Source organism: Phacochoerus africanus, chromosome 1, assembly GCF_016906955.1.
Source record: "Phacochoerus africanus isolate WHEZ1 chromosome 1, ROS_Pafr_v1, whole genome shotgun sequence".
Lineage (NCBI taxonomy): Eukaryota > Metazoa > Chordata > Mammalia > Artiodactyla > Suidae > Phacochoerus > Phacochoerus africanus.
In genome coordinates, this window is record NC_062544.1 from 215734013 (window position 1) to 215794291 (window position 60279).

The 60279-nt window shown below is 44.6% G+C and overlaps 1 protein-coding gene across 1 annotated transcript; it reads left to right on the plus strand.

Moving 5' to 3' along the window:
• Positions 1 to 15608: 15608 nt before the first annotated feature.
• Positions 15609 to 45515, plus strand: MUC13 (mucin 13, cell surface associated). Its single transcript, XM_047755605.1, has 11 exons — positions 15609 to 15736; positions 20732 to 20854; positions 22019 to 22125; positions 27906 to 27961; positions 31226 to 31389; positions 35033 to 35158; positions 35509 to 35638; positions 36584 to 36621; positions 38931 to 39015; positions 41656 to 41854; positions 44007 to 45515. The coding sequence occupies exons 1-10, from the start codon at positions 15655 to 15657 to the stop codon at positions 41852 to 41854; spliced, it is 1110 nt and encodes a 369-aa protein (XP_047611561.1). The 5' UTR covers positions 15609 to 15654; the 3' UTR covers positions 44007 to 45515.
• The last annotated feature ends 14764 nt before the right edge of the window (positions 45516 to 60279 follow it).

The window sequence follows — 60279 nt, forward strand, 5'->3', positions numbered from 1 at the left end:
GGAACCTCCATATGCTGTGGGTGCGGCCCTAAAAGGACAAAAGACAAACAATAATAATAATAATAATGATACATCCTTGCAGAAATGTCTTTGAGTACATGTCTGACTGCTTCCTTACTATAATTCCCAGAATGGAAATCCTGGGTCGAGGAACATGCCCGTCGTCAAAGGTCCATGATGCCTATTTGCCAGCTTCCCTTCTCCCAAGGGCTGTGGATGGGGCCTGTTTCCCACACACCATTGACCTCAGCAAGCATCGTCATTTTCTTCACGCTTTCAGTAAAATTGCCCCGTAGTCAGAGTATCTGATTCCTGATACTACACAGCCTCTCAGGGGATTGCCTGTGAATGCAGGCCCAAGTTTTATGTCAAATTTGCCATAAAGAAAACAGTTCCTGAGAAAACCAGATCAAGGAAACCAGATTTCCTTCTTGGAAAAGCCATTTTATAGATGACTACTAATAACCACCACCAAAAAGAATGTCTGGTTAAAGATTCCTGGAAAAGTTGCAGGTTGAGTGTGCGCCTTGAACGTCAAGTTAAGTGTCATACACTTTCCCCAGACTGCCAGTCAGCTGGGGGTTGGGGGCGACTTCCCAGGAAGAGGTGCTTATCTGAAAATAATTTAGTCGTTAGAAAGTAACTCAGGGTGCAGCTCCAGCAGGCTTGATTCAATTTTCTCTTTTACTACATTGATGTGACATTTGTCATGTTACTGATATATATATTTTTAATTTAATTCACCTGTTTGCTTCCCCTGTCCCCACACTTTTAAAGGGCCTCTTCCCTAACATCCAGCCAACCGTGTGTCCTAGCAGATTCTCCATACAAGGTTCTTGACACACCGTGTATCTCTACTCTTCTGTAATCTTTTTCTTGAAATTGACTTATTTTTTAAAGACCTCAATGAATTTATTTTAAAAAAATTTATTGGAGGACGTTCCCATTGTGGCGCAGATGAAATGAATCTGACCAGGAACCATGAGGTTGTGGGTTCGATCCCTGGCCTCACTCAGTGGGTTAAGGATCCAGCTTTGCCATGAGCTTTGGTGTAGGTCACAGACGCAGCTTGGATCCTGCGAGGCTGTGGCTCTGGCGTAGGCTTGCCAGCTACAGCTCTGATTTGACCCTTAGCCTGGAAACCTCCGCATGCTGCGGGTGTGGCCGTAAAAGAGAAAAAAAAAGACAAAAAAAAATTTTGGAGTATAGTTGACTCACAATGTTGCATTAGTTTCAGGTGTACAGCAAAGTGATTCAGTTACATGTATACATATATCCATTCTTTTTCAGATTCTTTTCCCATGCAGCTTATTAGAGAATATTGAATAGAGTTCCCTGTGCTATGCAGTAGGCCCTTGCTGATTATCTATTTTAGATATAGTAGTGTGTATATGTTAAACCTGAACTCCTAATTTATCCCTCCCCCACCATGATTTCCCTTTTGGTAACTGTAAATTTGATTTTGAAAGCTGTGAGTTTGCTTCTGTTTTATAAATAAGCTATTTTGTATCACTTTTGATTAGATTCCACATATAAGTGTTATCATATGATATTTACCTTTCTCTTGCTGACTTCACTTAGTATGATAATCTCTAGGTCTATCCACGTTGCTGCAAATGGCACTATTTCGTTCTTTTTTATGGCTCAGTAATATTCCATTGTATACATGAACCACATCTTCTATATCCACTTTTCTATCAATTCCACGTCTTGGCTACTGTAAGTAGTGGCTACTGTAAATAGCAGTAAATATTGGGGTGCCAGTATCTTTTTGATTATGGTTTTCTCTGCATAGATGCCCAGGAGTGGGATTGCTGGATTATATGGTACTTCTATATTTAGTTTTTTAAGGAAACTCCATACTGTTTTTCATAACAGTTGCACCAATGTACATTGCCACCAACAGTGTAGGAGGATTCCCTTTTAAAGAATTTGCTTATAAAGTTAACTTTACATCATTACCTCAAATTAAAAACTAGTTTACTTTTCCATGAATAGGAAGGCACTGTAAAACAATTACAATAAAATTCTAGGTGGATCTCTGTGATTACCAAAGTCTCTTTGAGCAGTTCTCTTCCTGGTAGTGGGAAATAGGCAGGCATTCGAGAACAGTTAAAGATATACCAGCAGTAAATGAGTGGTATAATCAGAATGATTGACATAAATTTGAAAATGCAATTACCTTCCCCGTCAATGTGAACCATTGTTCTCTGACGCTATGTCCACAGGCCACTTAAAATTATCTTGTGTGTCACAAGCACAGTAGCTGTTATACCTGAGCGTGCATCAGAGTTTCCTGAAGTCTCATTAAAACACAGATCACTGATTAAGTCTGGGCTAAGGCTTGAAATGTGCATTTCTGAAAAGTGCCCAAGCCAGAGTTCCCGTTGTGACTCAGTGGGTTAAGAACTGACTAGTACGTGGAGTTCCTGTCGTGGTGCAGTGGTTGATGAATCCGACTAGGAACCATGAGGTTTCAGGTTCAATCCCTGCCCTTGCTCAGTGGATTAACGATCCGGCGTTGCCGTGAGCCATGGTGTAGGTCGCAGACACGGCTCGGATCCTGCGTTGCTGTGGCTGTGGTGTAGGCTGGCGGCTACAGCTCCGATTAGACCCCTAGCCTAGGAACCTCCATATGCCACAGGAGCGGCCCAAGAAATGGCAAAAAGACAAAAAAAAAAAAAAAGGAACTGACTAGTACATGAACATGTAGGTTCGATCCCTGGCCTTGGTCAGTGGGTTAAGGATCTGGAGTTGTCACAAGCTGCAGCTCAGGTCACAAATGCAGCTCGGATCCCCTGTTGCTGGGCTGTAGTGTAAGCCAGCAGCTGCAGCTCCAGTTCCACCCCTAGCCTAGAAACTTCCATAGGCCACAAATGTGGACCTAAAAAGAAAAAAAAATTAAAAATTAAGGGCTTTCCTGTTGTGGTTACGAACCTCACTAGTATCTATGAGGTTGTGGGTTCCATCCCTGGCCTCACTCAGTGGGTTAAGGATCCAGCATTGCTGTGAGCTGTGGTGTAGGTCACAGATACAGCTTGGATCCTGCATTTGCTGGTCTGCCAGCAGCCACAGCTCTGATTCGACCCTTAGCCTGGGAACTTCCATATGCCGCAGGTGCGGCCCTGAAAAGCAAATAATAATAATAATAATAAATTAAAATTAAAAACATAAGTGCCTAAGCCATGCTGGCACTGCTAGTTCAGTGCACACACTCCAAGAGGCAGAACCCTCATTTCATCACCTCTCACTTTAAGAAAAACTGGCCAGGGAAGGCTTACAGATGCAAAGCAAATACAACTGCAGGTCCAAACAGGTACAAACCTCCTCCCATCCCCAGTGGGCAATTTTCCTCTCAAAGAGCCACAAGCCCAGGCTAGGCACTACCCTCCCTGAAAGCAGTGCTGTAATCTCTAGACCCACCCACTTCCTCTAGAGGAAGCCTGAATTACAATGTGGAGACAGGAGAGAGCCTTCTGATCTTAGTAAAACCTCCCCACCATTGGTGAGCAGAGGAGGAAGTAGATGAGAAACCCAACTACTTCCTTGGAAAAGCCCCTCCATATAATTTTTCCCAGAACTGAATTTCTAGAAGATCAAAAATCAAATGGAATTAAGAAGTCCACAGAAATTCCTGATGAGAAAGAGCATATTTTTTTCTTTTTAGGGCCGCATCCACAGCATACGGAGGTTCCCAGGCTAGGGGTCCAATCAGAGCTATAGCAGCCAGCCTACACCCCAGCTCACAGCAATGCCAGATCCTTAACCCACTGAGCGAGGCCAGGAGTCGAACCTGCATCCTCATGGATACTAGTCAGGTTCATTAACTGCCAAGCCACGATGGGAACTCCAAAAAAGCATTTTTTGAGAACTGACTAAACTCAGTGAGGTGAGTAGATGAGTGATTGTGGAGTTTCACACGCCAAGATGCAAACACCTATGCCTCCCCCTTTTGAAGGCCGAGGTGTTGGGAATGCAGCTCCAGTGAGTGAAGGTCCTTGTGTCAGTATTAGAACCTTCCTCTGAGCCCTTGACATCACGGGTGTGTGAGAAGAGAAAAATCTCAGGAACACAGCTCAACCACGATCCTGCCTCCCAGTAAGTCAAAGCACATTAATTGGTCCATGTTTCCTGCTAGAGCTTTTCTTTATAGAGGCACATTTTTCATGTAATTAGATATATAATGATAACCTGCTTTTTTTTTTTTTTTTTTTTTTTTGCTTTTTAGGGCTGCACCTGCAGCATATGGAAGTTCTCCGGCTAGGGGTCAAATCGGAGCTGCGGTTTCCAGCCTACACCACAGCCATGGCAATGCTGGGATTGAACCTGCATCCTCATGGATACTAGCCAGATTCATTTCTGCTGTGCCACAACGGGAACTCCCAAGACTCTTGCATTTAAAAAAAATTTTATTGAAATAGATGAAGTATTGTTGATTTACAATATTGTGTTAATTCCTGGTGTACAAAGTGATTCAGTTTTTCATCTATATTCTTTTCCACTATAGTTTGTTACAGGATATTGCATGTAGTTCCTGTGTTATACAGTAGGACCTTCTCGTTTATCTATTTTATATATCGTAGTTTGTATCTGCTAATACCAAACCCCTAATTTATTCCTCCTCCACCCCCTTTTCCCTTTGGTAACCATCAATTTGTTCTCTATGTCTGTGAGTTTGTTTCTGTTTCCTAAGTAAGTTCATTTGTATCATATTTTAGATTCCATGTATAAGTGATATTGTACGGTATTTGTCTTTTTCTTTTTGGGGGGTGGGCCACACCCATGGCATGCAGAAGTTCCCTGGCCAGGGATCGAACCTGTGCCACAGCAGCAACCCGAGCCACAGCAGTGACGATACTGGATCCTTAACCTTCTGCACCACAAGGGAACTCCTGTCTTTATCTTTCCAACTTACTTCACTTACTATAATCATTTCTAATTGCATCTCTGTTTCTAGGAATGGCATTGTGTCATTCTTTTTTTATGGCTGAGTAGTATTCCATTGTATAATATTATCACATCTTCTTTATCCATTCCTCTGTTGATGAACATTTAGGTTGCTTCCATGTCTTGTCTATTGTACATAATGCCGCAATGAATTTTGAGGTGCAGATATCCTTTAGAACTAGTTTTCCTCCAGATATATGCCAAGAGTGGGATTTGTTGGATCATATGGCAACTATATTTTGGGGTTTTTGTTTTGTCTTATTTTTTTTCTCTTCTTAGGGCCACGCCTGCAGCATATGGAAGTTCCCAGGCTAGGGGTCAAATGGGAGCTGCAGCGGCTGGCCTACTCCACAGCCACTGCAACTTGGGATCTGAGTTGCATCTATAAATATATGCTGCAGCTTGTGGCAACATGAGAGACTTAACCCACCGAGCAAGGCCAGGGATTGCATCCTCATGGATACCAGTCAGGTTCTTAACCTGCTGAGCCACAACAGGAACTCCCTGGATTTTTTTTTTTTTAAGGCACCTCCATGCTGTCTTCGATAGTGGCTACACCTATTTACATTCCCAAACAATGGTGTAGAGAGGAGAACCCTGCCTTTTCCACATGTTGTCACGGTAGAATAAGCACTCTCTTTTATTGCTGAACTAGGCTTCCCTTGCGCAATGCTGTCATATATTTCCTCAAGGAGAGTCACCACATTTATTCCTCTGTCCTTGAATAGTAGCAGTTGTTTTTAATTGTTTTTTGGTAATAATGTAAAAGTGCAACAAAAGTTATTGTACATGTAATTTTCCCTTCATTTGGAAATATTTCCTTACGGTAAAGTCCTAGAAGGGAATTTCTCAGTCTAAAGATAAGAACATTTTTATGGCCCTTAATCTCTCTCGCTGAATTGCCTTTTGAAGCGGATGTAGCATTTGCAAGTATGTGAAATTATCTGAACCCCCACCAGAATTGAATATTATCCATGTGAACATTTTTACCAAATGTAAAATATTACTTCATTTGTGTTCTAGTCAGTAGCATGTCTTTTTTGTTTGTTTGCTTGTTTGTTTTTTAATCTTTTTAGGGCCACACCTGCAGCATATGGAAATTCCCAGGCTAGGGGTCGAATCGGAGCTGCAGCTGCCAGCCTACACCACAGCCACAGCAACGTGGGATCCAAGCTCTGTCTGCGACCTACACCCCAGCTCATGGCAACACCGGATCCTTAACCCACTGAGTGAAGCCGGGGATTTAACCCACGTCCTCATGGATGCTAGTGGGGTTTGTTACCACTGAGACACGAGGGGAACTCCCAGTATCATGTCTTTAAAATAAGTGAAAAGTCAAGCATTTTCCCATATATCTTTACTAATTTTATTTTCTCTTTGTGAATAATTTGTCATGACAATCGACTTTTGGAAAAGGAATTGTCCAAATGCATAGTGAGTCTGAAGACCAGGACTATATGTTATTTACTTTGCACTCCCTGCTCCCTGTATCTACAACAAATGGGATGACGTTCAACTATTCTTTTCTTTATTCCATAAATATTTACTGGGTGCCTGCTATGTGCCAGGTTTCTGGGTGCTGGGATAGAGGAGTAAACAAGGCAGAGACACTCTCATGGGAGACCTGGCCTCAGACAGCTCTCATGGGCAACAGACAACCAAACCAACAAAGATACCAAGTCATTTCATATTGTGATGAGGCCATAGAGGAAATGAACTGGGGATGGATAGTCAAGTGGCTTTTTTTTTTTTTTTTTTTTTCGCTGCGCATGCATCATGTAGAAATTCATGGGCCAGAGATCAAACCTGCACCATAGCAGCTACCCGGGCCACTGCGGTAACAATGCTGGATCCTTAACCCGCTGCTCCACAAGGGAACTTAAATGGCTCCTTTAGACGAGACCACCAAGAAGAGCCCTCCTGTCATTCTCCTGCTTAAATGTCCCCATGGCTTCCTGGCTTGGCACAGAATAAGATCCAGAATAAGACCTGTGCAGGACCAGGTCACAATCTGCCTCTCTGACATCACCTCCTTCCGCTCTCCTCCTGAATCACAGTGCTCCTCATGTTTGAATGGCAGCCTCTTTCTTAATAACAGGTCTGAGTTCAGATAGCAGCTCCCATGAGATGATTCTGCTTACTGTCCTATTTAAAGAAGTACCTTCTACCCACAAGTCACTATCCCGTTGTGTTTTATTTTCTTCATAGCACTTATCACTCTCTTAAATTATTTTGTTTGGCTGTTTTCTGCCCACCCCTCAGCCCCTGTAAGCTTCAGGAGAGCAGAGACTTCCATCATCTTGTTCACTGCTTTATGTTCAGAGCCCGAGAGATGTACAGAAGTGTCTCAGGCGTCTGATATCAATTGAACAGCAACTTGAACTTTATTCTTGTAAAGTATCCAGTAGATGAAAAGTTAATTTCAGCAGATGTGAATGCCAGGATTGGAAATGGTTTTGTCAACGTGTCACTAATTAGGAGTTTCCATTGTGGCTCAGTAGTAACGAATCCGACTAGTATCCAGGAAGAGACAGGTTTGATCCCTGGCTCGCTCAGTGGGTTGAGGATCCGGCATTGCCATGAGCTGTGGTATAGGTCACAGACAGGGCTTGGGTCCTGTGTTGTTGTGGCTGTGGTGTAGGCTGGTATATGCCACAGGGCGGCCCTGAAAAGAAAGCAAAAAGGCATTACTAATTAAACACTTGAGTTGGAATTTTGCTTTCCCATAAGCCATTTCTCTGGGAATGGTTTGCTGAATTAGATAGGAAAATAACTGATCAACTTTATTTATTATCCAAATAAGATATTGATAATTAGCTTTCATGAATCTGGGAAGACTTTAGTTATCAAGGGACTAGAATTATGAGAAGCAGCTAAGGGCAGCAAAAATTTCTTGCAACATTTGATTCTGTAGATAGAAAAATTTATGTGGATCTAGTTATTTAATCGTGAGAAAGATGTTAGATTTCTAATGGTGCTTCCCAAGCCTTAGAGCCTTATGATGGTACTGCCATGTTGCAGAATCAAAGTAGTTAAGGAGGGCTTCTTGACAGATCAAATTCCACTCCTAAATGGCTTTGACACAGCTCTCTCCTGTTTACTCTACATCTGAGTAGTCAGATGTAATTTAGATTGGTGAACACATCCTTTCCCTCTCCATAGCCAAGAGATCCTTAGTAAGGTTCCTGCTGAAGAATAGTTCTGTGGTGACCAGGTAAGCAAGGGTTAACTTTTTAGCTGATGCTGGACACAGTCACCTACATGCAATATATTTTCTGTGGGAAAATTGAGTCTGTGTTCTCAACTTACAGATACATAGCTAGAATATAGGTGGTATGGGACTTCCCACTGTGGCACAGCGGAAACGAATCCGACTAGGAGCCATGAGGTTGCACGTTCGATCCCTGGCCTCACTCAGTGGGTTAGGGATCCAGTGTTGCCATGAGCTGCGGTGTAGTTCACAGACGCGGCTCGGATCCTGCGTTGCTGTGTCTGTGGTGTAGGCCGGCAGTTGTAGCTCTGATTGGACCCCTAGCCTGGGAACCTCCATATGCCATGGGTGTGGCCTGAAAAACCAAAAAAAAAAAATTTTTTTAAATAGAATATAGGTGGTGTGGAGTTAACAAATATCACCTCTTTTCCTCGCCCAGGTGTTGAAGCATGTGAGAAATGAAACAAAGCATATGGCAGATGGAGACAAAATAGCACTTTCAGTTGAAGCTTGTTTTGGAGACTATGATTTAAGGCTTCCTAATACTGAATCCTAACCCTCCCCAGCTACAACCATCCTGAATACCCAGGTTCTCTCCCCAAAGGGACAAGGCAAGATCGAGAGGTGAGTATTTCCAGTTTATTCCTCTGAGAGCCCTCAGTACCCGTCACTTAGGGGGCAGTGAATAAAGGCAGGAAGGGAGGTCAGGAGCCTGGTGCTCACAGAGCTGCAGCCACATGAACACAGCAGCAACGTGGAGCAAGCTTCTCCCCTACTGAGAGGCTCTGCGTACATTGTCTCTACAGCCCTGGAGTGGTGCAGTCCGGTGTGGACTGGGTTAAAAGAGGCCTAAGAAAGGAGGGCTGTGGATTCACACTTTGGGGACTGCCTAACGTCGTTGCCCATGGTTTTCCAGGGAAGGCCAGGGAAGAGTGAGAAGGCAGGTGCCTAGCAGACCTGCATCCCTTCCCAGTGACACTTCCCTTCCGTGTGTCCTCAGCAGAGAAGTGGAGTGGAAAGCCAGGGTAGGTATCAACACCGTCATAAAAAATGGCATGAGCACACACTGGCAACAGGGCCCTGTGGATGTTACTCTCTCGATATCCTGAACCCAGGAAAAGGGAGAGCCGTGTGCTCTTCCTGATTTAGAAGACAGGATTTGAGACTCTGCAGCTAATTATGTGACCCAGGCCACTGTCCCAATTTTCCTAAATTCCTGGGTAGCCTTTTATAAAATGAATGTAATAGGTTGAAACGCCACGTAAAAATGGCAGGAAGGGAGAATATATTTCCCATACATATGTAAAGGACACTGGAAACTCAAAAATAAGAAAACTCCACTAAGAATGGATAATGATTGAAACAAATCTTTTTTTAAAAGAAGAGATATGAGTGGCTAGTAGGCACATGAAAAGATGCTGAATGTCATTCGTCATCAGGAGATGCAAATTAAAACCTGTTGCCCATGAGAGCTGTCTGTCACTACCAGAGCTCAGGTTCTACCCCGGCCCTAGAATTTCTGCAGGCCATGGATGCAGCTACCAAAAAAAGTGTTAAGCATATACCTACCATATGATGCAGCCATTCCATAACTAAGTATTTACCCAAGAGAAATGAAAGCATATAACCACACAAAGACTTACACATGAATATTCTCATACCTTTATAATAATCAAACACTAGATCAAGCCAGGCCAAAAAATACCCCCTCCCAAATCCCCATAACATTCTACATATATAAAATTCTAGAAAATGCAAACTAATCTATAGAGACAGAAAGCAGATCAGGGGTTACCTCAGACTGAGGGTGTGAGAAAGGATGAACACAGGAACACTTGGGAATTATGAGAATGTTTGCTATCCTGACTATGGTGATGGTTCCATGGGTGTTTGCGCACGCCAAAGCTTTAAACAGGTGCAGTTTGCATACATTATACCTCACTATAAAAGTTGTAAAAGAAAGAAAGGTTTGACGTCAGTTAATGACTGGACTTTGAACCTGAAAGAACATTAAAACGAAAGATAGCTGGAGGGAAATCATCTTCTCTCTGGATTACCTGGCACCAACATCCAAAATGAAGTCTTCATTCACTTCACTCTGCTTGCCCTTCTTTTCCTAAATTCAGGTAAGGAACATTTACACATTTTTAATTCTTTCCATCATGTTTGTCTTTGAGATAGAATTAGCAGGCTTAAGCTACCAATCCCCACTGCCCCAACTAGTGGGCTATTTTGTAGATTTCCTCGCCAACCAGCCTCAAAGATCCAAGCCAGGGAGTTCCTGTTGTGGCTCAGCGGGTTACAAACCTGACTAGTATTCTATGAGGACATGGATTCAATCCATGGCCTAGCTCAGTGGGTTAAAGATCTGGCATTGCTGTGAGTGGCAGTGTAGGTTGCAGACACGGCTCGAATGCTGCATTGCTGTGGCTGTGGCATGGGCCAGTAGCTGTAGCTCTGATTCAACCTGGAGCCTGGGAACCTCCGTATGTGACCCTAAAAAGAAAAATAATGAGGAAGAAGAAGACACAAGGCATTTCAACCTGTGATGAAAGCAGGTAGAACATTAGTAAGAGGGGCTTCTGGACTAAGATTTGGTGTTCAGCAAGGCAGACATTTTCTTGAGTGTCCTGAGGCCAGACAGGAACAGCTTAGTAATTCCAGGGCCCAATGCCTTAGAGTCTCACTAACCACTAGATATCACTTGGGTTCTAATGCAGAGTAGGGATCTGGTTTGATGCCTGAATCTTGCATCAAGAGTTTTCTACCCTTGGTGCCCTGTTGTGGCGCAGTGGAAACTCATCCGAGTTTGATGCCTGAATCTTGCATCAAGAGTTTTCTGCCCTTGCTGCCCTGTTGTGACGCAGCAGAAACTCATCTGACTTGCAACCATGAGGTTAAGGGTTCAATCCCTGGCTTTGCTCAGTGGGTTAAGGATCTGGCATTGCTATGAGCTGTGGTGTAGGTCAGAGACACAGCTCGGATCTGGCGTTGCTGTGGCTGTGGTGTAGGCTGGCAGCTGTAGCTCTGATTAGACCCCTAGCCTGGGAACCTCCATATGCTGCAGGCATGGTCCTAAAAAGACAAAAAACAAAAAATAAAACAAAACAACAAAAAAGTGTTCTCTGCTCTTTACACATGGGAATTGAGGCTTATCTCTGGACAAATCCTTTCGTTCCTCTGAGTATTGGTGGGCATTTCTGTCAAATGTGGATGCTCACATCCATTCCATAGGCACTGTTGGGCACAGGGTAAGTCCTTGATAAATGATAGGAGTGGGAACAGGGGCAGCAGCAGTCAAGGTGCTCAGCTGATGAACTATTTTCTAGCCCCTGGAAGAAAACTGGCTTATGAATGATGGTTTAAGCCAGACCCTGTTCAAGGTGAAGAGCCAAATTCTGCCAACCAGAGGCTTCCACACCCAAGGGGGAATCAGGTAGCTTCAGCATTTTTTCTATATCTGAAAGTTTAGGGATAGCTTCCTCATTAAAACTTTTCTTTTAATAATATTTTAAACCCACCTTCATTGTCAGAATTCTTAGAGACAAAGTTTCTAGAAAAATGATGACTGGATAACAAAAAGCTTATTACCCCATGTATCCAGGGGTTCCTAAGAGTTGAAAAAAGGCAACTTTGGGAGTTCCCACTGTGGCGCAATGGGATAGGTGGTATCTCTGCAGCTCTGGGACACAGGTTCGATCCTCCCCAGCCACCGTGGGCTAAGGATCTGGCATAGGTTGCAACTGCAGCTGGATCTTATCCCTGGCCTGGGAACTCCATTTGCCATGGGCCCCCCCCCCCCAAAAAAAAGGCAAGTTTAAGGATCACCATAGCCCTTAGAGTAAAGATCATCTCTATCATTTTACTCCTTAAAAACTTCATGTGTCTAGAATTATAAATGGGTAAATATCACTAGAAAAAAAACTGAAAGAAGTTTAATACACACCTAATGTATTAACGATTTTTATTTCGTCATTCTTTAAACACATCCCCTTCCCTACCATCCCTCAGCTATTATGTTGTGTGAAAATTGGGGCAAATGCCTTAAAGTGTAAAAGGACAAAAGGAGGCCATTTCCAGGTAGTAACAGTGCCACCTTGTGGCATTTTCAATTGTCCTCCCTGAGAATCTCGGAGGAATATTAAACTCAGATTGACAGACCTGCAACTACAGGCATAAATGCATCTTGTATCAACATGTGATATGTTGATATTAATATATATGTTATACTTTAACTATATATCATAATATCATATATTATAACTAATAATTAATATAATTAATAATAAAATAGATGATGTTAATACGTTTCTAACCAGCTGAGTAACAGACCAGGTACCATCATATTTTCCAGTAACCCTTTTCCAGTTTTGTCTGTTTAATTTTTTTTCCTCACTGAGAATCACGGAGGAATATTAAACTCAGATTGACAGATCTGCAACTATAGGCATAAATGATACTACATCTTGTGTCAACATCTGATATGTTGACATTAATATGTATATATAATTATACTTTATATATCATAATATCATATATCTTATTATAACCCATAATTAATACAATTAATAATAAGATAAATGATGTTAATACTTCTCTATCCAGCTGAGTTAACAGACCAGGTACCATCATATTTTCCAGTAACCCTTTTCCAGTTTTGTCTGTTTAATATTTTTTTTGTCTTTGCCTTTTCTAGGGCCACTCTGGCGACATATGGAGGTTCCCAGGCTAGGGGTCGAATCGGAGCTGTAGCCACCGGCCTTCAACAGAGCCACAGCAACATGGGATCCAAGCCCTGTCTGCAACCTACACCACAGCTCATGGCAATGCCGGATCCTTAAACCACTAAGCAAGGCCAGGGACCGAACCCTCAACCTCATGGTTCCTAGTCAGATTCGTTAACCACTGCCCCACGACGGGAACTCCAATTTTTTATTTTTCTTTATGTGTTTTTTTTTAGATGTAGTCATGTATTTTCATTTTTAATGTACTCCACTACATCTACTTTTCAGAAAAAAAAAGGATTGGGTACCAATTAGTATTGCATAGTAGGCTCTGCCATTATATATACAGTGTTTTATCTTCTGAAAGTTTGTCTTTCAGCAAATATGGCTCAGAACACGACAGGAAACACCACCAAGCTGACCACCAGAGACAGCACCAGCGCTCCGGCCAGGGTGGAAAACACCACTGCTCCAACCGCCAGGGCGGCAAGCACCAGCGCTCTGTCCGCGGCGGCAAGCACCAGCGCTCCTGCCTCAGCAAGCACCAGCGCTCCGGCCGCGGCAACCACCAGCGCTCCAGCCGCTGTGGCAAGCACCAGCGCTCCGACCACGGCAAGCACCAGTGCTCCGGCCGCAGCGGCAAGCACCAGCGCTCCGTCCACGGCGGAAAGCATCAGTGCTCCTGCCTCGGCAAGCACCAGCGCTCCTGCCGCGGCAAGCACCAGCACTCCATCCGCGGCGGCAAGCACCAGCGCTCCGTCCACGGCGGAAAGCACCAGCGCTCCTGCCACGGCAAGCACCAGTGCTCCGGCCGCGGCGGAAAGCACCAGCACTCCATCCGCGGCGGCAAGCACCAGCGCTCCTGCCTCAGCAAGCACCAGCGCTCCGGCCGCGGCAAGCACCAGCGCTTCGGCCGCTGTGGCAAGCACCAGCGCTCCGACCACAGCAAGCACCAGTGCTCCGGCCGCGGGGGCAAGCACCAGCGCTCCTGCCATGGCCGCAGGGGCAAGCACCAGCACTCCGGCCCCCGCAGCAAGCACCAGCTCTCCGGCCGCGGCGGAAAGCACCAGTGCACTGTCCACAGCGGCAAGCACCAGCGCTCCGTCCGCGGTGGCAAGCACCAGCGCTCCGTCAGTGGCGGCAGGCACCAGCGCTCCAGCCGCAGCAAGCACCAGCGCTCTGGCCGCAGCGGCAAGCACCAGCACTCCGTCCGTGGCGGCAAGCACCAGCGCTCCATTCGTGGCAAGCACCAGCGCTCCGGCTGCAGGGGCAAGCACCAGTGCTCCAGCCCCTGTGGCAAGTACCAGCGCTGTGGCCGTGGCGGCAAGCACCAGCGCTCCGTCTGCCACGGCAAGCACCAGCGCTCCGGCCGTGGCAAGCACCAGTGCTCCATCCTCGGCCGCAAGCACCAGCGCTCCACCCGCGGGGGCAAGCACCAGCGCTCTGGCCGCGGGGGCAAGCACCAGCGCTCCATCCACGGCAGCAAGCACCAGCGCTCCAGCCGCCGCGGCCAGCACCAGCGCTCCGGTCCCCGCGGCAAGCACCAGCGCTCCGTCCGTGGCGGCAAGCACCAGCGCTCCAGCCGCAGCAAGCACCAGCGCTCTGGCCGCAGCGGCAAGCACCAGCACTCCGTCCGTGGCGGCAAGCACCAGCGCTCCGGCCGCAGGGGCAAGCACCAGTGCTCCAGCCCCTGTGGCAAGTACCAGCGCTGTGGCCGTGGCGGCAAGCACCAGCACTCCGTCTGCCGCGGCAAGCACCAGCGCTCCGGCCGTGGCAAGCACCAGTGCTCCATCCTCGGCCGCAAGCACCAGCGCTCCACCCGCGGGGGCAAGCACCAGCGCTCCGGCCGCGGGGGCAAGCACCAGCGCTCCATCCGCGGCAGCAAGCACCAGCGCTCCAGCCGCCGCGGCCAGCACCAGCGCTCCGGTCCCCGCGGCAAGCACCAGCGCTCCGTCCGTGGCGGCAAGCACCAGCGCTACGGCCGCGGCAAGCACCAGCGCTCCAGCCGCCGTGGCAAGCACCAGCGCTCCGTCCGCTGCGGCAAGCACCAGCGCTCCAGCCGCGGGGGCAAGCACCAGCACTCCGGCCGTGGCAAGCACCAGTGCTCCAGCCGCTGCGTCAAGCACCAGCGCTCCTGCCGTGGCAAGCACCAGCGCTCCTGCCGCGGCAAGCACCAGCGCTCCATCCACCGCGGCAAGCACCAGCGCTCCATCCGCCGCGGCAAGCACCAGCGCTCCATCCGCCGCGGCAAGCACCAGCGCTCCATCCGCGGGGGCAAGCACCAGCGCTCCGGCCGCGGGGGCAAGCACCAGCGCTCCATCCGCGGCAGCAAGCACCAGCGCTCCAGCCGCCGCGGCCAGCACCAGCGCTCCGGTCCCCGCGGCAAGCACCAGCGCTCCGTCCGTGGCGGCAAGCACCAGCGCTACGGCCGCGGCAAGCACCAGCGCTCCAGCCGCCGTGGCAAGCACCAGCGCTCCGTCCGCTGCGGCAAGCACCAGCGCTCCAGCCGCGGGGGCAAGCACCAGCACTCCGGCCGTGGCAAGCACCAGCGCTCCAGCCGCTGCGTCAAGCACCAGCGCTCCTGCCGCGGCAAGCACCAGCGCTCCTGCCGCGGCAAGCACCAGCGCTCCATCCACCGCGGCAAGCACCAGCGCTCCATCCGCCGCGGCAAGCACCAGCGCTCCATCCGCCGCGGCAAGCACCAGCGCTCCATCCGCCGCGGCAAGCACCAGCGCTCCATCCGCCGCGTCAAGCACCAGCGCTCCGGCCGCCATGGCAAGCACCACTCCTTCCTCTGCAGCAAATGCTTCTCCTGCTATTTCGAGTACACCTATTGCCTCCACACCCACCTCAGGTAAGAGAGATTCCCTCACAGCTCCTCACTGAGGCATCAGGGCCTTTTGGAGGATGAGAGGTAAGTGTGTTGTTCGGGAATGGGGAAGTGCATATAAAGGGACCCAAGAGGACCTTGGTTACGAAACCCTGGAGTCACAAATGCTAATAGTGATGGCAAAGATGCTAAAAGATTACCTGCAGTTCCATGCTATTCCCCTTTCCTCAAGCATTTGCCATATGTGGAATATTCCTATGAAGTTGGACTTTATGAAAGCTCCTGTTCCAGCTTCCTTCTCCATAGGAGTTTTTTGGAAATAATGTCAGCTTCTTTGAGAATATCAGGTCCAAATAAACACTGACTCTTCAGCCCCACTGATCTATATCCCTGGTCTACTGAAGGAGAGAGTCACTTCTACTCTGATTCCACATCACGTGTTATTGAAAAATATGACATTAAATGGTAGGTGATCACAATTTGGTATTTGAGCTAATTCATGGAATTTGAGGCTGAGGAATAAAAAGCCAAACAAGAGCATTGCTCAAAGAGTCCTAGACATGACCAGGTCCATGGTCCAAAAGACGGATGTTTGGGGATACTTATCTAAGACAAGATGATTGATCTCAAGCCAAAGTTGAAACCAAAACCACTTGTGTCATTTCCCAAAGTTTGGTATAGAGCAAGTGTCAGTAAAGTTTATCGGTGAAAGGAAACTAATAAGTAGTTTAGGTTTTATGGGCCGTAGTAAGGTCTTTGTTACAACTACTCCACTCTGTCCTGTTAACATCAAAACAGCCATAGGCAATATACAAATGAATGTGCCTGACTGTGTGCCAATAAAACTTTATTTGCAAAAACAGAAAACTGGTCAGAATTGGCACTCAAGTCATCATTTGCCAAACCCTTGTCTAAAGGAATGCTGAAACCTAGGCTTCAAGGGTCTAGATAAACCCTGTTATTCCCAGTTAGAGGAACTGAGGTCCAGTAAGGGCAGCAACTTGCCCAAGGCCAAAAGTCAAGTCGATGTCTCCCTGAGCTTACTTCTTGTGGCTTCCCCAATGTTCTTTGATAGACCTGTGAAATGAATGATTAAGCAAATGGAGCCAGAGCCTGTATCAAACTTGGTTCCCAGGCTTCTTTTGTGTTTGAAGGGTCCACTCTGAAGGCTAGGTCAAAAAAACCACAGCTGCACAATCAGTTCTCCAGTAGGGAGCTTATCTAAGCTGTTTTGCTTCCCTAGACACTCTTGCAGAGTAAGGCAGTCTTCTTGTGTTCTGGCCCTACACTAACTAACTCTGGGGCACAAGGCAAATCACTTCTGTCTTGGCTTCAACGGACTCATCTGTAACAAGGTGTGACTGAACTGAATAGCCATCCCGGAGTTCCTATTGTGGCTCAACAGGTTAAGAACCCAACTAGTAACCACGAGGATGTGGGCTCTATCAGTGGGTTAAGGATCTGGCATTGCTGAAAGCTGTGGCATAGAATGTGGCTAGGATCCTGTGTTGCTGTGGCTATACTTTAAGCCAGCAGCTACAGCTCTGATTCAACCCCCATGGCTTGGGAACCTCCATATGCCATGAGTGCAGCCCTAAAAAGACAAAAAAAAAATAGCCGCCCAGATCCTTTTCCCACTGTGACATCCTACGACTCTATTCCTGGCACACAGAAATGCTAACAAGTCTGTTCTTTATTGCCAGGGAGAAAGCACACCGGGAGTTATCTGTCTGGTATATTCAGAATGGAGCTGTACTAAATTTCTTCCCTAGAATTTTCCAGTGTGACTGAGGCTTGTTTAAAAAAGACATTTACTTTACTTAGAATGTTGGTTTACATCTTCTCAAAGGGGTGACCCTCACATGGTTTATGAGATCTTGTGCCATGCCTCTTATGTCCCATAGCCTGGGGTTTGGGATATGGGGGTTGATTTTGTGTGGGTTTTTTTTCCCCCTTAAAATAGAGCAATTTTGGGCTCACAGCAAAGTTGAGAGGAAGGTACATAGATTTCCCATGTTTCCCGGTCCTTGTGCCTGTACAGCCTCCCTTATTATCAACATCCCTCGCCAGATGGCACATTTGTGACAACTGATGACTCTACATTGACATATCATAATTGCCCAAGTCCAGTTTACGTTAGGGTTTACAGTTGATGTTGTATGTTTTATAGGTTTCAACAAGCATATGGTGACATGCATCTATCATTACGCTATCATAAAGACTGTTTTCACCTGCTTATTCATCCTCCCTGCTAACCCTTGGCAACCACTAATCTTTTTTACTATTGCCATAGTTTTGCCTTTTTCAGAATGTCATGTAGTTGGAATCCCACAGTATGCAGCCTTTTCAGATTGGCATCTTTCATTTAGCAATGGCATTTGAGTCCTCCATGTCAGTTTTCAAGGCTTGAGCACTGAGTAATATTCCATTGTCTGATTATACCAGTTTGTTTATCCACTCACCTACTGAAGGACATCTTGGTTGCTTCCAAACCCTGTATACAATGCTCTAAGTGTTTGTATACAGGGTTTTGAGTGGATATAAGTTGGTAAATACTTAGTTACATCAGGTAAATTACAAGACAGGCACTTGCTAGGTCATGTGGTTAAGAGTGTGTTTAGTTTTGTAAGAAACTGCCAACATGTCTTCTAAAGTGGCTGAACCATTTCACATTTGAGAGTTCCTCACCAGAAGTATTTTAGTCCATAGGTTATAAGAAAAGAAGCTTAAACAGGGCAAAAGTATATGAAATAAAAATGAAATCTTCCTCCTATCCTAAACTCCTAGGACCCAGACTTCAGTTTCAACTTATGCAGCCAATTTTTTGTGTTTGTGCAAATACAAACAAATATACTTGTATGTTTCTGTGTATTCCTCTCCTTTTTTTTAATCATGAAAAAGTGCAGGGTATTTCTGGCCATATACCCAAGAGTGGAATTGCTGGATCATAGGGTAAAACTAAAAATAAACTACCCTGTGATCCAGCAATTCCATTCCTTGGTATATAGCCAGAAAAAAAAAAATGAAAACACTAACTTGAAAAGATCCACGCACCCCCATGTTCATAAGAGCACTACTTACAATAGCCAAGACATGGGAGCAACCCAAGTGCCCACCAATAGACTGGATAAAGAAAATGTGATATGTGTGTGTGTGTGTGGCTGTAATGATAGTACTTATATGTAGAATCTAAAAAAATAACACTGGAGTTCCTGTTGTGGCTCAGTGGTTAACGAATCCGACTAGGAACCATGAGGTTGCAGGTTTGATCCCTGGCCTTGCTCAGTGGGTTAAGGATCCAGTGTTGCCGTGAACTGTAGTGTAGGTCGCAGATGCGGCTCAGATCCCACATTGCTGTGGCTCTGGCGTAGGCCGGCAGCTACAGCTCAGATTAGACCCCTAGCCTGGGATCCTCCATATGTGGTGGGAAGTGGCCCTAGAAAAGACAATAAATAAAAAATAAATAAATAAATAAATAAATAAATAAATAAATAAATAATACAAATGAGTGTATATACAAAACAAAAACAGACTCACAGAAAGAGAAAGTAAACTTGTAGTTACCAAAGGGAAGACAGACAAATTAGGGGTATGGGATTAACAGAAACTACTATGCATAAAATAGATAAGCAACAAAGGTAAATTGTATAGCACAGGAAATTTTAGATGTTATCTTATAATAACTTGTAGTATAATCTGCAAAAATACTTAATCCTATGCTGTATGCTTGAAACTAATATAGTACTGCAAATCAATGATACTTCAATAAAAAGAGACCATGTTGGAGTTCCCATCGTGACTCAGTGGAAACAAATCTGACTAGCATCCGGATGCAGGTTAAATCCCTGGCCTTGCTCAATGGGTTAAGCATCCGGCATTGCCGTGAGCTGTGGTGTAGGTCACAGACACGGCTTGGATTTGGCGTTGTTGTGGCTGTGACATAGACCAGTGTTTATAGTTCCGATTTGACCCCTAGCCCAGGAACCTCCGTATGCCACTGGTGAGGACCTAAAAAAAAAAAAAAGAGAGAGAGAGGGAGACCATGTTATACCCATTTTAGTTTATGTATAGCTTTTTTTTTTTAAGAAATGATTTCCACCCATAGGATCCTAAGAATCTTAAGACAGCACTGAGGGTTGTCAGTCACTTGATTCTATCCTGAAATCAAAGTTCAGAATCATTTCACTTAACAAAGATAAAGAAAATGGCTAACCAAGCTCATCTTTTGGCCACTGCCCTAACTTTTCCTTCTCAGATCCCATCAGTTCTCCAGAGACAGGCAAGATGCTGCATCCTGCCTGGTCTAGGAGTCCCAGCCCATGGTGTAGTAACCATTGTAATGTTCTTCTCACCATTTATTCAGGTCATCCACCCAAAAAGCCAGCGATCCCCTCATCACTTCCTCTTAGAATCTTCACTGGATTAATCCACTTTGTTCCCTTACTATCCCTTTCTTTTCTTCGTAGGTCTGTATACCATGCATACTAACCAAAATATAACACCTAATTTCTTTTTGGCAGCTTCTTGCCTAGTCCTCTCTGTAAGTCAGTTGTTCACAAAATATGATGCTTTCTCTGAAATGGTTTTAGGGAACACTACCTAGTGTTAGAAAACCAGACGTCAAGGTTCTGGAGGATCCTTGAGGTCCAAATTATTTCCTTATTCCTCAGAATTAGAAGATGCCCTCTCTCTCTCTGTGCAGACTCACCCACCCCTGATCTTTCCTGTTTGACAAGTGTTTGGCTCCAGAATTTTAGCAACAAACTTTCCAGAGACATAAGAAAATATGTACTAACAGAAATTGACAGAACATTGTAAATCAAGTGTAACAAAAAAAAAAAGAAAAGAAAGAAAATATGTATTTGTTTCTAGCTGATTTAAGGGTGTGCCATGGAGTAAGACAGCTGAAGAATAGAAAGTGTTCAGGAGGGGAGGCATGAATATTTAAAAGCATGTTTCTGGGTGCTGTTTGTTTGTTGTCATTCTGTGTATTTTTAATGTTTTTCTACTCCATTGCAGGTTCCAGGAACCCTTGCCAGCAAGATTCCTGTAAGGGTGGTTCTTCATGTGTTAGTCTGAATAATAGGTTTTTTTGCCTGTGTTCAGAAGGGTATTACTATAACTCTTCCACCTGCAATAAAGGTGAGTTAGAACGGATGAATCAGGTAGAGCTGCATCTCAGACCTAAAATAGAAGAGAAAACTTAAACTAATAGCAAGAAGAACTTCTATAATATTAGAGGCAGATTTGGAGGCAACAAAGCCCAGGAGAGTACAGAAAAGAGTCCTGTCTTATTTCAGTGCAAACTGATGGGAGAGGAAATGGACTAAGTCAGATTTGTGAGCTAGTCCTAAAGGTGTGCGTGTGGATGGGTCCCTTCACCTGACCTGTTCAAGGGAATGGTGCCATGGGATCAAAGTCAGAATGATAGGTGTTGATGTCCCTGGACAGGTACAAAGGTGTATAAATATTAAGTGATGCTGTTACATGGGGACACTGATGCAGAATTAAGGTGATTTCCTAAAACCACACAGACCAGCTGGAAACCTGGTCTCTGACCTTGGTTCAGTTCTCTGTCCTAAGATTTGCATAGGAAATGAAGGCATTGTATTGGCCACAAGGATTAGATATCCCAAAAGCCAAAATAGATGTTCATATTTTCAGCACTAATAATCTCATTTTGGGGATCCACACTAAGTCAATGACCCTAAATACGGGAAGTTTTATGCACGAAGAGGTTCATTGCAGTTTTTTCTCTTTTAAGTAGTTAAATGCACTGAAAACAAGAAATGACTGCATTGGAGTTCCTTGGTGGCTCAGCAGGTTAAAGATCTGTTGTCACTGCTGTGGCTCAGGTCGATGCAGTGGTGCGGGTTCAGTCCCTGGTCTGGAAATTTCCTCTTGTTATGGGTGTAGCCAAAAGAGAAAAAATGAAACAAAACAAAACAAAAATGACTTCATCGATAAAGGAAACATGTACTTCCTAGAATGTTTTGTAGCATTTAAAATGATAATTATGAAGTCTAAGTAATGATTTGGGAAATGCTTATGTAATATACGAAGACATGATATAAACTTGGAATTATAATGATGTAAACTAGGGACACAAAAAAGTTGGGAGAAATATGCCAAAATGAGGATAGTTGTGGTAGGTTAGGTGGGGGTTGGGGTCATGTTTTTCATATTCCCAGACTTCCTGTAGTATCATCAGACATTTAGAATTTTTAAAAAATTATCTGTTTTAAAGAAAAGAGAAATGCCTCTCTTCACATTAAATATCACAGAAAGATTGTGTTTGAATTTCAGGAAAGATTTTCCCTGGTAAAATTACGGTCAAAATATCAGAAACAACTGATCTAGAACATGAAAATTCTGTGGCCTATCAAAACTTATACCTTCAAGTTACAAATTTTGTAAGTATTTTCCAACCATCCTTCCTATACAAATATTCTTTTTACATATATATAATGATTTCTATTTTTTCCCATTATAGCTGGTTTACAGTGTTCTGTCAATTTTCTGCTGTACAACATGGTGACCCAGTTACACATACACGCATACGTTCTTTTTTCTCACATTATCATGCTCCATCATAAGTGGCCAGACATAGTTCCCAGTGTTACACAGAAGTAGCTTATTGCTTATCCATTCCAAAGGCAATAGTCTGTGTCTGTTAACCCCAAGCACCCCATCCATCCTACTCCCTCCCCTGATACTATATATAGAAAACCCTAAGGACTCAACCAAGAAACTGCTTGAACTGATCAACAAATTCAGAAAAGTAGTAGGGTATAAGATTAATATTCAGAAATCAGTCACATTTCTGTATACTAACAATGAAATATTAGAAAAGGAATATAAAAATATAATACCTTTTAAAATTGCACCCCAAAAAATCAAATACCTGGCCAAGAACGTAAAAGACTTATATGCTGAGAGCTATAAAACATGAATCAAGGAAATCAAATAAGATGTGAAGAAATGGAAAGCTATTCCATGCTCCTGGGTTGGAAAAATTAATATCGTAAAAATGGCCATACTACCCAAAGCAATCTACAGATCCAATGCATCCCTATCAAATTACCCATGACATTTTTCACAGAACTAGAACAAACAATCCAAAAACTTATGTGGAACCACAAAAGACCTAGAATTACCAAGGCAATTCCGAGGAACAAAAACCAAGTAGGAGGCATAACTCTCCCAGACTTCAGGCAATAAATATTCTTTAACTGACTTGTTAGACTGGTACAGGTTGGTACCAGTGATTCAAATAGGTGAAATGCATCCTTATTGGTTGGTGAAGAGCAGCTGTTCCAAACTCTTGGGTGCCGTGGCTTCCTGGTTGCCTAGACTCCACCTCTGGGACCCTGGGACCTCCCTGTGATCCTACACCTAGAGTGTAACACCCAGCACTGCAGAGAGCCTTTAGAAGCCTGCTATAGCCATGCTATACTTGTTTTTATGGAGGCTATTAAAATATTTTTTAATGGACAGATAAATTAATTATACTTAAAAATAAGTTATTTCCATAGATTTGAAGAGAAAAAAATTATTTGACTACTCAATGAATTTATTACATTTATAGTTGATCATCACAATCCAGTTTTATAGTGTTTCCATCCCACACCCCCAGCGCATCCCCCCACCCTCCAACCTCTCTCCTTTGGAAACCATAAGTTTTTCAAAGTCTGTGAGTCAGTACCTACTCTGCAAAGAAGTTCCTTGTGTCCTTTTTTCAGATTCCCGACCTGTCAGTGAAAGCATTCAATGTTGGTGTCTCATTGTCTGACTGACGTCACTTAGCATGATCATTTCTAGGTCCGTCCATGTTGCTAAAAATGCCGGTATTTCATTCCTTGTAATGGCTGAGTAATATTCCATTGTGTATATGTACCACATCTTCTTGATCCACTCCTCTGTTGATGGACATTTAGGTTGTTTCCATGTCTTGGCTATTGCAAACAGTGCTGCAATGAACATCGGAGTACATGTGTCTTTTTGAGTCATGGTTTTCTCTGGATAGATGCCCAGGAGTGGGATTGCTGGATCAAATGGTAGTTCTATGTTTAGTTTTCTGAGGAATCTCCCCCACTGTTTTCCACAGTGGTTGCACCAATTTACAATCCCACCAAGAGTGTACTAGGGTTCCTTTTTCTCCACACCCTCTCCAGCACTTATTGTTTGTAGACTTTTTGATGATGGCCATTCTGACCAGTGTAAGGTGGTACCTCATAGTGGTTTTGATTTGCATTTTGAAGAGAAAAAAATTTAAAGGTGTTGTTTTTTCCATTTTGCCATCCAATTTGCATACATTTCTAGACTAGTCCAGCTTTTTTAGTGTCCGAAGGAACTCCTTCTAAATTAACATCCGTTACTTCTTTTTCCCATTGTCAAAAATGTCCAAATGAGCAACAGCTTCATTTCTTTGTGATTATTGTGAGTGAATGTGTCGATGTGAGAGAGGTGGAGATCTCTATTCTAAAACCACAGCTGTCAGACAGGAAGGCCTTAGAGGTGTCCCATCAGTGTTTCTCAAAGTTTAGTTTTGAAGGAAAAAATGTTAGCTTGGAAATATGTCTAAGCACATAATTCTAGGTGAAGAAATGCTTTTTACAACTAACATCTTACTCTATGATACTGCCTTTCCGTTTGACATTATGTCATTGTAAAGAGTTTTATTGCTAGAATTGGCTAAAAGTGAAAAATTATTATCCAAATGGTCTTAGAGATTGTACATATAGAGTGAATGCTCACAACCAAACAGCCAGTGCCTGACACTGCTCTGATAAAACCCATGTCCACTGCATCCCGGACTTGCCCTGGCCCCTTTGCTGTTCCACCTGCACATGAGGGGTGCATGGCCATGACTTAGCCTCTTACCCTGGGTCTGCATTCCAGTTCCCCACTCAGAAGATATTCAGTACATTGAAGATAGCAACACGATGTTCCTGTCTCCAGGGAACCCCTCAATTGACTTATGTGACTTCCCCAAGCCCTGGTCCCTGGAGCCACTGCATTTCCCAACTTGCTTTGGATCTGAATGTCCAAAGCCCCGTCTGGCTTCAGGCCAACGCCCTGGTCTTCGGAGATAAGTGTAGCAACTTGATCTCAGATAGGACTTGATGGTCCCAGGGGTACCAGGGCTGGGATGGAACACTTTCATAATTTCTGAGAGTCTTTGAATCTGAAAGGGATCTGCCAGAACGCCTTTGCAGCTCCTAGAGAGAGGAAAAGAGAGACAATTGACTTTCTTCAAGGTCCCCTTTGCAGACTCTGTAGCTGTGGCAGTGCCAGCTCAGGCCCTGAGGGGTTTCCCAGGGCCCATTTTCTCCCCATGTGGAGCCAAATGGACAGTCCACATAGGGATTTTTTTTTTAATGAGTCATATTGGAGTATAGTTGACTTACAAAGAGTTAATTTCAGGTATACAGCAAAGTGAATCAGCCATACATATACATATACATATATATCCATTCCTTTTCAGATTCTTTCCCCAAATAGGCCACCACAGGGTACTGAGTAAATTCCCTGTGCTGTACAGGAGATCCTGGTTACTTACTGATTTTGTACATAGTAGCGTGTCTGGGCCAATCGCAACCTCCCAGTTTATCCCTCCCCTCAATGTTTCCCCATAATCAGAGGGATTTGAAGTTTCCCTGTTGCATGCTATACCTGGCATTGCATGTGTCATATTTCTAATTCTCAAAATAGGCACCTGGGGGAGACGGTACTTTGATACAGGTTTGCAGGTGAGGTAGGTAGTCAAGGATCAGGAAGGCTATGTAACTGAATAACTTACGGAAGGTCACCCAGCTGATGAATGAGGATGGGGAGATGGGAGCCCAGGACCTGCCTGACCACAGAGCCGCTTCTCCTTCTCTCCTGCTGGCTCTCTTGTGCCATGAACTCCAGACAGGCCTGTTTGGATAGTTCCTGCCCTCCTGTCCAACCCTGCAGCCCTTCACATTGAAAGGTGTATAGCCTTAAATCCTCAGAGGGTGACCTGGAAGAGGGGGAAAAAAAGGAAATCTTTTCTTCCCTGTGCCCGATGCTAATTTTGCAATCCCTTCTTTGGAATTAAGAAAACTAAATGGGCAATGGTCAGTAGGGGAGCTGTAAGGAAAATTTGGGGTGGAACTTGTTCCAGTTAATTTGTTCCTAAGACTCCCAGGGCCCTGAGGGTTTATAGGAATACCAGCTTTCCCTGATATTTAAAAGAATTAAAATGAATATGGACATATTCTGGATACAAGGCTGCCCAGACTAACTAAATTTATTTGAATTTGACTAAAATAAAAAAGAAATGATTTGGTATCTTTTTAAATGACATTGGCTGATCTTCTAAAATGTGGGGTCCTTGTGGGAGAAAAATAATAAAATTCTTGGGTTATAAAAAATTTGCGCCAACCATGTTCAACATTGACGTAATAAATATGGAGACCAGGGCCCAAAGAGAAGACATTTCCAAAGTCATGTCTTTCATAGTTAATTCATTCAGTCATCAGTCAACTGGTACCTGTTGAGTGTTTCATGGGGATTGCCCTGTGCTCAGTACTATGGGTGGGAATGGGTGATGGACAGGTGTATGCATGTGGGGGGTGTGTCATGAGAAAGAGGAAATTAACTCCAGCCTGACATCAAGGAACTTATTTTATGTTCCAACTGGGACCCCTGCCCTACCTCCACCTCACCCCTACCAGAAGTCCCAGCTCTGTCTCTGGCCATGTCTTTATAAGTATCTAGAGTTGTCTCTGCCTTTTTTTTTTAGGGCCACACTTGCAGCATACGGAAGATCCCTTGCTAGGGGTCGAATCGGAGCTGTCACTGCCGGCCTACACCACAGACACAGCAACACTAGATCCAAGCCACATCTGCAACCTACATTGCAGCTCACAGCATCGTCAGATCCTTAACCCACTGATCAAGGCCAGGGATCGAACTCTTATCTTCATGGATACTAGTCAGGTCCACTACCACCAAGCCACAATGGGAACTCCCAAGTTGTCTCTGCTCTTGAATACAACTCAATCCCAATAAGATCAACTTGTGCTAGAGCCCTTCCCGGTTCCCAACTCACAAAGCCATGTATCATATATACCATCTCATTTCCTACATCGTATAGCCCTATGTGGTGGGAATTACTGATCTCTCAGATTTTCCAAAAGGAAGTGAAGCCCAAAGAAGTTAAATTTTGCAGCAAAGATGACAAGTTGTGTAATGTGACACTCCAGCCTGCTACCTTCCGAGTGGCACTGTTTCCCAGTGTTGGTGTGGGTGGCTCCTTCTTCTGCTTCCTGGCCCCACATGACTCTCGAAATGCTTTAAGTCCCATCTCCTTTATGAAGCCCTCTCTGGTTTTCTACAACTGTTAAGTGAGTTTCTTTGAACATCCACAGTAGATTGTACTCTCTGTGGCACTTACCTCTCTCAGCTCCATGGTGTAACCTCCTATTTGATTACACGCTGGGTCTGCCCATCTTGGTTATCTCTATGTTTCTGGCATGATGCCTCAGCAAGGTAGGCAACTGAGTCTTCCTTTGGTAAACTGATGAGTGTATGAAGTACGCGTAAAGATAAATTAACAAATGTGCAGAACTTCACAGTGGCTTTGAAAAGACAAAAGTTAGTCACATTATTTTTAAGACTGTGATCATTGATTTGGCTGAGTGCTTTGAGTTTCCCCCTTCTTCCTGGGGAGCTCTGCATTGTATCAGGATCTTACTACTTTGAAGCAAAAAAATACTGAACGTTGTTAGCGTGTGTGTGAAGAGTAATTTGCTGTGTTATATAAATGTGTTTAGAAATAGATTTATGGGAGTTCCCGTCATGGCGCAGTGGTTAATGAATCCGACTGGGAACCATGGGGTTGCAGGTTCGGTCCCTGCCCTTGCTCAGTGGGTTAACGATCCGGCGTTGCCATGAGCTGTGGTGTAGGTTGCAGACGCAGCTCGGATCCCGCGTTGCTGTGGCTCTGGCGTAGGCTGGTGGCTACAGCTCGGATTCAACCCCTAGCCTGGGAACCTCCATATGCCGCGGGAGCGGCCCAAGAAATAGCAATAGCAACAGCAACAACAACAACAACAACAACAAAAGACAAAAGACAAAAAAAAATAGATTTATGTTAAAATTAAAATATAGCATCACGTTTCCCCCTCTTTGTAGTTACTAAATCTGTTCTTCTTCTCCACAGTTTAATGACACATTTAGCAATTCTGATTACGGACAGACTGTAATTCTTAAAGTAAGGTAAGTTTACTGTGGACCGATGGGGTACTTTGGAAGCAGGTGTGAGTTTGCCTAACTTCCTGTCTTCTCTTGCATTCCCCATGCAGCACCAAGGCCCTAGGGTGGCTGCTCACATGTTAAGAAGAAGTAGTCAGTCAGAGGACTGCAGGGGGCCCTGCCTCTGATGTCACATTGACCCCAGCCTGGGTGGGTGTAGCCTGGGACAGCAAGTTGCTGTCTGTAATTGGCTGCTCAGCGACTTACACACATGGTCTAGGGCATCACCTGGATCGGTTTGGTTGGTTTGATCCCTTGGCTACAAACCACACCTAGTCCACCCCTGGAATGTGCATTCCAGGAGGTCAGGAGGCGAATGAATGGCTCATGGCCATCTCTTCCCTTATAGCGGGGAGTATGGCAGATGACAGGAAGGTATCAGTCATGCACCTGGCTACTGAAGGTCCTGTCGTGAGCTCTTTCTGCCATGAGAGTAAGCATGCAATGAGCCCAGCAACATTCAGTGACCAGGACTGCATGCTATTTGGGGACCCAAAAAGGCAGAGGACTCTCAAGAAGTCAGTGATTCCATCTCAGCCTGCCCTGAAGCAGATTGATACACAAGGGCTGCAGTCTGAGGAAAGAATGTCCTAGGATGCATGGAGTCATCTAGTACTGCAGCCCCAACATTTCTGTTTTATGGTTTTACTACTGCATCTCTCTTTGTGAACTGTGTCGAATCCTATTGTGGAAAAAGATAATCTGTATATACTTAGATATAGACATTCAGAGAAGGCCTCCTAAATATGGTGAGTTTTGATCTTGGTGGTGAAGGAGGGGCACATGTGATTGGGAGCCAGGAGGCCAGCAGGGAGCGTAATGGGAGGCACAGAGCAAACATCAGGCAGGGAGGCTGGGCTCTGACTGCAGAGGCTGGAAGCGGGAGGGATAGCAGACCACTGTCATGTAGTGTTTAAGGATGTTAGTTTGGTTGAGGGGACGACAGGGTGTTCATACATTGGGTTGACCAGGTAAAAACAGGAATGGTTAGGTGTGGGTGTGTCCGCTAAATCTGTACTTGAATCCTGGCCTTGGCATTTTCTTGCTGTGTGACCGGGCAGGCATTTTCACCTCTCTGAACTTTCGATACCTCTTCTGCATGACTGGGATAGTCTGATCAACTTTCCCGGAACCCTGGGAGGAACGAATGAGATACCATTGAAAAGATGCCCTGTGTAAAGTTTCTGGCGGGTAGTCGGTTTCAGTATGTGTTCATTTCCATCAGTTTCCCTTCCAGAATACCAGATCCTACAAGTGTGATGGAGAGCTGGTCCCACATGGTCACTTGGGGAGCCGGGGGGGGGGGTCCTTAAAATAGTGTCCCTACTTTCGTTCTTAAGGAGTTACTACTGAAAGGACGCCCGTGGAGTTTGGAGGCAACCCCTTGCCTGTGAGCTCAGGGTCCTGGAGAACACCACCTTCCCCCAGCTTGGGGGCTGAGGAGGGCAAAGAGACCTCAGTCTCACCTCAGAAGACATTTCTTTGACTCCAGACCAGTGTCCTCTCCTCTGACTCCCAAGCTCTTTATTTACTGCCCAAATGCTGCAATGGGAAGGATGCTCAGAAATTCTCTAACCTTCAAATCTCTCTCTGGACAGAGGAGGACACTCAGACTGCGGGAAGCTGGGACGGGTCTTGGGTCACGGAAGGTGGTGACCATCCTGGGTTCTTAACTCCCAGGCTATGCTCTAGCCATTTACACTGTACCTCTTTGTCACTTAGTACACAGCTGCTCCATCCTTTCCCTGAAAAATTCTGTGATTCTAACGTCTTGCCTCTTGAATCAGAGTATATGTTAGTAAGTTCTTCAAACCAATGAATGATGGACGGCATTTCTTTCGTAGCCCCACTGCAGAATTATACCATAGATCTCTAGATAAAGAATAGCTTATGTGAAATACCCCTTTCTCACTGCCCTGTACATTCCACTACCACCTCCAAATCCCATCATGAACAAGTCATGATAGGAAGCTTGAAATTAGAATTCAGCCCTAAAGAGACCAAAAGCAGAAACAAAGCACACAGCCACAAATCAGAGAAGGAAGGGGGTTTTGTTTTGTTTTGTTTCGTTTTGTTTTTTGTTTTTGGTCGTTTGTCTTTCTAGGGCCACACCCGCAGCATATGGAGGTTCCCAGGCTAGGGGTTGAATCAGAGCTACAGCTGCCGGCCTATACCACAGCCACAGCAATGCGGGATCTGAGCCAAGCCTACAACCTACACCACAGCTCATGGCAATGCTGGATCCTTAACCTGCTGAGCAAGGCCAGGGATTGAACCCACAACCTTATGGTTCCTAGTCGGATTTATTTCCGCTGAGCCATGATGGGAACTCCAGGAGTTCTCTTCTTTAAGTCCTTTCTCTCTCTCTCACTCAGTGGTTGGATCATTTGACTCCTTTTGGATAATGAAAGAATTAGAACTTGGCTGGTCCTAGCGCCCTGCTTTGCAGTGCTGATTAGAGAGAGACTCCTATAATGTCTTGCTCATCACAAGCCATTAGTGTCTGGTGGTGTGATTTGGTATCAGATGCTGATGTTCACCACAGCCCCATCGCTCCTTGGAAGGCAGCTATGCTTACCATGTACCACCAATACCCCATCCCTCCTTGGAATCAACTCTCCTCTGGGTCAGGTGGGCCCAGACCCCATCATACAAGCATTTTGAAGCTGCTTGCTGGCTTCCTAGGCCCTTTCTGGGAGTGACCCAGACACCATATGGTCAGCTGCCGCCCTCTCTGTGCCTAAAGACAAACACGCACCTCCCAACCCCCGTCTCTCTCAAAGCACAAGTCTGGCATTTTACAGCTCATCCAGAGACCTATTCTTGGAAGTTCCCTGGTGGCCTAGCAGTTAAGGGTCCAGCATTGTCTCTTGATTTTCTGCAGAAAGTGACAACTTACTATTTCAGATGTCATTTATTCTACTTCTGGCTCACTCCAGGCTCCTAGGTCCTAAAAATAAGCATCCATGATTTTCCTAAGTATCCTCCAACAGGACCTTGTTGTACCCCTAGATTTCCTCAGAATGCATTCTAGGCCAGAGATCTCTAGGCCTATAAATGTCCTTCTTATGGCAACCCCAAGCCTCCCTGGGATTTGGGCCTCAACTGTGGCTATAGAACAGTGGGTTGGGACAAGCTTGGGGAGATTGGAGAGTCTGGGAGGTCTGAAGATCACCATTTGTTGATGCTTCAATTCAACTTAAGTGATGGGTTCATTTCCATTTTTAGCACAACTCCTTCAGCAAGATATAAAATGCGTGCCAGCAACCAGCTTGTTGAGGTAGAAGTAGTAAACATTTTTAAAGAAACTACAACAGAAAATGAGAGTTCCATATCTAATGCCATTGACCAAGCAATTAAAAGCAACCCAAGTGACTTTACAGAATATATCCGTAAGTACTAAATCATTTTATTCAACATTTACCTGAAGATATGTCTACCTTTTTGTGAACTTTTCTATTATATGTGTGAAAGAGGCCAGAAGAACTGAATCACTGAATCCACAGATGTCTCTGAGTTTCCTTTGAACCCGCCCTTTCCTCTCTTAATTGGCTTCTGCTCCTTTATAACCATTCTCCAAGCCGTCAGACTGACTAGTTTGTTCCACTTCTTGGAAGGTTGTCTTAATAAACAACCTCTGGACAGGGAAAGATGAAGAAAAGAGAAACAAGGGGGCTCTATGCTCCGTTATCACTTTCCACATGCTTATAGAAAGTTTTCCTAGGCTGTTTCCCTTTTAGGCAGACACACAAGTCCACAGCAGAGCTATAACAATTCATTTTGCTGTGTTACCAATACCCCAAAACTTAGTGGCCCAAAACATTAACCATCTGTTTATTACAATACCATAATTCTCTGGGTCAGGATTTGGGCTGGGCTCAGCTGGGTGGTTCTGCTGATCTAGGCAGGGCTTGGCTGATCTCTGCTGAGCTCACTTAAGCTGCTGGGTGGGTCCACTGGAGGTGAATGATCTCAGATGCTCACCTGGATGGTTTGTCTCTGCTCCACACAGTATCTCATCCTCTAGCAGGTTAGTCCAGGTTTCCAAGGTGGCAAGAGGGTGCGTTTCAATTCACAGGTGTTTCTCACTCTCCGCTTGTGTCACATGTACAACTGTCTTCGTGGCCGGAGCAATTCACATAGCTGAGCACTGTGTGGCAGGCCCCACCACGGGGCATGGGTACAGGAAGGTAGGAAAAAATTGACGTGATTAGCACAACCACCACAGCAGTCATCAGGAGTTTCTCTTCTCAGAGGCACCTTGGCCAGCCCTGGGGTCGGTTCTGCGCAACTGGTTATCAGTCCTGGTTGCCAAACCCAAAGGCCTCTGTTGAGGCACAATTTATCTGACAGTTCTGTAGCATTTGCACTGGTACCCTCCCCTTCCTAAAGTCCTCTTCTCTCTGGCCCTCCATCCACCATTCTCCTGATCCCCCTTCATCCCGCCTCCCTCATCCTTCATTTTGAGACTTCCAAGACTCCTGCTTTACCCTCTCACGTTTTGCTTTTTGATGATTGTAACCTCCATGTCCTCATTTGCAAAACGTACCGCTCTTTCTAAAAATATACTTAAATCCTGTTTGTATATAGTGTTTAAATATCTTTCTCTCTTTCTAAGATGTCACAGAGATTCTCACGGTTCTCTCAGGAACTTGGAATATAAATGCTCTGAAATAAAACATGATGCTGCCAGAAAAGATGGGGCTCTCCTGCACCATCCCCTCTCCATGGCTGTGGCCCCCTTAGCAATGTCCATCCAAGTATCCTTTCCTGGCAGAAGAGACTGGAGCAAAATAGTTGCAGAGCCATTCGATTTTTCTCTTGTCATTCATGTTACTCCAACCAGGCCTGACCTTTCCATGAGCCCCTGTAGCATAGAAAACACACACACCCCTTCATTCAGCCATTTTTCTTTTCTTTCTCACTTTTCATGTTTAACTCTTTGCTCATTGCCATCAGATTTTCTTCTTCTTGTTATTGTTTTCAGTTTTGTTTGTGGCAAACCTACGCTCATTTGGACTCTAGACGGTCTCTGTCATACTTTTAATATTCCATCTTTGGTTAAGAGACCTTCTTTGCATATTCTGTCTATATCTCTCACCTGAGAGTTTCCTGTGCAAACCATGCCAGTTTCTTAAATTAACTCACCCTCTCCCATGATTTTTTTTGTAGTTCATTGGGACCATATGCAGCTGCACAGTGAGAATTACATTTTCAGAGCTTCTTACTGTTTTAACCTATTTTCATCTTCCCGAGTCTCATGCCGTGGAACTGTACCTTACCCTTTCTGAACACCTCAAAATGTATCTCTCAAAGTCATACTTCTCTTTCTGGCTATCACTTGGTCCTTGTCTTCAAAAGGACCCATCACTTCTGTCTGCCAATATATTTCTTCTTGGGGTCATAATTTGCTCCAGAGTAGTAATTCATGTAGTCAGAACCTCTGCCCCCTGGAAGATGAAACTGTCAATGAGGCAAGACAAAACCTTATCATACGCTCTGTTTGGGGCTGGATGAGACTTCTAACAAGTGTGAGGAAGTTGAGTGTCCCCGTCAGCATGGTCACCAGATGAAAACACCTGGTGCATTCTTCAAGACAAAGTTGGGGTTCCTTTTGTAATTCTCTCATTTGACTCTACTTAGTAACCACCTTGGCTCTGAGCTTTGGCAGAGTTGAAACCATGTGGCATCAGCACTGAGAATTGCTCTTTTTTTTTTTTTTTAATATCTCCTCTTAACACATCTCTACTCTGAGGCCAGGCATGTGCTCTCAGATACATTAACAAATTCCTGAATGATGCCAGCTAGAGGTGGCCGCAAGAGCACGAATCACCCAGCAAATAGAAGTGAGAGCTTAGGACTTTTAGAGAAAAACACCTTTTGCTGCTCTCTTGTTTCTGCTGCAAATACAGACTCTCTCCTTTGTGTCAAAAGCTGTAGAATCTCTTTCTCTAGGTTTTTAATTGGAGGCATTTTTAAATGGCAGGTAATGAAGGAAGGTTAGTTAGAGCTTTGGGGTGTTTAGAAGAGAGCAACCACATCTCTGTTCTACCTGCTCCTGCTCTCTGCTCAGATTCATCTTTTGTCCCTAATGCCTTCCATTCTGCTTCTACGCTATTTTTAAAAGATGGCTTTCTCGTGCCATGTTTCTGCTCAGAATCCACCAATTGATTCTTAGGCTTGCAGGATAAAAGTCAGTGCTCTTAGCCTGGCACCCAAACCCTGCTATACCAACGAATGAACAAGAGAATGATTATTTGTTGAGTTTCCTGTAGTGGACACTTGCATTTATATGAGCTCATTCAGTTCTAACAATAATGATGTGAAACAAGAATCATTAGCCCCATTTCATAGAGGGAGGGAACCTGGACCTACCACAAATCAAATAATTGAACAAAAAGCCCACAGCCAATGGGGACGGCAAAGCCAAGAAGTCTCAGTGTTCATCCCCCTCATTGCATTGCCTCTCCCCTGCCCAAGGACAACTCCATCACTCCTGGACAGGAATCCTTTACTTCTTTTCATACCTTGTTTATTCCACATAGGCAGACTCTGCCTCCCCTTTGACTGTCACATCTTCCTTATCTTTCAAGACTTAGCCCAATTCCTGCCTCCTCCACAATGTTACCTTTAGGTAGCTGAGCCCCCGAATTCCCATTGTACTTAAAGTCTGTGTTACGAGTTGCTGGATGCAACTGGCTATGGGAACCAACACGTAACTCTCCAAAGATGGGGCCCAAAACTTAACCAACTACTGTGTCCCTTGTGGAACCTAGTCAAGAGCTAGGTTCAGAAGAGATCTTGAACTTGATCCTAATTGCGTTGCACTGGATTGAATTCATTTGAATTGGATAATGTAAGGAAATTGTTCTAGAAGAGATGATTGGGGAGTTGAGTTTCAAAAGCCCAGATTTCTATTGGTTGACCCCCAAGACATGTTAAAAGGCAACCGTAACATCAGTGGAATGGGGTGCTTTCACAAGCTACCCTGTAGTGTCTTGCTAAATACGTCTTTGAATTCTTTGTGCCTCTCAGGGCAAGATCGGTGTGATTATTATGGATGTAAGAAGCAAAATGAGCAAGATGAGTGCCCCAGTGGTTTACTGTGTAAGTGCAAAGAGGGGCTGGAGAGACCAAACCCACTGGTCCCTCTGTGTGTTGGTAAGTGTTCCACCTGCTTCTGAATGGTCCTCACACCTCCTGCCTTTTCTGCATTCACATTTGCAAAGGACTCATTTTCCGGCTCAAGTTTCCATGTGCGTTTCAGAGTCTGAGGGATGTGAATTTTGGCTATAGGCCTGTGGTCCTGGATGGGGCGTGGGCTAAGGAGCTGGTGAGGAGGCCCATGTGCTGCCTCACAGGGGACAGGTCACATGCAGAGCCATGGAGCGCCTCATTCTACCCAGAAAAAGCAATGTGAAAAAATTGTATTCTGTGACGTGTCACTTTGGGGTTGAACGGGTTGAACTGGTCGTTTCTGAAAATTACCCAGAAATCACTCTGTTTTGAAGCTTTGGGTCCAGCATGCTCTGATACCTGCAACGCAGAGAACAATAGGCAATGCCTTGTGAGGAGCACTGGGAACGCCGAATGCTTATGCCTGCCTGGCTACAAGGAGGATAAAAACAAGATCTGTCGAGCGTAAGAGAAATCACTCCTTTTTCATCTTGTCATAGATGAAGCTGAGAGAGAAGTTAGCACGTGTCATATACGTATGGGTTTAGGGTCAGGAAGCTGGTACGCTGGCATCCGTTAGGAAGTTGCAAAGCGTCACCACCTTCATCATCACCATTCCCATCACCATCGGGTTTTGAACCTTCTCTATGTGCTGGGAACCACCCAAGCAATACTTGTCACACAGCAGCACTGTCGGGCCTGTGTTCGTTCCCTGTCTTCAGGTGAGGAAGCTGAAGTTCGGAGAATATAAACATTCCCAGATCACAGGGCAGTGAATAAGTAGCAGAGCCATGTGGCCTCACAGGCTGAGGGGGTCCCACAGTGCTCCATGCCTCTGGGGCTCTGCTCCGCCCAAATTGCTGAATGTTCCTGATGCTCGGAGGGTGGAGCGTTCAGTCAGTAGCAATTGGAACCACAGGAGATTGGGGAGCACCTCCCTCAACCTTCCAGAGGCCATGAAAGGTACTCCCCTGAAGAATGGGAGTGTAAGGAAGAAAAGAGAAAGAGGAGATGGAACAGGGAGGAGAGAGTGAAAGAAAGATGCAAGGATGGGAAGTTCGCATTGTGGCACGGTGGAAACAATCCAACCAATATGCATGAGAATGCGGGTTCCATCCCTGGCCTTTCTCGGTGGGTTAAGGATCTGGCATTGCCCGGAGCTGTGGTGTAGGTCGCAGACTCAGCTCAGATCTTGAGTGGCTGTGGCTGTGGCTGTGGTTGTGGCTGTGGCATAGGCTGGCAGCTCTAGCCCTGGTTTGACCCCTAGCCTGGGAATTTCCATATGCTACAAGTGCAGCCCTAAAAAAAAAAAAGAAAAGAAAAATGCCAGGATGACATGGAGGTTGGGTGGGACCTCTGACGTGCTCCTCCAAGGCTCTTTACCATGGTTTCCTTCTCATTGTATTTTAGGTGTCCATTTGGCTACAGTGGAGTTGGCTGTGAAAACCGTGAGTAGAAAAGTCTTGCTCTGTTATTCAGCTTCTGAAAACCATGGACCACATTCAGAATTCTACCCAGTCCCCCAAAGGCCCTGGCTTGTTTCATAAAGAGAGAGAAAATCTGCCTGTAGTTTGCCTTCTGGGTCAGCCATCCCATGTCCACCCTTAGGTCCCAGACAGAGCCCCTTCAGTGTGGGAAATAACAGAAGTCCGCCCAAGGGGTGCACTGGTGCCTCTGGACTTGTCTCAGGCCAAAGAAGTTTGTCCCAACATTGTATTTGTTTCTTACGTTAGCTTAAATCTGCATTGTCTGCCACCGGAAAGGATACAAGACTATATTCCAAAACTGTGTTCATGGGCGAGCAGAACTAGAAACTGGACTTTTAACTGCTCAAGTTTTCTTTTTGTCTCAGAGCTCTTTGCTAGTTTGGGATGTGTTATTGCAAATTCAGTTGCTTTGTTCCCTCCTGCCAGATTGGGACAATATTAACTTCATATTTTACATTATTCTTTTTTTTTTTTTTGTCTTTGTCCTTTTTAGGGCTGCACCCTTGGCATGTGGAGGTTCTCAGGCTAGGGACCTAATCAGAGCTGTACCCACCGGCCTAAGCCACAGCCACAGCAACGCCAGGTCTGAGCTGTGTCTGCAACCTCCACCACAGCTCACGGCAACGCCGGATCCTTAATCCGCTGAGCGAGACCAGGGATTGAACCTGCAACCTCCTGGTTCCTAGTCAGATTTGTTGACCACTGAGCCACGACAGGCACTCCTTAAATTATTCTATATTTAAAATTGTACGTAATGGACCAAAAGATCAATGACCCAAAATGAACCAAATATTCCTATTCACCTTCCAGCCAGCCACAAAGTTAGTGATGAGAAATGCTTTCAGTTTCCGCTGTATTTTTTTTCCTTTTTTGGCTGCCCCACAGCGTATGGAGTTCCCTGGGCCAAGGATCAGATCCAAGCTGCAGTATCCACTTACGTTGCAGCTGCAGCAATGCTGGATCCTTAACCCTCCTGCATCCCAGTGCTTTCGACACGCTACCTCTCCCTTCGCACCACTTCAGGAACTCCAATTTCCACTGTATTTTGTTTCAAGGCTGGGTTTGCTAAGTCATTTCTTCCTTCTGGGCTTTCAGTGTCCAACCTATAAAGTGAGAGGTTTAGATCAGATAACATTTGAAGTTTTTTCAGACGGAACAGTCTGTGGCCCATGAACCCAGGTTAGGGGTGGCATACGTGGCAGGCATGTAGCAGAAGAATCAAGGGGATCTAGAGTCATGCTGTCCAATAGAAACATGACGTGAACTTCAGATTTCACTTCACATTTAAAAGTTCTAAGCAAAATTTTAAAGGTACAGAGAAATAGATGAAATTGATTTTTAACATTTTGTTTCATTCAATACATTGACAATAGTATCATTTCAACAGGTAATCAATATAAGAATATTAATAAGGGGAGTTCCCGTCATGGCGTAGCGGTTAACAAATCTGACTACGGACCATGGGGTTGCAGATTCGATCCCTGGCCTTGCTCAGTGGGTTAAGGATACGGTGTTGCTGTGAGCTGTGGTGTAGGTCACAGACGCGGCTTGGATCCCAAGTTGCTGTGGCTCTGGCGCAGGCTGGCAGCTATAGCTCCAATTAAACCCCTCCATATGCTGTGGGAGCGGCCCTAGAAAAGGCAAAAAGACCAAAAGAAAAAATTTAAAAAAAGAAGAGAATACTAATAAGATATTTTACATTTTTTTCATACTATGTGTTTGGAATCACTGCATATGTTACGCTTCCAGGCCATCCCACAGCCACATTTTGAGTGCTCAGTAACATTAGAGCAGATCTAGAGGAAAAAGGGTGGTAATGAACCTCCAGACTTTTCCCTCCCCAATTCCATCTGGACATCACCCGGCTCCTCTATCAGGGACAAATTTAACTCCCAGCCAGGTCCCCTGGTTTATCGGCAAGGTCAGTTGTGGCAGGCAGGTGAAAGCAGCAGAAGCAGGGAGGTGGCATGGACCTCGGATGAGATCCCATCCTTATGAAGCCCAGGAAGGTCCTGCCACCCTGGCCTACTTTGTGTTTAGGTCCTCGATTATCTGGCAAGGCTGCCTCTTCTAACTGAGTTCTGAACACACAGTTGGGGGTGAGCAGACAGAGGGTTAGAGAAGGTGAGCCACCCACCTATCCTGACCCTGGAGACCAGAGCCTGATGGTCCTCAGAGCCAGGAGCTACTAGGAACGCGTGTACCTGTGCAGTAGACAGTGGAGGTCTGCTTGGAGGAGGCTGTTCCTACTCTTCTCTTCTCCCTTTCAGCATATCAGCTGATCCTCACCATCGTGGGCACCATCGCTGGCATCCTCATTCTCAGCATGGTGATTGCATTCGTCCTCTCATTAAGGTATGGAATGGTGTCTCTTTCCTGGGACACAGCGCCACTGGCCTCACACTCTGGTTCACAAACACACCCAAGCCTTTTCCCGGGCAAGAGGAGAAAAATAAGGCATGGACCTCTAGCACCATTGCCCTTTTTTCCCGACCTTAATTTTCTCCTGATTCTATAAGCTACACATAGTCCCTGAAGAAAATAGGGAATCGTGCAAAGAAACAGAATAAAAAATCACCCACAAAATCCACTACCCTGAAGCAACCAACATTTTGGCATATATCTTTCCAGGTTTTTTCCTACCTTTTAAAACAATATTGTATATGTAACTTTTTTTTTCATTTGTGCCATTTTTTTTTTCATTTTTTAAAGTTTTATTGAGGTAGAGTGGATTTACAATGTTGTGGTGATTTCTGCTTTACAAATAAAGCGATTCTGTTATGCATGTACCCACATCCATTCTCTTTCAGATTCTTTTCCCACATGGATTATCACAAAATATTGGGTCGAGTTCCTTGTGCTATACAGCAGGTTCCTGTTGGCTAATCATTCCATATACCTCAGTGAGCAAAGGCCAATCCCAAACCCCCCATCTGTTCCATTCCCTCCCGCCTCCCCCTCCCCCTCAGCAACCACAAGTCTGTTCTCTAGGTCTGTGAGTCTGTTTCTGTTTTTTGCAGATAGGTTCATTTGTGCCATATTTTAGATTCCACGTGTAAGTGATATCATATCTGTATACATAGTTTTTATCTTTTGCGTTTTTAAAATTTGTTGTCGAGGTTTGATTTTGCTTAATACTGCAATGCGATGTAGCAGTCAGTTTTCTGATGTCATTAAAAAACTCTAGTTAGCGGTATTTAACTCCACTGATGTTGTCAAATGTAATTTACAAGTCACTCCCCTGCTCAAGTCCCTCCAAAGACTCTAACATCCACCTCAACTGAGCACCCTGGGCTTTAAGTAGAAATGTTATCTCCGTGTGGCCATTGCTCAGCTTGGTGCCTTAAATGCTCTCTTTAAAAACTTAAGTAGGGTCCATTCATTTATTCAGCAAATATTTTGATATAGTAAAATTCCCTCCATTAAGAGGGATGCTATCATCTATTATTATCTATTATTTATTCTATTTCTAAATGTGCCAAGTGAGGATCTACTTTGACCAAAAAAAAAAAAAAGCTACTTTTGGAATTCCCATCATGGCACAGCGTGTTACCAAATCCAACTAGGAACCATGAGGTTGCAGGTTCGATCCCTGGCCTTGCTCATTGGGTTAAGGATCTCGCATTGCTGTGGCTGTGGTGTAGGCCAGCGGCTACAGCTCCGATTAGACCCCTAGCCTGGGAACCTCCATATGCCATGGGAGCAGCCCTAGAAAAGGCAAAAAGACAAAAAAAAAAAGCTACTTTTAAAAAATAACATTGAGCACATATCTTATATTTTAGCTAAATAGGTTTTTTTTTTTTTCACTATAATATGGACAAATAGATTTTAGGTTCCTAAATATTTGACTTCCTCTTCTTTTTTTTCTCTTTAATCCATTTTGATATGAACTCTCCCCCAGAGACTTGATTACAAGGACACCACACTGGGAACTGGAAAGGCAACTTTCCCTTTCCAGTCAGAGGGCCAGGATGCCAGGCTCTGGAGCAGGTCTGCCCTCTTGGCAGGAGGACTGACTCACTGCCCTGGTCTCCAGGGTCTAGGGGCTGCAGCAGAACTTGCGGTAGAGCCAGGTTTGCTCTTAATTCAGCCTTAGGGTCATGATTCTTGGGAGCACACCCGCAATTGCCATTTCTTGCCCATTTCAAAGGGAAGGAAGCCTCTCCTCAGTCACCCTAGATGGGAGTGTTGTCACAGCAGGAACCCTATAATGGGCTGGACTGACCATCAGGTCACCGGGTGAGGGGGTCTTGACGACATTCCAGTGTCTGAGAGACACCTGAGACTACTCTGTGGCCATCACCCATGCCTGTGGCCCCACTGCCCACTCTCCAGGGCCAGGACCATACCTGGGGGCCAGAGGACAGAAAGAAGGGTTAGAGGATCAGAGTTACTTGGGGGCAGATGCCTCCCTCACCTGCAAGTCCTTCTACTTGGCTTTGAACGCTTACACTTGAGGGCCCATAGCAGAACCTGGGAAACTCCTTTCTCCTTTTAAGACCTTTATATCTTGAATTCATTTTATTCATGGAGGTGCTTCTGTAGATACTGACTTTGCCCGAATGAAAAATTATGTCACAAATATCTTTCTTTGACTTTTATTATCATTTCCATAAGTAATTCAAAGGCATACTTAAGAATACTAACAATATTAGCAAAATATAAACAGGACTGGTGGAATTAGAGAGTTTTGGTTTTGATGGTTTCGTGGAGTTTCTCAAGAGAGTTAGGGAATCTACACTGAATGAAGCAATGAAGTAGAACCGGTAATGGGCATCAGGTCTGCAACTTACTCTTAAATGGTTCAGAAATGTTAACAGTTGGGGAATCTGGGTGAGAGATGTATGGGAGCTCTATGTAATTTGCATGCGTGTGACTTACATGTAAATTTGAAATTATTTCAACATTTTAAAACATTTTGAAAAAAGCCTATTAACATCAGTTTCAAGGGACTTGCCGCCATTGTCAGATCCTAATTCCTGTGACTGATTACAGATCAAACAACAAAAACAAGAATGTGGAAGAACAGAACTTGATTGAGAACAGCTTTCAAAACCTGCAACTGCAGGAGACTGGCTTTAGCAACCTAGGAGCAGGAAACCTCTTTCCTAAGATCAAGGTGGACCTTTCCAGAGATGGTCAGCCACAGAATCCCTATATAACTCAGGGTAGTATACCCCGCCCTGACTATTAGGTGAGTCTTTGGGTGCTTTCTGTTTGCTTTTGCTGAGTGAAATGCCCCAGAGCAGACTTGGAACCTGCCTAGTGTATCATCACCAGCCCTGGCTGCCCTGTGGGTTTGGGTTTGCTTGGGTTTTGGGTTTTTTGGGGTTTGTTTTTTTGAATCAAAAGTTACTGGAGTTCCTGTTGTGGTTCAGTGGTTAACGAATCCGACTAGGAACCATGAGGTTGCGGGTTTGATCCCTGGCCTCACTCAGTGGGGTAAGGATTGGGCATTGCCGTGAGCTGTGGTGTAGGTCGCAGACGCGGCTCAGATCCCGCATTGCTGTGGCTCTGGCATAGGCTGGCAGCTACAGCTCTGATTAGACCCCTTGTCTGAGAACCTCCATATGCCGCGGGTGCAGCCCTAGAAAAGACAAAAAAAGACCAAAAAAAAGTTATTGTAATAGCCACCGCTTGGTCCGTAGCACTAGCCATCTCTGTGACTTTAGACACACAACTTAATTTCTCTGACCATCAATTTCCTCAGCTGTAAAAAGGGAAGCTTACATTAGACACCCTTAAGATCTCTTTACATCCTCTGTTCCTATGGCTGTAATGCTGGTGGTTGTGATGACAATTCCAAGACTGCTGAAGGGCCCAGGACCTAGGCCAGGCATGGGAAGTACTGTGGGATGTAAACACAGTTTTGTTCACGTGGATCCTTTCCAGCCAGCCCTTCTAGAGGCAAATCTCTCCTTTCCTTCCTCCCTCAGACCTCGAGGCAACTATATCAATTTCTAAAAGAACAAGACAAGTGAGGCTGGTAATACTTTCTTTCCCCTGGGAGGACTTTCAAGGAGCATAGCTTGTCCCGTTAGATTTGTCTTGGACAGTCATGGCCAGCAATGCTGTATGACCCGATGGAATGCTGAAAGCAGAAAGCCCATCAGAGAGCGCTCCTGAAGGAAAGCGTGACAAGATGAAGGCGGGAGAGATGGCAAAGGAGGAGGAGGGGCCAGAGAGGAGAGGAGGAAAGGAAGAGAGGCGAGGAGAGCAGCGACTTGTTTGAAAAAAGAAATGCTGGCATTCCAGTCGTGGCGCAGTGGTTAACGAATCCACTAGGAACCATGAGGTTGCCGATTCTATCCCTGTCCTCGCTCAGTGGGTTAAGGATCTGGCATTGCCGTGAGCTGTGGTGTAGCTCGCAGACGTGGCTCAGATCCTGCGTTGCTGTGGCTGTGGTGTGTAGGCCTGCAGCTGTAGCTCCAATTAGACCCCTAGCCTGGAAACTTCCGTATGCCGCGGATGCAGCCCTAAAAGGACAAAAGAAAAAAAAGAAAAAAAAAAGGAAATGTTCAGAGAAAAGGAAAGAAGGAGGGCCAGGAGTCAGGCATTCCCAGGAGAGAAGAAAAATAAAGAGTCTGAAAGAGGAGGGGACCCAGAAGGGTGGTAGAGGGGCTGGGGAAGCCCCCCTACCCCGGCCCCCGACATCCACACTCTCTGTGTGCATATTTCACTTCCATGGGCTGCCCTCAGCAGATGGATCGTCCTTTGAGGATCTTAATGGGAAAGGCTGACTTTTATTTTGAAATCCCAGGGTTGATTTTAGAAATTGTTTCCTTTAGTCATGAAATCTAAGTGTTACATGTGTACACAAAGTGATGACTTGCACCACCTGGGCCATGTGGGGTCAGACACAGAGTCTGGTAGCAGGAGCTGAGAGTGGATGTCCTGTTGGGTCTACCTGAGGTGAACCTTAACCATCAAACTCATTTCAGACTTCCCTTCTCCACATCAGTGGAGCCCGTACTTCAGGTATAACCTCTGAAGAAAGCCCTTGAGTGGCTTTCCCATGCTTATGGGATTTAGAATTGGACAGACCTAGGTTCATAGCCCGGCTCTTCCTGCCAGTAGCTGTGTGATCTCCAACGAGTTGTTTGACTTCTGTGGGTTTGTTTTCTCATCTGTGAAACGGACAAAATGAAACCTACCTCATAGGATAAAGATCAAATAAGCAAATATGCAAAAAGAACTCAGCACCATGATGGGTTCTAATTTAAATAACAGTATTCAAATAATGGTAATTAAAATAATGTTAATCATTTATGAATTTAAATTTTCTCATAGGCTTCTGTTGGAATGTTTCTAAGAGTTTCTCTCTCTCTTTCTCTCTTTTTGTCTAGAATGGTAAAAATTTGGAACCATCCATGGCCGTCAACCCAGCACACGAGATTTTTGTGTGAGGGTTTGATAGACTGATGGAGAAAAGAGATCTGGCCTTTAGTATTTTTCCTCCATCCAACATCTAGTCTCTCCGAATGGAAGCTGTAACTGTTTGCACTGAATTCAGCGTGTTTGAATCTAAGTACCTATGAAGTTAAATGCACACATAAATGCTATTAGCACTTGTAAGATAGTTGATTTGCTCCAGTGCAGTGGTTAGGTGTTTGTTTTTTCCTGGTGGGACAACAATAACCATTTCCAAACTAGAGGGAAGCTCCCCAGGATTGTTCATTCCTGGAAGAGTCTAAGTGTTGCTTTGAGTTGATAGTATGCAGATAAGTGACCTAATTCTCAGAGATTCTTACACATCAGCTGTGGAATTCCAGTAGACGGGAGGAGACACCATCCTTAAAGGTACTTAGTGGACCCTGAAGATTCATTCTCTAGCAAGTTAAAATAAGGATGCTACTTCTGGTCCTCAAATGTGGGAATTTCATTACCCTTAAACTGCTTGCGACCTGGCCTCACACCAAGAGGACAGAAAACAAGACATGTCTCCCAGCTTTCAGGAAGGAGTTCCTGGGAATCCAGGACCTTTGAGATGTTAATTAAAAGATGTGGACTTGAGGAGTTCCCGTCGTGGCGCAGTGGTTAACGAATCCAACTAGGAACCATGAGGTTGCGGGTTCGGTCCCTGCCCTTGCTCAGTGGGTTAACGATCCGGCGTTGCCGTGAGCTGTGGTGTAGGTTGCAGACGCGGCTCGGATCCCGCGTTGCTGTGGCTCTGGTGTAGGCTGGTGGCTACAGCTCCGATTCAACCCCTAGCCTGGGAACCTCCATATGCCGTGGGAGCGGCCCAAGAAATAGCAACAACAACAACAATAACAACAACAACAAAAGACAAAAAAAAAAAAAAGATGTGGACTTGAGATGTCTTCCATGAGGGTACATTCTAGAGTTTTTGAAATGCCGGTGGGTAAGACCAAGAGTAGGAGCAACAGAGGCAGAAGGAAGCTGAGCTGGGAGGAAGAAGGTACCCAAGACCCACCTTCATCCTCAGATTCCCCTCCCCAATAAACAGGTGGGCACTTTCTCTAATGCATGCCCTACCTATGACTCAAGACCTATGAAAGGATGTGAAGATAAAAACCCTGGAGCAAGAGTTTGAAGTCATTTTGAAATTGTAGACATTCTGTCTGGCTGATGGTGGAGAAGTGATGCAGATTCCAGAGGTACTTCATCAAAGTCTCAGCCTTCCCTGGGGACAGAGGCTTAGCAGTGGCCACCAACACACACACACACGCACATACACAGCCAAGAATGGGGCAGCCGCCTGCCGCACAAGCTTTCTTTAATGTTAATAATATACTTGTTTAGTCCGATGTCTGGTCTCCTTGCAAGTTATTTGTATTTGTTATTATTATTTTTTTTGACTGATAACTGTAAAAGGTAATAAAGTATCTTTAGTAGATCGTGTCCTTCCTTGTGTCTGGAACTTTGGGTGATGCACATAGCAATGAAGTTTCACTATCAATGGCAGACATGACACGTGGCCAATTGAATTGATTGATATCTGCTCATTAGAGGCTGTGGGATTACCCAAGGTGATTTTTTTTTTTTTTTTGTATCATGTAGTACACATTTTTGGCTGGTTCCCCATAGTATAAACCACTACTTTCCCATTATGAAGCAACCAAGCATTTTGGGTGGAAGAGATCCAACCCCCAGCTCCAACTGTAGGAATCCTACCCCTCCTCCCCACAGTGATTGACTTAGCACATGGCATAAGTTGATGCAATTAGAATAAAGCTCAAGGACTTCACATCGTGGCGCAGTGGGTAACGAATCCAACTAGGAACCATGCAGTTTCGGGTTCGATCCCTGGCCTTGCTCAGTGGGTTAAGGATCCGGCATTGCCATGAGCTGTGGTGTAGGTTGCAGATGTGGCTCAGATCCCGCATTGCTGTGGCTCAGGCATAGGCTGGTGGCAGCAGCTCCGATTAGACCCCTAGCCTGGGAACCTCCACATGCCACAGGTGCGGCCCTAGAAAAGGTAAAAAGACAAACAAATAAAAAGAATAAAGCTCAAATATTAGCAGAAGGCTTGGGGGAGGAAAAACTCTTTATTCTGGAGAGAGGGGTTAAGGATGTTAGGTCTCAAACTGCTTCAGTTTTGCTGAGTTGACACGTGAAGGAGGGCAAAGCTGAGGGAATCATGGCATAATGGAGCTGGCACTCTGATCAGACCATACCTGAAGCCTTTGGACTTTACTCTTAGGCCAGTTTGAATAGTAGTTTCTGTTTTTGCAGGTGAGAGCATCCTCACTGATACAGCTTGTGTTTGCTCTTCTGTTCTCAAGGCTAGATGATGAAGAAAATAAAAGAGACACTTAGGAGATCCATGGTGGCACAGAGGGTTAAGGATCCAGCATTGCTGTGACTTGATTTACTGCTGTGGCGTGGATTTGCTTCCTGGCCCAGGAACTTCTGCATGCCAGGGGCACAGCCAAAAAAAAAACCCACTTATTAACTATTAACACCTACAATAAAGATATTAACCATCAATTAATAAGTTAAAAGCAGCAGAATTAATGTAGACATAACTTAAAATTGGCTGACCACCACAACTTGTCATCACAGATTCTAGTTCTGACCTGCATGTTTCCTCCTTTACATTTGAAGATGATTCTGGATTTAGTACTAAAGGTAGGCTATTTGAACCTCTTTTCTAAAAATCCCACCTCCCTCGTGCCCCTCTGCACTAGACTATGCCTTTTTCCATCACTTCTCAGAGATCCTGGAGCATCCCAAACTCTAGGCTTCGTGGGCCAGAGAACCTCCACTCTTGGGAGATTTTCTTTGCTATTGTTTGAATAAGAATAATGCTCTAGGGAGTTCCCATTGTGGCTCAACGGGTTATGAACCCGATTGGTATCCGTGAGGATGTGGGTTTCATCCCTGGCCTCGCTCAATGGGTTAAGGATCCAGCATTGTCCTGAGCTGTGGTGTAGATTGCCCTGCAGCTGTGGCGCGGATCCCACATTGCTGTGGCTGTGGTGTAGGCCAGCAGCTGCAGCTCCCATCCCACCCCTAGCCTGGGAACTTCCATATGCCACAGATGCAGCCCTAAAAAAAAAAAAAGTAGTGCTCTAAATATGATATATGTAATGTTTACAGAAAGGGCATTTGCTTCCAAAGTTGTTTTTGATTCTTACAGTAGAGCCTGCAATGCATTTGCTTCTGCTCACTGGGACTTTTGCAAAGTCCTGCAGCCTCAGAAGCCTGCCAGGATGAACTTTCTAAATCTGATCATGACATTCCCTTGCTTAAGGTTTTTAGGGGTTCTCCACTGAGAGGATCAAGCTCAGCAAATCAAGCCAGACTTTTGCAGCTCATCACTCCTGCACCAATGGCCCCAGCTTTGCCTCTCCTCCCACCCCACCCCCCTGAAGAGGGGTACTAACACTGGCACACCTGCTGCTCCTTAAACATGCGACGTCCTTGTACCTCCATTTTTTTGCCTGTACTGTGCCCTCCGCTTGAAATGCCCCTTTCCTTCAACTGCCTAATAAATACCTTCATCTGTCTAGATCAGCAAACCATCTCCTTGAACCAGCTTTTCCTAATCCTTTCCATCTCCACACAGGACTCTCAGGCAGAAGTATCACCTCCTTCATGTCCCAACTGGGTCCTAGAACTCGTTCCCCAGGGAAAGAAATCCTACTCAGGTGAGTCTGTTTCCTTCTCACCCCAGCACAGAGCCTGGCATAGAATATTAAACAATTGCGAAACAGTATAAATCAGGATTCTTCCAGCTCAGTCTCCAAGAGTGTTCATTATCTTGATGGTGGTGAAGCTTTCACAGATATATCAAACTTAAACTGTATACGTTTTGGTGGGGGGGGGGTGGACCAAAACCATTTCATTGAGGGGCTTCAGGGTAAAGTGGAAGCGCTGGGAGAAAAATGAGATGTGACATCCTCGTCCTGGCCAGGATCTCCCCCAGCTTCACAATCGATGCTGGACCCTTTATAGATGTACAGTTTATTGCATGTCACGTATATCTCAATAAAGCTGTTGGGTTTTTTTAAGAGGAAGGTGGCTGCTCATGCAGGGGCCTCTCCAACCTTGAGGGAGGCATCGTCTGCTCACAGCAGAGGATGACATGTCACTCCGCTGACCTCGGCTTCAGCCTGAAGGCTCTCTGAGGTCAGTGCTGGGTGAAATCAGCTGGGGAGCGGTTGCTGCCTGGACAGCAGCAGGTCTCAGCTGTACTTTGGAGTCACATGTGGAGATTTAAAACTCACAGATGTCCAGGTCCTGTCCCAGAGTGCTCCCTGGTCCAGGGCAGGCCTGAGCACCAGGCTTGTTTACACCCTGCAGGTGATTTGAATGTGCAGTGGCGTTTGCAAACCATTGCTGTAGCTCTTCTTGCAGTCAAGCCCCAGATCACATCGTTTCCCATCCCTTGCCTAGAGATGCTAGAAACCGGGAGTCCATTGCGTACACGAAACTTCGGTGGGCTCTGAGCCTCCTTATGGAGGAGGAGGCCAGGTATCCAGATGGCATCGACACCAAAACAGCTTGAACCTTAAATCTTTGTGGGCAGTTTTGCCCCTGAACTATCCACTATCCTCTTGCCCTTTTCTAGCCACTGGGCAAATTCCACGACCAGTAGGTGGCGATGTCTCCTATGGCCTGCAAAACCCCAACTTCTGGTAGGAACAGCTCAACTTTTTATATTGCACTTTATTGTACTTTACTTTTTATATTGGAGTACAGTTGATTTACAACATTGTGTCAGTTTCAGGTATACAGCAAAGTGATACAGGTCTATGGTTACACATATCCATATAGCCATTCTTTTTCAGATTCTTTTCCCATATAGTTTATTACAGAATATTGAGTAGAGTTCCCTGTGCTACACAGTATGTCCTTGTTGATATTTTATATATGGTAGCATGTATATGCTAATCCCAAATTCCTAATTTATCCCCGCATACCACCTTTCCCCTTTGGTAACCATAAGTTTGTTTTCAAATTCTGTAAGTCTCTTTCTGTTTTGTGAATAAGTTCGTTTGTACATGTTTTTAGATTCTACATATACGTGATATTATGTGATTTTTGTCTTTGACTTACGAGGCAGCCCTTTAAAAGGGATTGTTTAAATTCATTCACTTTGAATACAACAATTTACAGCAATTCTAAGTGATTCCCCCTTGACTTTTTTTTGGTCCCTTCATTCCTTCCTCTTGTGCCAGGGAAGATGAATGTTATCAGTTTACTCTTGTTGCAGTATTTGCATAATTCATACTGGATCATTAGAGATCATACATTGTTTCTTTTTAGGATTTGAAGTAATTTTTCCTTTTGCTTTTTTTTTTTTTTTTTTTTTTAGGGCTGCACCCATGGGATATGAAAGTTCGCAGGCTAGGGGTTGAATTAGAACAGTAGCTGCCGGCTTATGCCACAGACACAGCAATGCTGGATCCAAGCTGCATCTGCAACCTACTCCACAGCTCACTGCAATGCCAGATCGTTAACCCACTGAGCAAGGCCAGGGATCAAACCCACAACCTCATGGTTACTAGTCGGATTCGCTTCCACTGCGTCACGATGGGAACTCCCAGGAATTGAAGTAATGTTAATGTCTTCTTAATGGTGCATAAAATTTGGTAGAAGTATTCAAATAATCAACATTTTATTCAATAGTTTTCAAAAATAAAAAAGAAGATAAATCAAACTTTTTAAATTAAAAAAAAAAATGCCACCAGTGGGAGGTTTCTGTCTTTCATCAACTTTTATGAGGTGAGCAATGTCTGGGTGGATTTTTTAGAGAATGGGGTTGGGAAGAGGCCTGGGGCACAGTGTGGGATCTTCTCTCCAACCTCCAAGTTGTGACATGTGTGTTCTTTTATTCAAAGACAGAAGCTTGGAGCAAACCTTCAAAGGTTTCAAAATTCCTGCAGGCTCAGTAACATTTTCTGAGCCACAGTCATGACATGTGGTCTAACAAGAGAATTCTCTCCTGCTTCCAGATGAGAGCCAGTGTGAAAAACAACAACAATAATAATAGTTGATGTGTTATGGAGTACTTAATATATGCCAGGCAAAATTCTTAGTGCTTTATGTATTCTATATATAATCCCTTTAATCCTTTAGTTCTCATGATATTTATAAAGTAGAGATTATTATTAATCTTTTTCAATAGTTGGGGAAAATAGAGGCAAGAAGCTTGCTCAAAGTTGCATATGCAGTAGTAAGCACAGCTAGGATTCGAACCCAGATAATCTGACTCCAGAGCCTATCTCTCTGTCATTTAATGTCAAACTATTAACATATAGGATATTTCAATGTTCAGTAAAGACAATGAAGACATACTTGAAATTGAGAGTGTCCTCTATTTACTAAGCCTAGTGCCAGATACAAAGGGAGCTTCCTGAAGCTTATAGATTAATAGGCCTTTATTACCAAAAATGAAAAATTCTGTCCTTATACAGTTGTTCAAATCTCAGCATGTATTCTCACCATTAAAGTAATTCATTTAAAATCATATGCAAAGTGCCTGCTGTGGATTATCAAGGTCCCAGCTGTGAGTTCCTTCTCTGTTGGGGTGGGGTGGGGGGGCGCCAGTTTCTCTCTCCCTGAGAAAAATCTCTCCATTTTCTCTCTGCCCAGCTGTGGTATCTCATTCACATGTGGTGATGGAGGAATCTTCTTTCCTTTTGCTGGAAACAATAACCTCCTGACAAGGTTCAAGCCAGAAATGAGTCCCCATGGGGCTGACAGTGAACAGCCCCATCACCCTGCAGAACCACCTCGATCAGCCAGCCCTTCTCTGCTCCTGAGCTTCTGGAGAAAAATCCTCTGTCTTATTTCTCTGGCATGTAGAAGGCCCTCAATGAAATCCATTGAATGAAAGAATGAAGTCCCCATTTCAGTGAAGTAACATCCTAGAGCAAAAAAAAAAAAAAAAAAAAAAAAATCCTGGACTAGGAAGCAATGATAGAATTAGAGAAAAACAAGAGGAGAAGTCTCTGGATTATAAGAGTTGATTGTCCGAATTGTATTGACACGTTTGAGGTGTGTGTGCTTTTCTTTAAAGCTTAGTCCAGAAAGCCCCTCTGAACCAGCCCTAACTAAGCAGCTTTACCATTTTCTTGAGAAGAATTTATACAATACCTTCTAAATGGTACATAATTCTTGGGGTTCCCGTCGTGGCTCAGTGCTTAACAAATCCGACTAGGAACCATGAGGTTGAGGGTTGGATCCCTGGCCTTGCTCAGTGGGTTAAGGATCTGGCATTACCATGAGCTGTGGTGTAGGTCACAGATGTGGCTCGGATCCCACATTGCTGTGGCTCTGGTGTAGGCCGGTGGCTACAGCTCCGATTCGACCCCTAGCCTGGGAACCTTCATATGCTGCAGGTGCAGCCCTACAAAAGTCAAAAAGACAAAAAAATAAAAAACAAAAAAAAAATAATAAATAGTACATAATTCTCATCCCACAATAGAACATCTCTCATTTTAAACTAATCTTTAAAAATTGTTATTATTCTAAATCTCATGCTTTAAACACACACACGCACACGCACACCTGAAAAAGGTCAATACAAAGAAACTTTTGGTGAATGGACTGCATTATAATCCAGGACCACCCGTTCTTGCTCCTAGCTGTTCCTGATGACCCTCTGCTCTCCTCTAAGTGTCAATCCAGCTCCTTCCTGCCTCAGCTTCCTCATTGGAACAGGTTTCTCAAGGTCACACTATACTCATCTGCATCAATCCAGTGGAAAAGGAGTGTGGAGGATGGTGCAAGAGAGGTTTTTATGGGTCAGGTCTGGTATTAATACCTCTCACTCACATGGTCTTAGAACTCAGTCATATAACACAGCCAACACACCAGGGCACCAGAGGAATATAGCAGAGCGACACATCCAGGAAGACAAGCAATGGGTGCGGCTATCCTGCCTCTGTCCTTCTTCCTCCCTTTACCTCACACCACTTTCTCATCCTTCCAGATTCAGCATAAGTATCACTTGCCCCTCCCTACCTAGAATAGTGTCTAGCACAGAGTATACGTTCAACAAATATTTGTTACATAAAGGAATCATTCCACAAATACTTTAAAATTTTTTTTTTATTTCATTGAAGTATAGTTGATTTTATTTTATTTTGCTTTTTAGGGCTGCACTCGCAACACATGGAGGTTCCCAGGCTAGGGGTCGAATCAGAGATACAGCTGCTGGTCTACACCACAGCCACAGCAACTCGGGATCCGAGCCACGTCTGCAACCTACACCACAGCTCATGGCAATGCTGGATCCTCAACCCACTGAGTGAGGCCAGGGATCGAACCCGCATCCTCATGGATCCTAGTCCGGTTTGTTAACCACTGAGCCACTACAGCAACTCCGAAGTATAGTTGATTGTAAATGTTCTCTTTAGTTTCTGCTGTATAGCAAAATGATTGAGATATAGATATAAATATAGATATTGAGATATTGTTTTTCATATTATTTTCTGTTATGGTTTATGAAAGGATATTGGATATAGTTCCCTGTGCTATACAGTAGGACCTTGTTGTTTATCCCACAAATACTTTCAAAGTGCCTACTCACTTTTAATTAAGTCAGAGTCAGTCATGCCATTAGCAAGTCATTTGAAATTCAACTCATGTGATGAGCAAGGACCAAGCCCTTTGAGAACACAGAGAAAGACATTCTACAAACACCAGTTCCTGAAGTCTTGAGCTGGGTATGGGAAGATGAGTCGAGTTTCCTAACTGGAAAGACTGGGGACAAGACCTTCTCTGGAGAGGACACCTGGTGTGCAAAGGTGAGAATGTGTTTGTGAGGGTGGGTGCAGAGCCAGACTGTGAAGGGCCATCTGTGTTACATGATCATCCAATTCCTGGTCTACTGATCTTTCATTTATACCAAGTGTGGGCCCTGCCTGCTTTTTCCAAAGGGAAGGCTGAACAAAACAACGGTGCATAATAACGGAAGTCCTGCCTTCTTGTGTGGAGAAACTTGCAGTGCCCTCTCTGGTCCCTTTGGAAGGAGGGAGTCCAGCTACCTCAGGTGATAGCATGTGAGCATCCTGCTTCCGGCCTGGCTTGGGGTTGTCCTTCAGCTGTGTTACCGAATGCCAGCCCATGCCCGACGCGCAGTGAGGCCAAACAATAAGGAAACATTGGTGTTTGGAGCAGAGAAAGGTTTACTGCAGGGCCATGTAAGGAGATGGGTGGCCCGTGCCCCAAAAGCCCCAGACTCCTCGAAGGCTTTCAGCCAAGCCCTTTTAGTTAGTTGTTGCAAATTTCTTGGTGTCAGATCGTTTGTTCTTTTTGCTATCCACATAGATCAGTTCATGGTCAGGCATGATCTTCTTGTTATTCTCTGTTCAGGTCGGGTCCTGGCAGGCTATTCTCTGTGTTTCAAGCTATAGGCAACATTGTGTTACAAAAGGTGCAGAGCATGATTAAGCAGGGCACCAGAGAACCAAGGTTAAAGTAAGGTTAAAATAAAATGAACAGATCTCATATGGAATCAGATTTGTTCTTCTCTATTATAATTTCCTCCTTGCTTGATGCGCCTCAATCTTGAGGAGAATAAGTATTGGACAAGAAGGGGAATAATGTTTTGGAGAGAGAGGTTAATCATAAACTCAGCAGAGGAACTCGGTTTTAGGGGGACTTGGTTTCAACCTCCAATCCTGTTTCATCCTTTCTCAACTCTTTCAGGGAATGGCACAATGACCACTCCGGCTACTTCCTGTTGAAATGGGGTGTAGTCCTACTTTGATTTGGGAAATGGACACCAAGTTGGAAATATTCCTGCGTTCCAAGTCCTGGATCCGAGTTTTGTATCTCATTCCCTGAGGAATTGAGGAAAACAAGCCTGAAAACCAGTCTGGGCCTGGCATTTCAAGGGAGACTTATAACCAGTAGCCATTTGTCTACTTCTAGCTAATTAAGTTTTAACTTCTGACGTGGTATTAACATATACATAATAGGAGCTATTGGTCATTACCTGTTTCTTTTTTCTGCTGACATCTGATCTAAAATGATTTTATTGTCTAAAAATTTAATAGTTACAAGAGGAGGCCTTGAGGTCCTAAGGTTGCAGCTGCCACCTACCAGCAGACACAGCTTTGAGAATGGCTGGTGGCTTCCTGAGTGTGACACAAATCAGAAAATTCAAGTTCCCAGCAATACAGGCATGTGTCTGAAATCACATCCCCAATGGCAACCTAGTTAACCTGCGATGTCTGAACCACAGCGCTCCATTTCTGAGTTTTAAATGTATTTCCTGAGAGTTCCCATTGTGGCTCAGTGGTAACAAATCCGACTAGTATCCACAAGGATCTGGTGGGTTAAAGATCCGTCATTGCTGTGAGCTGTGGTATAGGCCTAAGGCTGCAGCTCTGATTCAGCCCCTAGCCTAGGAACTTTCATATGCTGCATGTGCAACCCAAAAATGCAAAAGAAAGAAGAAAGAAAACAAGAAAAGAAAAAAAAAGTATTTCCCTCCTCAGCGGCCAAGGCAGGTGTACAGTGCATGTCAGAAGGACCACAAAACAGACGGCTCTGTTCAGCAGAGTTTTAAGTTAAATCACTTATCAGCCCGAGTGACTTCCCTATACCTCAAAATATGTGCAACTCTTTTTCATTATCTCCCCTTTTGATTGCAAATCCATCGACAGACCAAAACATGTCTCTTGATGATGGGGTGATTTAGCTACTTGCCCCAGGTCTAGATCATGGCCTTGGTGCTATGCCTTCTTATTTGCCTAGATATTCACATTTGGGGAAAACTGATCACATATTGTGAACAGGCTCAGAGGTATATCAATGGGGTAACACTTCATAGGCCATACTCTTTATCACTTATACCTAGTTGTCACACAAGCATTGTGCATGTGCTTTTAGCAACAGACTCAAAGCAAGAAGTGTTATCCATCACGAATAGTTACCCTCGGTTTTTTCCTTCCTTTCTGCACATTAGGGCAAAAGTGTGGCTAACACAGTAGCTTTCTTTTTTTTCTTCTTTTCTTTCTTGCGTGTGTGTGCGTGTGTGTGTGTGTGTGTGTTTACACCTGCACCGAGGTATATGGAGGTTCCCAGGCTAGGGGTCAAATCAGAACTCCAGCTGCCAGTCACAGCCACAGCCACAGCCACATCCAATCCGAGCTGTGTCTGTGACCTACAACACAGCTCACAGCAGTGCCAGATCCTTAACTCACTGAGTAGGGCCAGGGATCAAACTTGCGTCCTCATGGATGCTAGTGTCGGGTTCGTTACCAGTGAGCCCCAATGGGAGCTCCCACAATAACTTGTATTTATTTGTTTGTTTGTTTGTTTGTTTGTTTATCTTTTTGCCATTTCTTGGGCCACTCCCGCGGCATATGGAGGTTCCCAGGCTAGGGGTCCAATCGGAGCTGTAGCTGCCAGTCTATGCCAGAGCCACAGCAACTCAGGATCCGAGCCGCGTCTGCAACCTATACCACAGCTCACAGCAACACCAAATCTTTAACCCACTGAGCAAGGGCAGGGATCGAACCCGCAACCTCATGGTTCCTAGTTGGATTCGTTAACGACTGAGCCACGGCGGGAACTCCCACAATAACTTTCTTAAATACACGTTTCAATGAATAGAATTAGAATTTGATGTCTATTGAAATATAAGACTTTTTTCCCCCCTAATACTACCCTCATCTCCACAAACATGAAAAATCAGGTCTAATTTGTTCTAAAATAAATCTGGTCAGTGGACTATATAGACTCCTCCAAGTTGGCTGTGGTGGGACTCCTCAGGAGTCTCAGACTGAATTCCCAAAAGGCCCTTCAAGGCCAGGAAAGCCAAGCCAAAGTCCTGCCATCTGGCTCCACCTCGGTGGGATTCTCGGTCCCCAAAATATCAAGACTCCTGTACATGCCAGGAGAGAGAGTCTTTCCTATTCACTTGATAAGCCTGAACCCAAGAATCTCCAGTTTCTAGAGGGACCAGCCAGAGAGAAAAGAAAAATCTTTCACTTTTACTCACAGAGGTGAAATTTACCAAATTGCTCTAAGTCGTGAGGAACTTGAAGGGAAAAAAATCTTTCCTATAGCTGGAAAACACAGAGCAAAACCAGCAATAACCCAGAAAAAAAAAAGCCCAGAAACATTATAATCATATTTACCAGTTCACTCAGTAACCAATAGCTTTGTTAACTTTTTATGAAGTCATCCAATTTTCCATTAGGATTTTAAATTTCCTAACCCATTCAGCAGTATAATATGAAATGTATTAGAGACCTATTCTTGTCAAAAGGTCTTTCCAATAGATTTTCTTGAAGATGAAGCACTTTCGTTAGGCATCACTTTAACTGGCTATTAAAGACTTAAAAAGGCAAGGTTGGATCTGATCACAGTGTCAATACCGAGAAATTTAATCACGTTGCTGTGATACCAGATTTTAAGATAACAACCAGAAGTATGACTGATAGCATTATACCAGGACATACCTACATTCCAGAAACTTTATACAATTTCCAGAATGTCTATAATAATAATATTTAGCCATACTGTATAACCTGAGGAAGCTCATCACTCATTTGACAATGCTTCCCAAGTAATTCAACATACCATGTAACACTCATTAACTATTCCTCTCTGAGTTGGCTCAGAGGCCCTCTAAATCATCTCAAAGTTAGCTGGAGGTCGGAAGAATTTTAATTAAAATTGATATTTGGGAGGTTTGCAAAAAGTTTTTAAATAGTCAAATAAAATCATAGGTAACTATAAGAAAATATTGACTTCTTAACCAACGGAAGAAGAGCACTCAAAAGCAGATACAGATCATTTAAAGGCAAGGAAGTACACATAATCAGTTATCAAAAGCATCATTATAGTAAACCCATTCTCTTTGCAGAAAGGGATCAAATCTAGTTTTGCACCTGTTTACTTTTAATAACAAAATCCATTTACCTAATTAAGTTTAATGTTATCTCAGCTCAACCATGTATAAAATTCCCTTTTTTTTTATTCAAAGCAAGCAATTATTAAAATGTGTCTTAGCATTCTGCAGGTTGGAAACCATAAATACTAATAAGGGGCTATTTTTTTTCTTTTCAAACATGTGCTTTTTGTAGAAAATATCTCAATGTGGCAAACATAGTCCCAAACATAGTCCCAGACACCTTTAGCTTCTCCGTAAAGGGGAGCCAATGTTCAGTCCTTAAAGTTTCAGCATCTTACCATGCCTGGGAATGACCTAGCTATTCAATAAACCCCCATCATCCAACCCAACTTAGCACAATTCTAAAATTTCAAGTTGCCAAATATTTGGAGAGACCACCCTCAAGTAGACATTTCTAAAACATAACCATTTCTTAAGAGGTCACCCAAAAGCTCTCATCCCATTTGCACCTAATTTACCTATAAGGAGCTCAGCAGTAATGAACCTGACTAGTATCCATGAGGACTTGGGTTCAATCCCTGGCCCTGCTCAGTGGGTTAAGGATCTGATGTTGCTGTGAGCTGTGGTGTAGGTCATAGATGTGGCTCGGATCCAGCATTGCTATGGCTATGGCATAGGTCAGCAACTCTAGCTCCAATTTGACTCCTAACCTGGGAAATTTCATATGCTGCAGATGCGGCCTTAAAAAGAGAAAAAAAAAAATATATATATATATAAGAATTTTTATCATATCAAGCTAATTTTAATTTTTAATTTAATTTCATTTTTTCATAAACTCTGCAACAGAAACAACATAAACCCATTGACCCTTAGCAAACCTAGGTATAAGAAATGATGTGTTTATATTGACCACACCAAGAATTCCTCTCAAACTTCCCCAGTACTGTTCGGTTCTTAGGCCCATGATTTTTATTGATCCCTTCTTAGCCCTAGTGGGTGAATGTGGATTAGGCTAAGGCAATCCTGGTATAATTCCTTTTCTTCTTGGCAATGTTTTCATTTAATATATGTGCAACCTTGCTTAGGAAATGTGAAGACAAATAAGGGAAATTTGGGGTTTCCTTTGCCCTTGAAGGGGATAAAAAGTTCATGCTTTCTTGGTCATTGTTGGATGAGGACTGGTGCCATGGAAGCTCCCTTGAGATCATGAGGGAACAAATCTGAGAACAAACTGACATGCTAAGAATGGCAGAGGACAATATGGCAAGAACCTGGATCGTTGATGTCACTGAGTCACTGACTGAATCTGTGCTCGAGCCCTTAGGAATTAGTCCTTCTTGTTTAAGGTAATTTTAGTTGTGTTTTCTATTACAAGCATCTAAAAGCATCCTAAGTATTTAATGTTAAAGGTATATCTCAGAGTTCACTGGTGGCCTAGCGGTTAAGGACTTGGCATTGTTATTCCTATGGCTCGGTTTCAATCCCTGGCCTCGGAACTTCCACACACCACAGGAGGCATGGCCAAAAAAAAAAAAAAAAAAAAAAGCATAGCTCACAATTAGTGCTTGTTTTTCAAAAATGCTTATGTAATTTTCTGAAAGACATATCCACATTAATCAAACCAACAAGCCTAAGCTAGCTTCAATACCAGATATCAGGTCAGTGCTGAGTATTTCCCAGATCATGGGCACCTGAAATTCATTTTGGTCACTTGAATAGAGCTCACGTTAACCTCAGCAATATCATCCAAAGACAAGGACATACATGTATCCAGACAGACAGAGGTCTTCTCTTTTTACATTTCATTGGTTTGTAACTGAAAGCCATCGATTCTGGAGAATGTACCTCAAGGGGCTGCCTTCAGTAAAGGAATCTGAGTTTCCCATAGCCTTCACACTTACACACAAGTCAAACACAAACATACAAAGAACAAAATCTAATGCCTGCAGGACAAAAACAAAAGGGTGAAATCCAACAATTTCCTCAACTTTTTCATACAAGACTCCTTCTTCTTTTTTTCTTTTTGGGCAGCCCAGCAGCACATGGAGTTTCCAGACTAGGAATCCGATTGGAGGGCAGTTGCCACCTATACCGCAGCTGCAGCAATGCCAAATCCTTAACCTGCTGTGCCTGGCTGAGAATCGAACCTGCATCCCAGCCCTGCAGACACACCACCGATCCTGTTGTGCCACAACAGGAAAATCTTTCTCTCTCTTTCTAGGAGAATACTACAGATATCCCAGGCTTGCAAAATACACCCTAAGGGGACTATAACATGGGACAGAGCTCTGATTATCCTTCCTTAATTATTCACAGCTGGTGTTATCCAATATCAAGCAAACAGATGCAATGAGAAATGGCCTCTTGGGATCGGAGTTCCCTAGCACCAAAAAGGGAGATTCCCGTCCATTGCAAGGGGAAAATCCCAACCAATGCTCCACCACAAGCCAAAGTCAATGCAGCAGGCAAGCATACCCTGATGCTGTCACACCGGAGTCCCATTACCAAAGAATTTCAGCTGATTAGTATGTGGGGATACATACACATACCAAAGAACAAACTTATGGTCCTACAAACACAGGCACAAGCTGGAGTGGCTCACCCCCAAACAATACAAAAAAACACAAATAACATATAATCTATAGTCACACAGACAGACAATCAGAGGAGATGTAGTTTAAAATTCCACTCCCAGTCAGGGGAAACCTCCAAACAGACTGGCCCGGCTCTCAAAAGAGAATGGACCCAGAGTGACTCACTTCCCACGAAGGAAGCAGTCCAAACAGAGAGGAGAAAACCCCCAGCCCTAAGCAACACAAAATGTGGACCACAGCTCTAGGCATGTCTCAGCTCCAAACAGCCTCATGCCGTGGGGCAGCCACTGTATGTCAGAGAGAGTCCCATCACAACACACATCCCGGGTTCCCTGGAGCAAAATGAGCTCTAGCAGCTGTTGGGCACTCAGGGAAGGGGCTGCGCTGGCCAGGCACAGGCTCCTGGCTGGCTTGCCATAATTGTTACTGAACCCAAGGCTATGTGCCCAACATTCAGTGAGGCCAAACAATATGAAACGTTGGAGTTTGGAGCAGAGGACGTTTTATTGCCAGGCCATACATGGAGACAGGTGGCTCATGCCCCCAAAACCCCAAACTCCTCAAAGGCTTGCAGCAAAGCCCTTTTATAGGCAAGGTGAGGGAGAGGTGTGGTTGTTGCACATTTTTCGGTGTCTGATCTTTTGTTCTTGTCACTGTTCGCATACGTCAGTTCACTGACAGGTTATGCTGTTCCTGTTATTCCCTATTCAGGTCCCATTATTCTCTGTTCAGGTAAGG

Excerpts from the sequence above, each read along its gene's own strand:
- MUC13 (XM_047755605.1), top strand. The coding sequence starts at position 15,655 with ATGGCAAGCACCACTCCTTCCTCTGCAGCAAATGCTTCTCCTGCTATT. Across the intron at positions 22,126-27,905 it reads ACCTTCAAGTTACAAATTTT|TTTAATGACACATTTAGCAA; the intron begins GTAAGTATTTTC and ends TCTTCTCCACAG. Across the intron at positions 35,159-35,508 it reads ACTGGTCCCTCTGTGTGTTG|CTTTGGGTCCAGCATGCTCT; the intron begins GTAAGTGTTCCA and ends TCTGTTTTGAAG.